The sequence below is a fragment of the Polypterus senegalus genome, chromosome 12, assembly GCF_016835505.1.
Source record: "Polypterus senegalus isolate Bchr_013 chromosome 12, ASM1683550v1, whole genome shotgun sequence".
NCBI classification, from domain to species: domain Eukaryota; kingdom Metazoa; phylum Chordata; class Cladistia; order Polypteriformes; family Polypteridae; genus Polypterus; species Polypterus senegalus.
Genome location: NC_053165.1, coordinates 32,205,776 through 32,277,864, shown reverse-complemented (window position 1 = coordinate 32,277,864; position 72,089 = coordinate 32,205,776). Strand labels below are relative to the sequence as shown.

Genomic DNA, 72,089 nt, shown 5'->3' with positions numbered 1-72,089 from the left:
ACAAATAATGACTAGAATTGGAGATGCTTTTATATGCTTCTGTCTCCTCACCCCTTGATTACTCTAACTCTCTGTATACTGGTCTGAATAAATCCTCCCTTTCTCGGCTACAGTTAGTTCAAAATGCAGCTGCTATGCTGTTAGCTTGATCTAGTCAGATGGCACATATCACTCCCATCTTCTCTGAATTGCACCGGCTTCCAGTTTATTATAGAACTTGTTTTAAAATTTTCATGCTTACCTATAGAGCTCTCTGCCGACAAGCCCCTGAGTATATTACTGGCCTCCTGCACCGCCATACAGCCTGCCAGGCACTTAGGTCTGAACAACAGGGCCCCCTAGCCATCCCTTGTACCCACCTTAAGCTGCGTGGGGATTGTGCTTTTCAGTCTGTTGCGCCAAGACTTTGGAATGGTCTTCCGTTAGCGCTGCGCACGAATGAGTCAGTTGAATCTTTTAGTAAGCAACTTAAGACATTTTTGTTTTTGTTTGAGCAGTCTCTGCTTGGACTTTTACTTTATTTGTGTTTTGTTCCTGTTATGTTATTTTATTTCTTCTTTTTCATTTTTCTTGTTTTGTTATTTTTAATGGCACTTGTATGTGTTATATTGTTGTACAACGCTTTGTGATGTCATGTCTATGAAAGGCGCTTTCTAAATAAATTTTACTTACTTGCTTAAATACCAGGAAAGAGGTTTGTGGTTGTGCAGTCTGCCAGCCATTTCCTTTTTTCTGTTTTTTGTTTAGAAGATCTAGTATGCAAAGAGTACATCTGACTCCACTTTTAGCTCCACTCCTTCCACCACCAAAACTTAGGCTGTCAATAGCTGAACAGACTATGAAAGTCACTTTGCCTGTCTAACAACTGTCTTCCTTTTTCTGCAACTGTTCCATCGTCATCAAGTTTTGGTCTAATAAGCAGGGAGATCTAGTGATACCCCAACTCTTAATGTTCCTTTGTGTTTACTTTTACAACATACAGTGATGAGCCAAATCATTTTGCCTACCTGCCTAATATGATGCGCCATCACAACAGCTCTGACCTGCTGAGGCATGGACTCTGCAAAACCTCTGAAGGTTTCCTGTTGTACCAGGATATTAGCAGCAAATTCTCTACCTCTTGTAAATTGTTAGGTGGAACTGCCACACGTTGGTCTTGTTATTCCAACACATCCAACAGGTATTTAATTGGATTAAGATCTGGGGAATTTGGAGCCCAACGATTCATGTAGTGTTGCAGGATGCATTGCACTCTTGCCATGAAAGGTTGTACCTGGTCTGTGATGATGTTCTGGTAGGTAATACACATCAAATTAACGCCTATTTGAATGCCCAGACCCAGGGTTTCTAAGAAGAACGCCCCTAAAGTATCATCCTCTTTCACTGCTTTATCTTCATCCCATAGTACATCCTGATGCCATCTGAGGAAGAGATGTAGTGGATTCATTGGACCAAAAAGCCTTCTCCCATTGATCCAAGGTCCAGTTCCGACACTCATATACAATTTGTCGGTGCATTCAATTGTGATAAAGGGTTAGCTTGGGCACTGACTGACCTGCGACTGTGCAGTCTCTTATACAGGAGGATTTGATACACTGTGTGTCATTACATTACCTCTGTAATTTGTGCTACAGTAATCCTTCTCTTGGTTTGTACCAGAGAGCATAGCTTTCATTGAACTCTCACATTGACGAGTCTTGCCTGTCCAATGCATTGTTGTTGGTTGGTGGTTTTTCCCTCTTTGGGTCACGCTGATCATGAGGATCCCACAAGAAATATGTTCTCAAAAATGCTCAATGCTCTGACCCAGTCATCTGGTCAAAACAATTTGACACTCATCAAACTCACTCAGGTCTTTATACCTTCATTCATCATGTCGACTATGAGAACCTAATGTCAGCTTACTGTTTAATATATCCCTGAAGTTGACATGTACTATCGTTATAAGATAGCTAATGCTGTCCACTTCATATGGGAGCATTAATGATATGGCTCATCAGTGCACATATGAAGCGGGACTACAAAATTCCCAGAACTGGTGGATAGCATGGGATTAGGGTGAAATATCGTATATGTTTAATATGGTTAATCCGACATCATGCTAAATTGATTGAGTGAGTATTTCTGGTGTTTATTCTACAATTGTGCAATGGTACTTGAGTGATTTTTTTTCTCCAAGCCACTGTTACAGATTTTCAAAAGACAATGATGACTGTGTTTTTCGACATTGACATATCTGGTCGCTGGTCAGACTGTTTATCAGCAACATTACATTGAACTGCTGAAGTGTCTACAGAAAAGCATCAGGAGAAAAATGTCCAGAGCAGTGGTGCTTGCAAAACTGTGTTTTACACCATGACAGAGCACCTGCACACACCATGTTGTGTGAACAAAAACAAAGTGACTGCTGCTTCACACACTCCATATTCTCCAGATGTTGCTTTCTGTGAATTCTCAGTGAAAAGCTACTGTGGAAGAAATCTAAGAAAAAAATGTTGGAAGTTCTAGACATGATAGTAAAAGGTGAGTACTGGACATGTTAACGGAAATGAGACAAGTGTATTGCATCTCAAGGAAAATATTTTGAAGGTGACTACAGGGAAATTTTATAATCACATTTTATGTTTTTACAATTTTTGTAAACTACACTGTATACAGGATGTCCAAAATCCCAGCTGAGCCACATTCCAACAAGAACCATTCTGTAGTCAAATGCTAACAATGTCACTTGGATGGAAGATACCTGGTAGATGAGTCCCTCATATATGACAACAGATCCACTCTTGGGAAGACCAAGTGCCACCACAGACAGAGCAAGAGAAAGAAAATGGATGAGACTTAATAATGGCAACAATTACTATGAATAAAAAGAAATGTAAGAGAGCATTTTAAAATAACTTCAGCAGCCTCTTTATGCTAAATTAAAGAGCCTTCAATTATTATTTAAATACTGAGATCGACAGGGCTTCTCTAATTTTACAATGGAGGTCATTCCAGAGTCTAAGTGCTCTATAGAGTAATGCTGCATCTCGTATGCTAGTTTTATTTACTCTCAGAATTTTAAGAAGGTCTGATTGTGAGATTGCAATGCATCCCCTGGATAGTCCAGAAGGCACTAATGTGTTTTGAGGAGCTAAAATATTTACAGCTTTGTACTGTATGTCAGAAGAATTATAAAATTTTTTATACTAAAAATTAGTAGTTTATCTCGTTCACCTGCTTTAACATGCTGTAGCTACTGACGAATTTTCTAGAACAGACGGCAAAGGAAACAAGATCCAACACCAATGAAAGACCCCTAGCCCACCCCCTATTTCCTTTTCATCATTGGGCTCCTTTGATGCACATGCAGCACAATAGGCTGAGGTTACCTATTAATGTTAGTGATCTATCAATATGTGAGTTCTGATTTTATCAGACTTTAATTCTCTTCAAGTCTTAAAGGTGCTAAAGATGGGATTGACACTGCATGACCCTTTTCAGTGAAGGCGTCCTCATATGACCGTCACCTTAGGTAAACCTTACCAGTGACAGCCTGGCAACCTCGTTGTTTGTGTGGATGGTGTCACGCTCTCTGAAAACCTGGCATGCTGGGCACAAGTGCATGGCGAGGTCATTCGTCTGAGAGCAGGAAGCAAAATTTAAAATTTCAAGGTAAGGTTGGTCTCAGCTCATGGGAGCCTGGTGTCCTCCAGAGCAAAAGCTAAGCTGAATGGGGTAGGAGACCTGTCTGCTTATCTTAACAATGGGGCAAAAGTCAAAGGTAACTGTGGTATTCTCTAATGACCTTGGGAAACATTGAGACTATTGAAGATTAAGAAAAGTGATGTTTCAATGCAGCAGGTTAAATATTATGCATGTGCAATTCTGCAGTAATCATGGAAGCCAACAATGCTGAACAAGAACCTCACTAATATGAGATCAATACCTAAATGTTATATTGCACCATTCACAGTTTGCAAAAATGAGCAAACATTCAGCACTACACAGTATTTACCCATGATCTAAAATCAGTTAAAGAACAATGGGCTTTCAGTTAACAAAACTCAAATCACATTACAGGGCAATGTGGCAAAAAAATGGAGTACATGCAATAAACGTGAAGGACACCGAGGGATTAGATAGGACTCACCTCATCAGGTAAACTCTGAGAGGAAGCAATGAGCCTCACAATCAGCACGAACTGAAGTCAGAAACATCTAAACAGCATGACTAGAACATTTGCATCTTGGCATACTGATCTAAATGAACATTTTACCAAATTCCATTTATTTTGGTAAAGCACAAATTCCATTGACAGACTCAGAACATACATTTACAGCATTGACACAGTCATAGTAAAAAACTTAAAACACTACAACAAATATGTACTAGATATATAAACACACACATACACATACAAATATACATTTACATCTGCTCTATGTGTATAAAATCCTAAGCCTAAAAGTGCAACAAGTTTATGTGATGTTTTTATGTCACATTTTTTGTCACGCTTTAAATCAGGCTTATTTTAAAACTTACATATAAATGTTTGGTATCATTCTTTTCAGAATTTATTCAACTTTAATGTGATGTTGTTAGATTTTCAGATTTTTATTCTGTTTTTAAATTATAAACTAAAAAATATCAAGAACTCACGTCCCATGAGACAAGACTTTGTGCCAAGAGATTTAACCACGCCCGAGTCCGGAAATAAAAGACAAAGAGTAGATGACAAAGTAGAAGGTCATAGAGACAAGGCAGTGATAAAAAAGGACAGCTGATGTACAGATTTTTAAATGTTCGAAGTGCCGTGTCAGATGCACATCACGCGGCACAGCAGCAGCAGCAAGCAGCGGCAGAGATGCAAAGTGGCTGGTCCATAGCGCTGGTCGGGGGGTTGGCAAGCGAAGCAAGCACGGGGAGAACCCCCTAGTACATACTGTATATATACAAAGAAGAAGGAACAAAGCCTTATATTGGGAAGGGCTGTGTGTTGTGTGCCTGAACAGCTTGCCATCCTCGAGGGGCAAACTAACTTCTAATTTATAAAGCTATCTTGCAGGATAATATCCGGGTGGCTGTCCACCAACTGAACCTCAGTAGATGTTGGGTGATGCAGCAGGACTATGAACCTAAACAATGTCAATCTACTACTGAATTTCTTCAGAAAAAGAAAATCTGCCTTTTGGAGCAGCCCAGTCAGAGCCCAGACCTTAACCCTGTAGAGATGCCATAGAATAATCTCATTGTGAGAGGGGCGTTCACCAGACAGCTGATGTAATTCTGTAATGTAGAATGGTCCAAAATTCCTCCTGAACGTTGTACAGGTCTGATCCACTGCTACCACATGCGCTTGTTTGAGGTTACTGCTGCCAGAAGATGTTAAACTAATTATTAAATCTAAGGGTTAACCTCCTTTTCCACAGCACATTGAGAATGTTTGATGGGTGTGTTCGATGAAGACATGAAAGATTATAAGTGTTTGTGTGTTATTAGCTTAGTTATATTGTGACTTAAATGAAGATCAGATCACATTTTATGACTAATTAATAGAAAAAACCTGATTATTTTAAAGCGTTCACATAATTGTTCTTGCTACTGTATATACAGTGGTAAATCTTCTGAAGGCAACATCTCAAGATTGTTGGATCTAAATTCTGGTCTAGGCACCATCCGTGGGAAGTGTGTGGATTTGCATGTTTGGGCTAAGTGGCAATGTCAAACTCATCCAGTGTCACTATGATGGACTGTGCCCTAGGCTGCTGAGGTAGGCTCCAGTTCCTGTGACCCTGAACTAGGTTATGGAGATTTGTAAATGGCAGGATAGATGAATTAAAAAATGGAACTAAGGTCCGCTAACAATGAGGAAAGGAAAACAAAAGTCAAGTCTACACAGACTCCATAGAAAATAAATCTCTTTGGTCACTGGAAAAAGGTAAGTGAAAGTCTGTCTGACTTAGCACAGATGTTTGCCTGGTCACTCTAAAACCGAAGTTCAGGTGCTCTGAAATACAAAGTCGCCTGTATCACTACTGGTGTGAACTAGGAGTCCCAAAGCACATAAATCCCAATTGGTTCCAAAAGCACTTCCAAAAATGTGCACAATAGGGGGATATAATTGTTGAACCCCAGCTATGTAATAATGGCAAGCACTATAACTTTATCAAATAAAAGATTTATTCTTTACAATATGCATTCACTCACTGTGAAGCTCCATGGAGCACAAAGGCAATTCAAAGAAACAATAAAATCCCAAGGCAAAGTCAAAAAACAGAGCAGAATGTCAAAAAAAAGCAATAATTCATAAGAAGTTCAAAGCATAATGAAAACAAAGAATGCACACTGCTTAATACATTCGAAATGAACCTCCAGTAAGTATGGGAGACCATCCAGATTTATAAGGGGGAGGGCAGTACATGTTGGTGTCTGGCAGGTGGCCCTGCCTCCTGGGGGACCAGCCCCAAAAGACACAAAACATAAGCAAGGCAAAGTAAACAAAAAATGATTCAAGAATGAAGAAAAAGGAAATAAAACACTGATTTGAACACCGGCCAGGCAAGGGACCCAAGGTGAAACATAACAGTTACCTTCAACTAATGGAATTCTGCTTTTCCTTTATTATAAGGCAAGTAGTTATTACTCAAACAGTCTTTAAAATCATTGGTACAAAGGAGGGCACAACAGGAGGCATGTTACAATGGTGAGTCTGCCTATTTCCATCACGTTGTGCATTTAGAAAACTCCTTATATCCCCCTTTCTTTTTGCATCTTGCTGCCTTTGTTCGTCGGACATTCCAGCCATCTTGTGGACAGAGAACCATTATACCCGGGCACAGACACTATTTGTTATGTCATTTTATATATATAGATACATTAATATTTCCCATCCATTCTGTACCATGTGTTAGTACATGCCATGATAACTGAGATAAGTGAGTTCAATGCATGGTTTGGTGTAATACACTCAACTCAGGATTCATAGCGTCTTACACTAATATCTGCTCTAAAATACAATGCTCAAAAAATTAAGGGAACTATCCTGTCCCCTTAATCATCACAGTGTAACAGTCAGCTAAGGTTCAGGAATATCAGCCTGTCCAGTTAGAAAGTATAAGTCATTGTGAATCAATTTCATCTGCTTTGATGCAAATGAAAGTGACAACATGGACACTGGGGAGGCAACAGCAAGACAACCCCGAAAAAGGGAAAGGTTTTGCAGGTAGTGGCCACAGACAATTGCTGTCCCCTTATCCTTCCTGACTGATTCTTCTCTAGTTTTGCATTTCGCTAGTGTGCTTGTCACTACTGGTAGTATGCAGTGACACCTGCAGCCAGTTCGGGTTGAACATGTAGTCCAGCTCATCCAGGATAACACATTTATACATTCTGTTACAAGGTTTGCAGTGTCTCCCAGTGCAGTCTCAACAGCATGAAGGAGATACCAGCAGACAGATGGACAGGGCTGTAGAAGGAGAGACTGGTATTTGCTACTTTGTGTGAGGAAGAACCCTACAAATTGACCTCCAGCTTGCTACAGGTGTGAATGTGTCTGACCAAACTGTCAGAAGTCCAGAAAGTCCATGAGTGTGGCATGAGAGCCTAATATCATCTAGTGGGACTTGTCCTCACAGACCATCACTATGCAGCTTGATTGGTATTCACAATTGGCAGCTCTGACACTGGTGCCCCATTCTCTTTAGAAATGAGAGCAGGTTCACTCTGAGCAAATGTGACAGACGTGAAAGAGTCTGGAGACGCCATGGTGAACGTTATGCATCCTGCAACATCATGCAGCATGACTGCTAACATGCTAAGTAAGCAATGGTTGGCTGACTGCTGTTAGGTACCAGGATGAAATCCTCAGAGCCATTGTCAGACCTTATGCTGGTGCAGTGGGCCCAGGGTTCCCCCGGTGAAGGACAATGCCTGACCTCATGTGTCCAGAGTGTGTAGGCAGATCCTGGATGACAAAGGCATTGATACCATGGCTGACCCTCACGTTCCCTAGATCTGAATCCAATTAAGAACATTTGGGACATTATGTATCATTGAATCTGAACGCCACTAGGTAGTACCACTAACTGTCCAGGAATTCACCGATGTCCTGATCCATATCTGGGAAGAGATCCCCCAGGACACCATCTGCTGTCTTATCAGGAGCATGCCCAGTGTTCATACAGGCATGTGGGGACCATACACACTACTGATTCACATTATGAGTTGCTGTGATGAGATTCACTTAAGTTGGATTGTATGGAAATTGTTTGACTTTGATTTTCCGTGTGATATTTAAGCAAGCCCTCAATGGGTTGTTGAATTTGGTTTCCATTGACTGTTGTTACATTATTTTGTTCTCAATGAATTACAAAGTATTACTCAGTAAAGATTTTCATTCACCAAGATCTGATGTGTGATTTGAGTGTTCCCTTAATTTTTATAGCAAAGTGACTTCCACTGTGTCACCCACAGAAACTGCAGCCTTGTATGTAGACAAAACGGAAAAAAGAAATGAAGGCCAGCCAGAAAGTGACTCTTGGCCCCTGCTATGCCCAATTCTAGAACTGGGCACCACCAACCCAAAGTATGTTAGCATGCTCTCCCCCACAATTCAAAGCATTCATCATATGGATAAAAGACACAGAACAGGACAGGAAGGAGTCCTAAGCAGCTGACGTAAGAATCAGGATACAAAGAAGTCTTATCCAGCAGAACCAACACTTCTCCTCCTCCTCCTCCTCCTCCCTTCCTCATAATTAAGCTCAGGTTCACAAGGACAATGAAGACTCTGAAGTACAGGTCACCTCTGTCACACTTGAGGCTTTCACGTTACCTCTTTGGGGATTTGGCCCTTTCAGTCTGAACTTGAACCCGTTCCCCAAGCTCTCATCAGGCCTGATGACATCTCTCACAGCTCCAGCACCTACCATGGTATGCTGCAGCCCATTGTTTCTGGATTCCATTACCTGCGAGTCTCTGCATCCTGTTGAATGTTTCAGCTGGCAGAGTTGAACAAAGTGCATCCTGTGACGTCAGTGTGGAGGGTCACTCACACGCACACACATAATCATGTACACCTATTAGTTTTAACTTTGACTCTTTTTTTATTTTAATGTGCCATTTTTGTATCTCAAGTAAACCACCACACATCTTTAAAATATATTTTGTAGGATTATGCAGTGCTGATTCCCATCTCAGTTTTGGGAGGATCTGATCCATTCTTCTTTTGCCTCCATTACTTTTTCTCTGGGTATTCCAGTCCTGTCACATCTCAAAGACCTGTGTGTGAAGTTGTTGAGCAACTCTGAATTGGCTCCATGTGGGCGCCTATGTGTGTGTGCCCTACAACAGTATGGTGTTCCTCCCAAGTTGGTCCCTACATTGCAGATGGCACAGCTGGGACAGTTAATGAATCCCACTACCTGATGGTGAATTAAGTGGGTTTAATTATGGATGGGTGCTTGTTACCATAAGGATGGAACAGTGGGTAGCACTGCTGGACATCAACTTCATTCAAAAACATGGTGCATTCTGTTCTTTCTTGTGAGCCTGCCATATTTCATGTCGATTATCAGAGCTTCTAAATTCAAACAGCCATAGATAATGTCAAAACAAACAGCAAGCACTTATTTAAGTACAATGATGAAAAAGAATTTAAGAAACCTCAGAGACAGAAAAAGAGTAATCCTTGAAAATGAGAAGAAAACAGCAAACAAACTGAATAAATATTTCACCCAGACAGGTTGAGGAGACCCTGGAGAGGTGGAGGTATGCTTTAAAGTGGAGAGGAATGAAGGTCAGTAGGAACAGGACAGAATACGTGTGTAAATGAGAGGGAGGCCAGTGGAATGGTGAGGATGCAAAGAGTAGAGTTGGCGAAGGTGGATGAGTTTAAATACTTGGGATCAACAGTACAGAGTAATAGAGATTGTGGAAGAGAAGTGAAAAAGAGTGCTGGCAGGGTGGAATGGACGGAGACGAGTGTCAGGAGTAATTTGAGACAGACGGATATCAGCAAGAGTGAAAGGGAAGGTCTACAGGACGGTGGTGAAACCAGCTATGTTATATGGGTTGGAGACGGTGGCACTGACCAGAAAGCAGGAGACAGAGCTGGAGGTGGCAGAGTTAAAGATGCTAAGATTTGCATTTGGTATGATAAGGATGGATAGGATTAGAAATGAGGACATTAGAAGGTCAGCTCAAGTTGGACGGTTGAGAGCCAAAGTCAGATAGGCGATATTGTGCTGCTTTGGACATGTGCAGAGGAGAGATGCTGAGTATATTGGGAGAAGGGTGCTAAGGATAGAGCTGCCAGGTAAGAGGAAAAGAGGAAGGCCTAAGAGAAGGTTTATGGATGTGGTGAGAGAGGACACGCAGGTGATGGGTGTAACAGAACAAGATGGAGGGGACAGAAAGATATTGAAGAAGATGACCCGCTGTGGCAACTCCTAATGGGAGCAGCCGAAAGAAGAAGATTAATAAAGGGAGAAACAAATGGAGTTCCCCGTGCAGACCTAAAAAGAAACTCTAAGTTAATAGATTTTAAAATAGAAGTGTCAGACGTGTTTCAAGCCCTCAAAATACTAAAGACTAATAAAATCCTGGACATATACTGTAAATATATGGCTGGAAGCTCAGGAATAAAAACTATTCTATGATACGTGATTCGTCTTCTCCTTTTGTGGATCTCTAGCTACAAATATGCAAACCGTATCGCAGACATTTGCTTCCATTCATACAACTTTCGTGCAAGAAGCCCTCCAATGTATTAGACGATGGGAAACTTCGGTAATCCGAGAAGCACACAGCTATGAATTTTGCTAGATATTGCCTTTGATTCTTGCATGTCTAAGCATTATCCTCTGATGACGGCTCCTGGCAGGCGCTGAAAGCTCTGGAATAAAAACTACTTTATGATACGTGATTCGTCTTCTGTGCGTGCGCGTGTGTGTGTAGATGTGTATGAGGCACTGAATTTGAGAGCAGAAAATATACAATTTAAAAATAAACTATTCAGGCTCATCACATGAAAGTGCCCTGTGGCTATGGGCAATAGACGTCTGCTCCAATCATCAGGTCATACAGTTCAAAACCACAAAATAATGAACATAACCTAACATTACCAAACTGGCTTCATCAGATTTGACAGTATTAGGTGCAAGACAGGGACCATGCTCACTCCCCCTAGTTAAAGTGACACATCTCTTGCAAGCTCCAAAGCTCCAGTTTATAGGTTTATGGGGTCATTGTTCTTAGGGATATCTACTGTGCTACCTGCCTCAAAATGTTTAATTTAAAATCAGTGAATTAAGATATATCCATCCCTTTTTATGGTGTTTTACTCAGATTCAGAATCACAAAATACAGCATGTAAGCCTATCCCTGCAGCCTGAGGTACACCCTATAATGGGGTACAACCAGTCAGACAGGAACAAATTTAAAACCCTGATCTGCCTGACATGTGATGAAAATCAAAGTGCTCCACAAAGTCTCTGGGACACAGGGAGAAAGAGTAAACGTTACATGGACAGCCACCATAGCTTCTAGAGCCAGGAGGAGGCAGAGCTAATCACCATGCCACCATGCTAAAAATAAAAAATCAAAGTGCTGGCCTGAAGGAAGGCACTTAAGAATCAAAAGCTGCTAAACACCATACAAAATGCAGAAAGATGCTAATCGCCCCGTGCTGTTTATGCTAAACAAAGCAATCTATAGAAAGAATCAAAGTAAAAACAATGACATGTGTAAACATATTTTCCTCTAGGATAATAAAGTCTGCCTAACCCTAAACACTAATATACAAGTGGAGTGCAATGATAAGGACAAGGAATCCATACAGTAGTGAATAAACAGTTTGACAAGTTAATGCACAGTTCAAAGTAATACAATTCAAAAGGTGTAAAAGTAGCTAAAATGGAGCCAACTAAACAAGACAGAGATATGCAGCAGATCCTAACATCTGGAACTTCCCGGTGACCATATTCAGCCCTGCCATCCATGGAATTCCATAGCTCATCGGACTCCCGTCATGTTATGGCTGAAACTCTCCTCACACTCATTCACACTCATGTCAAAGCCAAACCTCTTTATTCATCGCCTCCACCTAAAGCTAATGCGACTAAAAAGGAACTCTGCACTCCTTTCCGAGTTGTTCTTTCAATGGTAGCTTATCTTAAGTAGCCCTCTAACATAAAGCAAGGATACTTTTAAAAACTAATCAGTGGTTCAGTGCAGAGGTTTCAAATAAACAAATATCACAGAAGAGAGAGGTGCAGGATTAGATAAGGGCTAAGAAAGAGGCAAAGAAGACATGGTACCAGTCAGGGAGGGAGGAAGACAAAGAAATGTATAGGCCAATAAACAAGGAGACAAAGAGGGCAGTGACAAGTGCCAAGATGCAGGCTTTGGAGGAGATGTATGAAAAAATGGAGACACAAGAAGGAGTGACAATGGGTTTAGTACAAGGCTGCAAAGGATTTTAGTCAAATAAAGCAGATGAAAGATGTGGTCTAGTGTGAGCATGATAGGATCAAGAATAGATGGAAGAGGTAGTTTGAAAAGCTGCTGAATGAAGAAAACGCAAGGGCTGTATCTGGGAATGGAGTCCCAAATGAAGGGCAAGTACCAGGAATAAGGAGGGAAGAAGTAAAGGAGGTAATAAAAAGAATGAAAAGTGGAAAGGCAACACGATTACCTTAAATACCAACAGAAGTGTGGAAGAGTTTAGGAAAAAAGAGAGTAGATGTGTGGTGGAATATCTAATGCAGATGATCTGTGAGCAAGAGAGAATATCAGGTGAGAGGAAGAGCAGTGTGATGGTACCTACTTAAAAGGAAAAGGAAGATATTAAGAACTGTGGAAACTATAGAGAGATAAAGCTGATGTCACATACAATGCAAATCTGGGAAAGAGTTATAGAGAGAAGGTTTAGGGAAGAGACCAACATAGGGGAGGAGCAATTTGGTTTTATGCAAGGCAGAGGAACAACGGACAGCTGGTTGAGAAGCATCGAGAAAGTCAGAAAGGCTTGCACAGGCTTATGATAGAGTGCCACGTCAAGAGGCCTGGAGGTACATGAGGAAGAAATGAGTACCAGAGAAGTATAGAAGGATTGTCCAGGATATGTATGCAGGAGCGAGGACTCACATTTAAAACAGTGTTGGAGTAACAGAGAAGATCCCAGTTAGAGAAGGTCTGCATGAGGGATCTTTTTTAAGTCCTTACCTCTTTGATCTGGTTATGGAGGTTGTTGTGTCAGAGGATAGAAGCCCAATCGCCCTGGTGCAGGCTTTGTGCTGATGACATTGTGTAGCGCAGCACCAGAAAAGAGAAAATGTAGGGCAAGTTGGAAGAATGGAGAAGGGCTTTGGAAAATAGATAGAAGATTGAACATAAACAAGAAGAACACAGAATATATGAGGTTTGACGATAATCAGGATTCATAAGTAAGCCTGTTGAAAAGAGTGGATGCATTTAAATATCTGGGATCAGTGGTAGCCAAAGATAGAAAACTAGATGCAGGGGTAACACATAGAGTGCAATGTGGACAGAACAATTGGAAGAAGGTATCACAAAGTATTGTGTGATCACAGAATTAAGGCGAAGGTTAAAGGTCAGATTTTTAAGACAGTGGTAAGACCAGAAATGTCGTATGGAGCTGAGACATAGACAGTAAAGGGAGAGCAGGAGAGACATTAGATGTGGCAGAAATGAATATGTAGAGATGGGTGTGTGCAGTGTAGATGGAAAAATTGGAAAAATGTATTGAGAGTATTGTATGGTCATAAAATTAAGCTGAAGGTAAGGGTTTTAAAACCATAATAAGACCAGCAATGACAAACAGTACGGAGCTGAGACATGGGAAGTAAATCCAGGAGTGCAGGAGAAGTTAGATGTGGCAGAAATGAAACTGTTGAGATGAATGTGTGCAGTTACAAAGAAGGACAGAATAAAAAAGTAAAAGAAGATATGTAGGAAAAGGATTTCACTGAGGAGGAGGAGAAGGAAGAGGAGGACCAAGCTATTTGGAGAAGGTTGATCAGGTACATCAACCCTGCATAGAGGTGGGAAAGGATGAAGAGGATGAAGTAGAAGACAGAACAAAATTTCATTTTAGGGCTTGTATTATTCCATAAAATTGGAGGAATGGTTAAGGGACTAAATAATTCTGTAAGGCACTATAGACGTATTTGTGTTTGTTTCTGTCAAGATCTGCACAACTTCCTGCTAGTAGAAAAAAAAATAAATAAATAAATATATATATATATATATATATATATATATATATATATATATATATATATATATATATATATATATATATATATAAAGTGCGTATAAAAGTATTCATTCCCTTGGAAATTTTCACATTTTATACAACATTGAATCTCGTTGGATTTAATTTTACATTTTTGACACTGAATCAACAGAAAAAGACTCTTTAATGTTAGTGAAAACAGACCTCTGTGAAGTGGCCTACATGAATTATAAATATAAAACACAACAACTGTTGTCTGGTGCTTCACCTGGGATAAATTTATGGAAAAATGGCAAGCATAAATGCACTGTTAAGAAACATGCACATGACATCTCAGAAGAAGGCACTTAGAAGATTCTCAAGTGAGAAGGTTCTATGGTCTGATGAGACCAAAGATGAACTTAATGTCTATGAGACTAAACATCATGTTTGACACAAGCCCAACGCTACACATTATCAAAGATATGCCGTCCCTTACTGTGAAGCATAGTGGTGGTAACAATATGCTGTGGGGATGTTTCTCTGCTGCAGGCACTGACAGCTTTGTGACGGTAAAATGCATGCAGCAAAATATGGGGAAATCCAGGATGAAAACCTCATGCAGTGTAAAAGGAAACACAATGATGTGAAAGGGTTGGAGCACCACCATGATCACCCTATATAACTGAAAGTTTATAGAAAACAAAACCACACAACAAGTTGCAGAAATGTCTTTTCAGAGTTCAAAATCGAAGTAATCCAAGCTGCTGGTCATATGGCACTTAGGCAGGAAGGGGACTGGCTGACGGAACTGATGTCAGAGGTGGAATGGTTGTTAGTCTTTAATTCTGCAGAGGGAGGAAGAGAGAAGGCATTAGCAAACAGTGCCAACCCCTGGTTTGGTGGGTAACTACCATCACTAGAGCCCTAAAGCTGTCTCCCTAGTGTATGTGCACGACAGCAGCCTTCAAGAAACCTGTGCCTTGGTAGACAACAACCTCAAAAATAAAGCCAGAGCTATAAACGAATGGCTTTAAAACAACAATCTTAATGTTCTGGAGTGGCTGAGTCAGAGTCCAGATCTCAGTCCAATTAAGAATGTGTGGCTGGTCCCCATGCAACGTAACAGAACAGAATGATGGGGGAAAAAATGGCAGAGTCCAGTTGAGCAAAACTAATAGAGACCCGAGCACACAGACTCAAGGCTGGAATTAGAACATTTGCACAATTTAGATGAGAACAGGCGATTCAGCCCAAGAAAGTCTTCCAGTCCTATCCACTTAACTCTACCAAACTATTTGGTAATTTGTTCCAAGTGTCTGTGCTACCTGCTAAATATACCTTGAAGGGGATGAATAATTACACAATTAATTATTTTGTGTTTAATATTTCTAATGAATTTAAATCACTTTGTAGAAATCTGTTTTCTGTAAAGAGTCCTTTTCTGACAATGACTGTCAAAAAAGCCAAATTAAATCCATTGCATTTCAATGTGGTATGACAATAAAATGTGAGAACTTCCGAGGGGAGAGTACTTACTTATGAGCACTTCACTCAGATGCATGGATGGAAGGACAGACGTATAAGGGAATAGTTGGGCTGTTGGAGAGATGGATGGAAATTTTTAATTTGTTTTTAACAAGTTTGTCCTGTCCTTGTTAGTGACTGACGTTCCACTGCTAATCTTGCTGGGCAGGTTTACCGGAGTCAGTTTATGTTTGTTAATACCTGAAATGACTTTCTAGGAGTTCAGATAAAGTTTCTAGCAGCTCTGCTCGATCGACAGGCACTTAACAGACAAATACTGTTGACAGTCTGGAGGACAACTGGTAAATTGCTTAAAGCCATCGAGGCGGCTTCTAGCAGCTTACAGGCAGCAAGCAGCAGGACACATCCGCTATACCCCAGCGATGCAGGGCTGCTGAAGTGTCTGAGGAGGTAGGACTTTAAGATCCCGTCATTGACCTCGCCGTACTTTACTCTGCTGCCTGTTGACTTCAGTGTAGCCCATTACATGCCTTTGCTGCTACCTGCCTTCTGTCTGAACTGACATTTGCACTGAGACTAAGCAACCATTCAGAGTCAAGGCCGGGAAGGATCATCAAGGGTCTGATTTCCCACGTTAGCCTGTAATAGAATAAACCTTAATGTAAGGGGCAATCTTTGAAAGTCAATGTTAATGTTTGCTTAATTTGAAAAGATCAGTATGTTTCACATAGTTACTTAGATAATGGAAGACTCTGTTTTACCTCTCATAGGCTAAAATGTTAATGGAATACTCTTAATGCTCTGCTCTATTTCTGGTGTGACAACAGAATGATCTCAGATCATTAGATAAGCAGTTAGACAGAAATGCACATAAGCATATCGCATTCTGAGTGCATGTCATAATGTATATGATAACTAAAAATGTAACTAAGATACATAAGCCTTCAACAGAAACATCATAGACAATACGTTGTTCTTTTCTATATGTGTTATCAATCTTTGTGTTCATTTTTGTGTGAACTGCTTTGAATTTCATTACATCACCACAACTGTGGAATATTTTGTAAGCGAGTCACACTTCATGGTAGAGCAGTTTTCAGCAGCTGTATTTAGAATTATTTTAGAAAAGCCTTGACAGTCTCAGCAACAGCTAAAAAAAACAGATTCTTGAAATGCAAACTCCTAGGTCATGTACATATAACCAGAATGTCAAATTCATGTTAATACCAGATATTGTAATGTAACCCTGTTAATATTATGACCACTAGGGGGCGTCTCAGGACTCCAAACCCTCCTCACAACTACACGAAGTTACAAATTCAACAACCTTTTATTCATAACAGTACCTGTAAAGGTTTTCACCAAAACACAATTCTCTTTTCTTCCCTCTGTCTTTGTTCCTAGTCAAATGTTGTCCTCCTGCTCCCAACTACCCTTTCATGTCAGACTCGTGGGTACTTCTGGTGCCAGGATATCGAACATAGGAAGCACTTCTGTCTCAGGCAGAGGCACCTAAAAGTAGAGACAGTTGTTCCTTATGGCTTCCCATGCAGCACCCATGGAACCCAGCAGGGCTGCCCAACAACACTACAACTCCCAGTATCCCCTATGGGGGCATGCATGGCAGTACCGGCCCAGAAATGCTGCTGTCCAGCGTATCATGGGAGCATACGGTCTTGAATGGTGGCTACAGCTAATGTAAGTTGTAGAGATCCATGCTAGGCAGGAAACACATGACTTCCATGCAAGCTTATTTATGTCATTTTAAGTCAGATACCCCCCACCCATCCCTAATTTTAGGCATAGTGTAAGGAGGGGCAACACAGAACATCAGGATTATGAATGAGGAGGTCATGTGTTCTATGTCTAGAGTGAACCTACACACCTTCCAGTGGACAAAGGAGGTCACATGTTTTCTTCTAACATGGAACTCCAAACTTTATAGTGAACAGAGGAGGTCACGTGTTTTCTGGCTAGCACAGAACTCCACCCCTTCCAGTGGATAGCGGAGATCACATATTTCCTGTCTAGTGTGGTCATCCACACCTTTCAGTGGACAGAGGAGGTCACGTGTTTCCTGTGTAGTGTGGCCCTCCATACCTTCCAGTAGCTGCAGCCAGGTCCCACAGTAAAAGGCTTTATGCCCTGATCCATCCCTTTTATAGTTCCATCTGGGAACAGGAACACCACCCGTCCTGGTTGGAACATCTTTTCAGTGTCGCCTCCCATGCCATTTTATAATACTTGCAAATACTGCATATATTGTTTAGAACTGTATTTATATATTACATACCAGGTATTGTATATTTTTATTAATTTAGTTTTGGATTGTATTTGTGCTAGCTGTTCTAAAGTAGACATGTGAAGATGAATTTCATTGTACTACTCACACATGACAATAAATTTAACTTGACTTCTGATGTAATTATAATAAAATAACTGTGCATTAAAACATAAAATAACAAGAAAAGAAAGAAAAAGAAAACCTATTCACTTTCTGCTGGACTTAGACTAGTGAAAGTAAAACCAAAAAGAAATTGGAGAAATCAAACCAGTGCCCCTCTTTCTCATTTCCACTTGGGGGATCCCAGTCATTTTCTGCACTGTGTTTCTGGTCTGTCCAGGGGGCTCCTTTTAGTGTATGTAAAAATAAATATGACCCATTGCAGTTTCAACAGACTCCCATGGGAGTGTGGAAAAAAATATTGGAGAGAGGGTCCCTCTTAGAATTTTGAGCATGCTGATATACTTATTCTATATAGGAAACTCTGTGACTCTTAATTTTGGATTGCCTTGAGGCAATCAGATATCCTGGAAAACTATCTGGAGTGCAGATGTGTTTATCTACAGCCTTAGTGGAGGTGGGACATCAAGTTTCTGGGGGTGCTTAGCTCCCCAGCACCCTTCTAGATCTGGTCAGGGCTCAAACTATCAGTTTAAAAATCTCAATGGAAAATAATGACATAAAATGAATAAAATATATCTAAAATAGTTGGCAAACAGGCACATCAATCTGACCTGTATTCTTCCTGTCGCATCAACTGAGTAAGTAAGGTCAAAATGGGCAATGGTGTAAATGCCACTACAAAAGCTAGCACAATTGGTAATGAATCCCTGCTTATGGCCTTATGCTATTTCCAGATGTTTACCAAATGATTATTGCGACAGCTTCAGAGGTGCTAATAAATCCTCATTGAAGAGATAAGATGGAAAATAAGTGTGGCGTTTTGCCATTTACTGACGTTCACGTGACAATTATTGCGACACTGCAGTATGGCACTTTTAAAAAAAAGACAGTTGAAAAACTTACTAACCCACAATGCCAGTTGGACCTAAAATATATTAATGCATTTTCTTAGAAAATAACGGTGGCCAGTCGTGGAGGGCTTGACTACAAAATAAAAGGTGGTTCCGAAGGCGTGCAGCAGTATAAAAAAGACGGTATGTCTCCTTCCAGTACCAAGTACCTGCTTCACCTAGGTGCTCCTTGTGAAAGGCACTGTACGAAGAAAAGTGCGGCAGCCCAAAACCCCTCAGCCCCTTGTTGTCGCATGCTTGCGTGCAAACGGAGTATCGAGTGACTGACCGCGCGAACCAACATCAGTCAAGCGAGTGCTTTCAAGCGGATGGAAGCGCGCAAGCGCGCGCACGCGGAAGACTGAGAGGAGAGGAGGCTGGCTGACTGACTGGCGGACCGACGGACGGGCGGGCGGGCAGCGAGGAGGAGGAGGAGGCGGTGGAGGAGGAGGGGTCTACGAGTCCATATCAGCACAGCCCTCAGTTCCTCCGATACTCAGGTGACTGCGGGGACCCGTGGGGCTTAGAGGCGACACAAGGGAGCGAGTAAAGGGAGAGGAGCGAGAAAGAGGAGGGTGCTGAAACAGCTAAAGTGGAGCAAAGTAAAGACAAGCCCGCTGGGGAGGTAAGTGTCCTGCCAGCGCTACGTCTCCTTATTATCGGGGATGCGGTTTTGAAGCTGCCTTGAGTTAGAAGTTAATTTTGGGGGTAGCGTGGGCGTTGGGCACTGAATTGTCAAAAAGAATCGCGTGGGCACCGGAAACGAAATTGAAAAAAAGAGGGTCGCGTGGGTGCCGGGCACTGGATTGTGAAAAAAGGTCGCGCAGTGAAGGACGAGGCGACTTTCTAACAAAAAAAGTAGGTTCTGACTGAGGAATATGCATTTTCTTTTCCATTTCCTATATCTGTTTCATTTTCTCAAGCCATTTTATAGAACTGGAATAAGTCCATCTTACCAGCCTCTTTGCAAGCCCTTAAGCCCTCAGAAAGCGTAAAGTCTGGATCCAGCATCTAGCCACATCCCGGCCTGGTCACAAAGATTGATGAGGGTGAAGCACATTACCTCAACATCAAAGGAGTCCTGCGTTTTTTGTTTTCTTTTTCTTTTTTTTTTTAGCTGAGTCCGATCCTGTTTGCTTTCAGTTACTGACAAGGTTACTGTCTCTCTCTGAGCCTAATATAAAGTGATTTTAGGCATGCTACATCGTACAGTTCTGTAGAGCCTCATACTACCTGATGTTTTTAGTGCCCAGCAGCTTCACCTTCTTGGAATGTGATCGGCTCTGATACCAGTATCTTGCAACTTTACCTCCTTAGAGGTTAATCCTATCATATTTCTCAATCTTCAATTCCATAGAGAGTCATCCTGTCACATTTCAGTAATCTGTGGTCTCACTTCTTCATTGATTGACTATGCCTGATTTCATGGCAAAGACAGTTCACATCTGTGGAGCTTGAACCTATGCATTATATATTTGTGACCTCAAAGCTGAATCCTGACAAACAGTATTGCCATTCCTTGTTGCCTTCATTCTTCACAACCTGTCTGAATTCACTTCCCTGCTGTTTTACCTCCCTGGACTCTGAACCTACCAGATCTCCACAGCTTTATTTTCTTATATTCTTGTATCCGTATAATCCATCCATCCATTATCCAACCCGCTATAGCCTAACTACAGGGTCACAGGGGTCTGCTGGAGCCAATCTCAGCCAACACAGGGCGGAAGGCAGGAAACAAACCCCGGGCAGGGCGCCAACCCACCGCAGATCCATATAATCCTCTTGATTTAACCTATTTCCATTTAATGCTATCAGCTTTTAGTAGTATGTAGCCTTTTATTACTAGAGTCTGATCTTGCCAGATCTCATTGTTCTGCAGCTCTGCCTCCTCTTCTATTATCATATCATATCATTTCATATCATTTTCTTGCTATAATTCCCTTGCCAGGTGATGCGATCAGCACTCATTGGTGTTCAGTTTTTTATTCCTAGAGTCTGATCCTGTCAGATTTTAGTGTTCTGCAACTTTACTGTTCTGTTGTATCTTATCTTTCTCTTGTTTTAATCCCCTTGAGATGTGTTGCTTTTAGCGCTTAGTAATGTGTAGCGTTTTATGCGAAATCAGACTCTGTCAGATTTCAGTATTCTTCAGCTTTACCTTCATGGATGCTGATCCTGCCAGTTCTCATTGTTTAGCGGCTTTACCCCCTCTCCCCGTGTTATATCATATCATATTTTCCTTTTGCTTTAATCCCCTTGTGATGTGATGCTATTAACTCTTAATATGTATTTTTTTTTCTTCTTACAGTCTGATACTGTCAGATTTCAGTGGTTTGTAGCTTTACCTCCCTGGATGTTTATCCTGCCAGATCTCATTGTTGAGCAGCTTTACTTCCCTATGTTCTGTCATATCATATTATCCTCTTGCTTTAACCTCTTACTGTTTATGTGATGTTAGCACTTTGTAGTGTGTAACTTTTTATTTCTAGAGTCTGATGCAGCCAGATATTATTGTTCTGTTGTCCCGTGTTCTATCATATCATATCGTCCTCTTGCTTTAATCTCCTTGCAATATGATGCTATCAGCTCAGTATTGTGTAGCTTTTTTTATTCCTTGAGTCTGATCCTGCCATATTTCATTGTTCACATCCTTACCTCCCTGTGTTCTATCATATCATATCACCTTTCATTTAATGCTATCAGCTCTTAATAGTGAGTAGCTTTGTATTCTTCGAGTCTAATCGTGTCAGATCTCATTGTTCTACAGCTTTACATCCCTGGACTCTTTTCATGTCAGATGTCATTCATTGATCTACAGCTTTAACTCTTTGTGTTCTATCATATCACATTGTTCTCTTGATTTAGTCCTCTTGTGAAGTGATGTTATCAGCGAAGTATTGTGTTGCTTTGTATTCCTAGAGTCTGATCCTGCCAGTTTTCTGTGCTCCCTTCTTGTGTTCTATCATAACATATTATATCATTGTCCTGCTTCAAACCCCTTGCAGTTCGATGCTATAAGCTGTTAGTGTTATGTAGATTTTTATTGGTAGAGTCTGATCCTGTCAGATTTCAGTATCCTCCAGCGTTATGACGTGTTGTCAGACCATATGAAATGCTAGTATCCTGCATAATTACTGGCTTTGTTACAGAATCTTTCAGATCTGTTGCCGTTTAACTGGCGTGTTGTCTGATCTTTGCATTGGATTGCACACTGTTGGTTTATTGTGTTGCCGTCTTACATTACGCCAATCAGGGTATCCTGTAACTTTAAAGATGTGGTGTCTGACCCTGTTAGACGTTGACATTTTGCAGGACTACTTTTCTATAGCAGAGCCTGGAACTCTCAGATTTAAACCTGCTGTTTAGCTAGCTGTGTCTGACCCTGTGAGGTCTCCACATTCTGAGGCTTTACCAGTCGAACCCTGTCAGATCTTGGTATTCTGCATATCTATTCCTCTGTGGAGTCTGATCCTGTCAGATACTGAGTATGACATTATTTTTTCGCTTCGACATGGTACTATGGGATTTGGAAAGGCCTTGATGGCTGTCAGAAAGAAAGAGTTGTTTTTGTATTTTTTTACACACGATGCCAGTTCACTGCCGCATATGAAGGGTGATGTTTGTGTTTGTTATAAACATGCATTTTGACAGATGGCAGCACTTGTACATTTTAGTCCTGCTTCCCTCCATATAAAGTATGCTAAATTTTTCAGAGGCTTTTTTGGCTTTCTGAATGTGGTTGATTTTCTCTCTCTCTGTTAGAAATACAAGTTCAGCACCCAGTGCAGTCATGTCCAAAACTCGCGAGGCCACACCCTGCAGTTACTTCAAGTCCGGTAGGAGCAAAGCAAAGTCAGGCAATAAAATATAGAGCAGTAGTGATCTAATTTGGTGAGAGTGATGAGACGTGAAAAGAGCTTGAGTCCTCTCTGCTTAGATGGTAATGAATACGATCCAAGTAGACGTGGAAGACATGTAGCCTTGGGGTGAAAGAAAATGTGTTTAAGCCACTGACCTGAATGGCCTGGACGGCGATGTCAGATTTACAGCTGCACATGCATGCTGGGCCACAGTGGAGAATTGCCAGTCCATTCTGGTTTCCCAGCAGGCCATTAAGCTGGTTTCCCTGTGATTTGCCAGATGTGACACCCAGCTATAGCTGGCCTGGCTGGTCCAAGTGTTAGTGGGAAGTGTGGACATCATTACCTGTAATTATTTTGTTCTGAAACCCATCTGACCAAGTGATCAGCTCATCACCCCCTGCAGACAGCACAGCAGGAACAGAATTGGGTTTTTCTGCTTCGCCCAGGCTAAGTGCCACAGGCATGCAGATCAATTTTTGTTACTTAAACACGACACCTTTCCTTACGAAGAGTGCACTCTTCTCATTATTACACAGTTGACAGAGGTGTGTGTGTGTGTGTGTGTGTGTGGTTAGATCTGCCTCTCTGATTGGAGGTCATCACTTTGAACCCCCTCTCTGCCTTCTGCTCCAGTAAAAGTTTAAGTTGAGAGCCACGGTGAGGGTGGCCAGGAGTGCCAGTAAGTTCACACGTGCTCTGAAATGGCAGGGTGAGCTTCTCCCGCCGTCATCCCCTAATGACGGGCTTCAAAGATAACAATTTGTGACGATGCAGCCCTCAGCAAACAGCGTCTAGACTTTAATAACTTGTCGTTCTGACTTGAGAGTGGCTCGGTGTGTGGATTCCCCTTTTCTCCCTCTCTTACTTATTAAAAACAGCCTTGCAGTCTCTGTATGTGCCCATAACGCGAAAGCAGATGGGCTGAACTTTTGTTAGTAAGAACTCTTATATTCCCTGACTCTTAGTGGGCTGAGTAGGATTCCACAGATGGTGATGCATTTAGAAAGCATAAGAGTAAGAGTGACCCAAGACACTTAAGAAACATCTTAAGTGAGCACATTGGTGATAGTGGGAGCTTCAGTTAGAGAGCTCGCGTAGGGGACTTCATTTAGAACAAGATGTTTTTGGCATCCATGGAAGGAGTCTTTAGACTAAAGCCACAGAGACTACAAAAGTACACCTTAGCAGCTCTGGGGGATTTGAAAGAAACTGGAGAGAAATATGGTAGAAGCGCAAAAAGAAAGAGGAAGGCTCATGTGAATGAGCTGCATTTGTATAGCGTGCAAGGCAAGTTCCAATTGTCGGTCTGTTAGGTCATTTCTTCAATTAGTAACAATGAAAATGAACTGGATTTGCATCAGAATGCCACACGTGAAGTAGTCTGGGTGTCTAATGTGAGACAGGATTGTGAGGCCAAGACTCTGGGGTGTTGTTGGGGTGCGAAGCCGTCCACTGTGAAGCAGACCAGGGTGATATCTGTAGAATGCCAGAAGAAGACATTGAGGGGGCTAAGAGAGACCCAGGAACTACTGATGGCCCTGGTTTGTGAAAAAATCCTCTGTTGCCATGTTGTTGCCATGGCATCTAATTCCAGAAGAAAAAACTCGCTCACTCCAGCACATCCAAGCAAATCAGAGTGGCGCACACCAGCCGTTTATTTTTAACATTTCTTTATCTGCTGCAAGTGGTCCTCGGTGGTGGAGCTGGAGTATTGCATATGCCCTGCTCTTCTGTTTTTCTAAGTCCGAATTGTAAAAGCAGCACACATTTTATAGTGCCTTTTGCTATTAGTAAATCAGTTGTTATTTATACAGTGCTCTTTACATGTCAAGGGGCAGTACAAAGCAAGTTGGAAATCGTTTCAAAGACATAAGATCATTCAAACCCCAGTAAATCGTGAAGAAGCAGTCTTAGAAGACTGAAACAGCAGAGCAGAGGAGCTGATAAAAATATGAGGTGACAGACCAGAAAAATCAGATGGAATATAGTCAGGAAGAGCGAACGTAAAAGACATACGGAAAGGTGGAGTTGTAAGCATCGGTACTACCAAGTCTTTCTAAGAAGTTTAGAGAGCATGAGGAGAAAAATTAAGTTTGCGAGTGGCTGGCAGGAGGGTTCAGTACAGAAAATGCAGAGCGAGCATGCGGGCAGGAGCAGAAAAGAATGAGTGCGCTGGAATCTGCTGTTTATGCAGCCTCAGGTTGGGTAGAGGTGATAAGACACCAGCAGGCTGGCTAACATCAGGCCTCCTGCACCTCCCCCCACACAGGAATGTGTCCTTGCAGTGCTTCCTATAGCCTCTGTAGGACGGGAATGTGCTCTTCCCATGTATGGACTGGGTAAGTGATGGCAGCCCCAAGACCAATCAGAGCCCACCTCTCCTTTATGAACCTCAGTGAGATGCTGGGCAGGTCTATGCTCACCTGTAGACGTCTCTGAAATGTGTGTTCTAATTAGTGACGAGAACCTGACAGCCAAGTTTTACCGCAAACAGGACACCCCAGACAGGCTTTAACCAGAGACTAAGTTTATGCACAATAATTCCACTAGGACTGAGTTCCTAAAATTATACTTTCTTTACATTGTGTTAACCAGTAATTTGGTCCAAATTTAGAATCTTGTTTACTGAAGGTCTTTGAAGCTGTTAGTATATGTGTTAGTATATGTGTTCACACATTTTGAGGGTGGGGGGATAAATGTGTCAAAATTTATACCCAAGTATTTAAATGTGTCTGGTTGTGTATATGTATATAGATACGGATGTGGCGATTATACAGTATGTGAATGTACATGTGATTATGTGCACCACACAGTAGTTCTGTATATGCATATACATATGCATTGTTTGGCGCGTATACATAGTATGTGTATGTTCATGTACATGTAGGTGTGTTCAGTTAAATATATTTTGTGTGCAATGTAATAACAAAGTGAAGACGAAGAAGTTTTGGGAGCACCTGTAAGCAAGCCGAAAGCAAAATGAGAAATTAAACTCTGGTTAAAACATTGCTGCGTCTTTTCAGATGGGAGTCTGGATATGACTGCCAATGATCATGGTTCTTTTGGTTATGACTGTTTCAAGCAGGAAGAGGAAGATCCAGGTTGACGAACATCAGCAATGGAAAAGCCATCAATCTCCTGGTCTGCAGAGGAAGAGAAGGAGAAGGCATTATCAAACAATGGCAACCCCTTGAGTAACGGGGAATTACTGTCACCAGAGGCCTTAAACTGTCCCCTATGTGCATGCGTGTGGCAGTTTTTAAATGAACACTCAAATATTAATCTGTGTACATTAAGCATATGCACATAAGTGAAAGTATGTATGATATGTGTATGTGTATTTCTTGGAGCATGCACCAAGTGTGTGTGCGTGTGTGTGTGTGTGAATATACTGTATTGTGCTCGTCTGAGGAAGTGAAAGTCTGAAAACTTACGAAATTTTGGGGTGCCAACACTACCCTTCCCATTTACTTTCAGCATATTAACAAAACAGTGCACAATGGCATAAATAATAAAAGTCATAGCCACGTAAGAAGAGTGGCTGTAACTAATTCAGCTCTGCCATGATACGGAGCTTCATTGCTCAGGTTGTCTCCCTATTAAGTGATGCCTCCTTCCAGGAGGATATTTTTTTAAAGCCCAGAGATTGGAAGGGGCAGGGTAAGTTACCCTCATTGGGTGGTTTCTCTGAACTATGGAGGAAGAAAATGACACGACAGTTAGTAGCAGTGCCGTCTCTCAGCCCTGAGTGGTATCATATTCCTGGGTTGAGTTTGGATGGTGATCCTCAGGCACTCATGTGTGACAAAGTACTGTGTATATACTGTATGTCTCCCAGGTTAGATGGGGAAATATTCATTACCCGGATGGGAGGTCCTCCTTCAACAGCGCCCTCTATTGGTATGTTGGAACCCCATCAGGGCTGCACTTCCACACTCCAATTTCCAAGCATCCTTATGGGTATCCTGATTGAACTCCCATATGAGGATCACTGTCACCTAGCATACGGGGGATGAAACAACTCCCAACTCCCAAAGTTATTTCTCTGGTCTGATGGCCAATATACTTACATCGCCACCTTGGCCTCCCATCTAGGTAATGTATATTTCCTCATCTCATGCAGGATGCCTGTTCTTTTCCTACAATCAATCAATCAATCAATCAATCAATCAATCAATCAATCTATCTATCTATCTATCTATCTATCTATCTATCTATCTATCTATCTATCTATCTATCTATCTATCTATCTATGTTATGGCAGAGTGGTGACTCTGAGGCTAAGGATCTGTGCCGGTATCCGGAAGGTTGCTGGTTCGAATCCTGTTACTGCCAGTAGGGATTCTACTCCATTGGGCATTTGAGCAAGGCCCTTAACCTGCAATTGCTAACTACATTTTATTGTACCTAATACACATAGGTGGCCACTTGTGATCTGCGGATCTGCCTATTTTCGGGTTTGTCATCAATAGTAATGAAAATTACTTTACAAGTTTTGTGACCTATTGCAGAAAACTACAGATGATGCTGTAGTCCCACTACTGAAATGGACTGCAAATCCCAGCAACCCTAGATGTACTGTGTCATTTGACAGCTTTAGCATTTGCCACTTGGGCTGTTGGGGGAAAAAGATGAGGACTGTAGTTTTAAAAATGAACCATAACAAGCTGACAGGATCACAGTTGGTGTTGTCTTTTGTCTGTGCTGGAAAATGTCTTAGTTTGGGGAGTGCTCCCAATTTCTACAGATTTTGACTTACTTCAGCATCACAGTAGGACAAAACTTTACATAACTTACAGGAGGCTATTTACAGGGGATTTCATTTCATAACTACATACCAATCATCTGCAACTGTGAAACTGGACTTTGTTGATTGTTTTGTGCTTAGTATTTTGTTAAATTTCTTTTGTATCTGTAATATTAATCATTTTTATCATTTGCTATCATAAATATACAAACAAATTTATTTTAAGTGCGGTAAGGTAGGGAGGCAAGTGTTTGTGCAGCACACCAAGGAGGTAAAAAAAAAAAAAGAATTTCAAAGTTTCTTCCCACGTTGAATAGTAAAGAAGGTTAAAGGCACAACGTTTCAGCTGAACAGCTTTCATCAGGTATGTAACTGAAAAATAAACGACAGATATCATATATAGGTGGGGAACAAATTCAGGGCAGATAACAGGAGAAAAAGTGACAATTGGTTAGAAAAAGCTGCCATTTGAGAAGATAATGAGAGAGATTAAAAAGATCGTTGGCCATCAAGACCTGGAGAGATGTGTGATCCCAGGCTGAGGATCAGCTTAGGTCTTTTGTTTTTCTTTGAAAAGTGTCCTTAAAACCCTGGGATAGAACACAAATGGAGAGATCAGTGTGGCTAGGATCAAGGGATGTGAAGTGATCTACAGTAGGCTTTGAAAGGTCTTTGATTTTAATGGCTTGAAAGTGCTTCCTGAAACGGTCTTCTAACCAACTCCCTCTTTCATTGATATAGATGGCTAAGCATTCCTACAAGGAATGCAGTATTTCATATTGAATTTAGCAGAGAGTATTGTTGGTGACATTTTACAACTCATACTGCCTGGTGAGAAACATAGCTCCCCTTTTTGAAGTGAGCTGTGAATGAGAAGTTTATGTAGGTTAGGTGATCAATAGAAGGAGATCAAGAGAGCTTTAGGTAAAAAAAGGCAGTCTGTGAAATTGCTTAATTGTGTTTAATCACTTTTGGGAGACATACGGGTGTTAGGATGGAAAGGGAGGACCAGCAGGATGTGGATTTTATTATTGCTGTTCCTTTTAGAGTGGATTGGTTAAGGGCCCTGTCCACAGTATTAGAAGGGTTTCCTATATCAATGAAGAAAGTCTTTACTCTGAGTGCTTCATTACATAAGTCAGCCCCATCATTGCAGATGTGGGTGGGGTGTAAGGAAAATATGAAAGAAGCAGAGTTTTTAGTATGCCTGGGGTGGAAGAAGCTGTAGGGAATGTAACTACTGTATGTGAGTAAGATGGCTTATAATAGGCAAATGTTTTAAGTCCTGGGAAAACTGAAGCACAAACTGGTATCTAAAAGTGGTAGAGTTGTGGTTGAAACGTCGACTGTACATGAAGGTGCATACTCTGTGTCTGTGTAATTGAGAGTTTATGTGTACGCATGCATGTGTAAGGGAAGGTTTGTGTATAGTTATGTTACAATAAACATGCATTTAGCAAGTATGTATGTATTTTCCGGGTGGCATGGTGGCGCAGTGGTAGTGCTGCTGCCTCGCAGTTAGGAGACACGGGTTCATTTCCCGGGTCCTCCCTGCATGTAGTTTGCATATTCTCCCCGTGTCTGCATGGGTTTCCTCCCACAGTCCAAAGAAATGCAGGTTAGGTGCATTGGCGATCCTAAATTGTCTGTAGTATGTACTTGGTGTGTGTGTGCACACGCCCTGCAGTGGGCTGGTGCCCTGCCCGGGGTTTGTTTCCTGCCTTGTACCCTGTGTTGAGTGGGATTGGCTCCAGCAGACACCCGTGACCCTGTAGTTAGGATATAGTGGGTTGGATAATGGATGGATGGATGCATGTATTTTCCATATTAGTCTATAAAAGACCCCATCTTAAAGTTAATGGTAATGTTAAAATTCACATCAGGATTTGCTTAAGTAGACTGGAATTTTAACATCATATAGTTCCTTAGATAATGATAATCCTTTACCATTGTAGTCGAACATATAATAGACTTTCTCGGCTATGTCAGAAATAATGGAATGATAATTTATTTAGAAACAAAGCCTATCTGCCAAAAGCCTGAACTATAAGATTTGCCTGCAAATAAAATAATAGAGTGGCATACAGACATATGACCGACTGCATGTGCTGTATGTATAGAATTGAAACTTTAAGAAACTTAGCAAGATAAGTAAGCCATAAACATCATGAATAATAACTTTTCTTTTTATCATCAATTTTTCTCTTTATTTTTATGTGAACTGCCTTTGTTTTGCATGTTACTGAAACTTTTATAGAAGATAATAGAATTTTTTACATACATGTCATGCTCATTGCCTGAGTATTTCTATGAAACAAACTGACGCTGCAGAACTTGGACATATACAACTACAGTCTTTATTAAGTGAGTGCCTTGTGTATGAGTGACAGACCTGAAGGAGTACAAAGAAGGTTGGTACAGTGTCTGTATAGTTGGCCATACATACAATATATGTGTGTGTCTTGTATAAGTGAATATTTGTACATGTGTTTAGCTGCAAGTTTTGTCCCTGTTAAAAGTGAATATATACTTATGTACATGTACCTATTTATCTGTGTAAATACAGGATAAAGTGGGTATGAAAACAGCATATTCCCATTCCCAAATCCATTTTTTGCAGTTTAGGGTTTAGGGAGGTACAGCCTATCCTGGCAGCACTATGTGCAAGGCAGGAACCAGCTCCGGACACAGTCTCAGGTAGTACCAGCTAACCTAACACACACGCCTTTAGGATATGAAAACCCAATAATGGCTGGGCAGAGCTTTAACAAGAATGTAAGAGAAGTGAAATAATGTACACAGAAAACACAGAGGACAAACCAACTCAGACGCTGGCAGTTAGTGTCCAGTCTGGGACTGGAATCCTGGAGCTGTGAAGCAGCAGCTCTTGAGTTGATTTTGTGCACATTTTATCAGCAATGTGACAGACATATATTGCTTTAAGAACATTATTAAACTTCTGTTACATTCTTACTAAAGCACTGCCCTTCCTTTATCGGGTTTTGGCAGAGCTGCATACATTTTGATCTCATTTTAAATATGCTGTACATTTAGCTCAGCAGAAGCATCTCTGTTTGACTGGCGCTCACCTCAAGACAGTTCGCAGACTTCAGTGACGCAAGCAGTAAGCTTGCCTGAGCAGAGTGACGATTTCATAGGGAGCTGTGTTTTATCATTGTGCTGAACATATGGAACTTGAGGTTGTTTTACTGATTCAGGTGACCTGGGGCAACACAGAGATATTGAAGAGAAGCAGAACTGTGATGGACATAGTTGGGAGAAGTCAGTAAGTAACCACCTCCACTGGCAGAGAAAACCAACTACATGTTTCTAGAGAGATGGGAGCCCAATCCTGTTGGTCCAACATAATTCTGGAGGTAATTGTAGTCGATGGAGTTGGCCAATCAAGTAGATTAAATGCAGCACAGATTTTGTCCCACAGGTCATCAACAAGCAGCTCTCTTCTACAGTTAGAGCGCAGACTTGAAACACAATGCTAAGGAACAGAAGGGAATGAGAATAAGAATTGAAAATGAGTGGGCGCTCAACACACTCAACAAACACAGCTGATGTGTTTAAGAGGTGGGCACACTTCTCATGAGCCAACAGATGCCCAGGAAGACTGAGGAGGCTGAGAAGAAATAGACAGCCTGGCGCAAGCTGAGGGGCAGCATAGTTGAGCTTAGGATATTGTAAGTGAAGAGAGACGTGCCTTTTGTGAATTCTGGAGAACTGTGTAGCTATTGGTTGATTAATTAATATGTAGTAAATGCATTCTTACATTCTGCTGGCCAGTGTAATACATGTTTCTGTTTGTTCTCCTTATTTAGCTTAATGTACTTTTATTGGAAGCATTAATATCAGCTGTCATCTTCTATGTGCTTAGCACTCGGGCAGTGTTCTGTATCCTGCCAGTTAGTCTCATTTGAACCTGAATTTGACGTCAGGGGGGCTGGGGATGGCGCATGAGATGGCGTGTCTGTTACCGGCAGCTCACTGGGTGGAACGTCTGAGTGGAGATGCACATTTCCGGCACTCATTGGCTTGATCTCAGGTCGGCTTTAACCTGCTGCTTATCTGCTGCCCTCCATTTGCCTTCTGCATGTAGGAAGTCTAAGTGCATTTCCTGCTATCACAGGCCCCTGGCAGTGGCTGCTTTTAAGTAGCAGAACTGCAAGGTTAAGATTTGTGATAAATCTGCGCCCACCCCGACCCCCAGCAGAGTGGAGGGCAACCTCTAGTCAATTAAAAGATGGGAGATTTTAAACAAAAGCAGTCCCTTCTGTCATCCTGGGGTTACCCACTGATGAATCTTCTTAAGCAGAGCTTAACCTTCTGTTTTTTGGGGCTCTTCTGGCATCAAAGAAGTCATAAAGTCTTCACCACAAGGGGTTCAAGACCCTCACTACATATGCAGTGTGACCAGTAGGGGGCATCGTGGCACACCAAGTTCCAAAGACAATCACACTACACAAGTCCTGGGTACAAGTAAAACAGGTTTATTAACAAAAGTATGTTGGTTCTTTACCAATATTCTCTTCTCTTCTTTCTCTCTCTCTCTCTTGTTCCTCCAGTCCTCCCAAGTGAGTGTTGTCCAACTTGTCTCCCAACTGTTACTCACCTGGATGAGGTTTAACAGCTTCCATTTTCTTAGCCTCAGGAGTACTTCCAGTGCTAGGACATGGCCCAATGGACTCACTTCCAGGTCGAGCGGAAGTCCCCAAAACTAGGGATCACAGAACCCTCACAGCACCCACTGGTGGCACTTCTGGAACCCAACAAGGCTGCCTCATGGGATTACAGATCCCAGCATGCCTTGTGTGTGTCCATACAGATAGCACCACCCAAGGATCCTACCACCCAATGTATTTGGGGAGCATGCAGCTGTGTCCATTTGTATCCTCTGTTTGTTCTGTCACACTGACCTCCCAGCCAGGTATTGTTCCTTGACTTCTGGCAAGGGTAGGGAACCCACTGTCTTTCCTGCTGAGCTTCCAGTGGGCTGGCCTCCCATCCAGGTAAGAATCCTTGGCCCATCCAGGCCCGCCTAGGTGCCTTGTCCTTTACAGCAGGGATTAGTGTTAGATTGGTGCCTCAATTATGACTCTGGTATCGTTACCAGCTTTCAGAACTCACGACCTGTACCACAACGTTACCAAAGAAAAATAACAAGTAACTCTTCAATTCGCAGCACTGGTCCACACTGACTCCTCATGACAATTCAAGGAGTGAGGAATCTCCAGCACTCTCCAAAAGGGAGCAAGGGTCCACCTTGGTGAATAGAGCTAGATGTGATACATTCATTTCATTGAAGGCTTGTGTTTTCAACATTGGTGATTGCTTCATAAACAACTGAGTGTGAGGTGCTTGAAAACTATCATTTACTTCCAGTAATGAAATTAATGAAAATTTGGTACTGTCGCATTTAAAAAATTGAGGTTTTCTGTACTTTTTTTACGGTATACACTGCAGCCCTAGTAGGGATTCTGGCCTGGACCATTTGGGCCCAATCACAAGGGCAGGTGAAGACCCTGACTGAATTGCACAGCCATTTAATTGAAATATAATTCACCAGAGGCTGCTTTCTAACACTTCCCTGCCCCCGCACCACGCAGCAGGCTGCTTGCACACGCACATCATCCTTCTCTTGGCAGTGACAGCCACAGGTCGCCAAGGTAACGGGATGGGGTGACAAAGAGACTCAACACTTTGGCAATTACTGTGTCTGCTGGAGATTCGGGAGACTTTATGCATTGAATGGGCTTTTTTGATATAGTGCCTTTCATGAGCTAAGCTCATTTTCTGAATGAATTCCACGAGATCTATCATAAGGGTGTTGCTGGAGGTAGAAGATCAGGGGTGAGCATCTACTGATAAATCATGCTTCTGTCTAGGACTTCTGAGGGATACTTAACAGTCACAAGGGATGCAAATGCATGTGGTGAAGAGTGGCTGTTATTTTGTAGTCCCTTATGGAATGTCTGTCAGGTAGAGGACAGCACCCCATCCAGAGGCTGCATGTTTAAATATTCCATGCATGGTAGGCCACAAACTACCAATCTTTATTTTATGTATCATCTTTCTACAATGAACTCCATCTGGGGGCCAGGGAGTTAGTACAATTATTTACATACATTCCTTCTAACAGTTGTGGCCCCAGCAGATTCAGTAATTCAGTAATTTTCTAATATGCCAATGTGATAACTGTGACAGAAAATCTGGTCCATTTGTCATTGGGTCACACATTGGGTTGCAATATCACCCAGTCAAGTGGAGAAGGGAGTTGGCTTTAGGCAGTCTGCGTCTGGACCTGCTGTGACTTAACAGAGACCAGAAGAAGCAAACCTCAGGCAAACATAACATTGAAGACTCCTTTCACTCCAACTGCGCAGAAGCGCCTGACTCCTACAAGAACTGGCAAAGCTTAAAAACAAATTGGCAAGGCAGTGGCCACTAGAGACAGCAAGATGTCAACTCTACGACTGACCTTGAAGTGACCAGCAAAGAAGAAGTATGTGAGAAACTCGCACAGGCTGTAGGAAGACAAGCAGACTACGCACAAATAACAACTGGTTGCCAGAGTTGAACCCAGGATACTGAATTCATGAGGTGGAAGCACAAACAGAATTGATGTTTTTGGATGCCTTATGTCACATTCCATTTGTGGGCATTATGGGTGACCCCTTTATTGTTTTATCAAGTTGTATTGCTTGGTGGAGGAGCAAACCAGAACACTACTGTGCAGGACTTCCCGTAAGTCTCATGTCTCCATGCATGCTGGTCTTGTTCTGCATAACACCTATAGTAAAAGGAAAGTGAAAGCCACAGGTCTGCCTCTTAATCTTACTTTTCTGTTTTAGCTCTAAAGTCAGATCAGTTACAGGCAGGCATCCTCTGAGAGAACATTTTTCACCATTAACAGCCATTAGGCTCTGGCAGGCATCCCGTCATGTGCGTGTACCTCCGGCTCTGTGGATAATTGGAGCTACATCAAAGGCATCATGACCTTGGAAAACTGGCAGATCGAACAGTCACTTTGAGACGTAGGCCCCTTGAATCCCCCAAAGGAAATTAACTAAGCCCTATTTTAGATATGTGAGATACAGGATTGTGGGACATGGCACTACTGAGTCTTTACGGACATATAAGGGAAAGAAGATTATCTGCTGAGAAATAAGCAAGACTGACAAGGAGCATGGGACTTCCAAGTTAGACAGTTGTGAAAAAGTATGTGTTTTCTTTTTTAACACATGTGGATATACCAAGATTTGAATTTCATTTACACAGTATCTTAGGATTAAGGTAAATAAAAAAAAAATGACATTGCGATAATGTACTTAACGAAAAATGAACAGATATGCCATTACCATCTGTGAAAAAGTAAACCCCCGGCTGTAATAGGTGGTGCTGCCCCATCAAGTTGGCATTTAATAACTCTGTCTACCAGACTCAGGCGTCGACTGGGAGAACATTTTTCTTACTTCTTCATGCAGAACACTTTCAGATATGCGATGCTTAAGAGTTGTCTTGCACAGTCCATTTGAAATCCACACAGCATCTCGATGGGATTCAGACCTAGGCTTTAACTTGGCCATTTCAGAAACCTCCATTTCTTTCTGTTCAGACATTGCTTGTTGGATTTACTGGTATATTTAGGGTCACTGTCATGTTGCGAGGTCCACAGGTTGAGCTTTAGTCTTCAGACAGATGGTCTCTGGTACAGTGAAGAATTCCTAAAGGATTATGTTATGGCGAACTGCATAGGCCCTGATGCAACAAACCAGCCCCAAACAATTCCACCAACATGCTTTAGAGGTGGTATGAGGTCAGAAGCTGCTTTTGGTTTTCTCCAAACATGTCTTCTGGAGCTGAGGACAAATAACTCTATCTTTGCATTGTCTATCTGGAGCACTTCGTTCAAGAAGTCCTAGTCTTTGCCTCAGTATTCAACTTTAGGCTTGCCTTGGTGTCCTTTCTGGACAGCAAAGGTTTCCTCCTAGCACACATGTTGATCTAATGTGTGCAGCATCTTTCTAATGATAGACTTTTGCACTTTGTAGGTCCAATGATGGATTTCTGGGTGTCTTTAAGACCATTCTCAGCATCTTGACTTCTGCTCTTGGGCTGAATTTTCTGGGGCTGCCTGGAGTGGACAAGTTGGCAGTTGTTTTGAAATCTTCTGTACTTGTAGTTGATCTTCCAGACAGTGAAATATTTGATTTACAATTGTTTGGAGATCTTTTTAAATTCCTTCCCATACTCATAGACATCTAGAAATCTTCTTCTGAAAGCCTCAGAGAGCTCTTTCAGTCTAAGCATGTTAAGGACACATACTTTAGCAGCAAAAAGGAAACCAAAGCATATGTCTGAGATATAAATAAGACAGTGAACATGAGAATGGACAGTGGAACACAGGACCCCAAAGCTCCTTAAAGTATTAAACAAGACACTGAAAAGACAAGAAAGGAATGGATCTGACTTTCTATTTTTGTTGAATTCTGAAATCTTTCAAAAGCTTTGGAAGGTTAAAAGGCTAAAGTTCAGTCCATACTGCACTTCTAATCGGTGAAGGAATAAAGGGCTCCAAAAGATGTAATGATTAAAATAGGCCAGCCAGAGCCGTTCTCCATTATTTAAATAATGGTGTGGTGTGTTTTCAAAGATGGATCACTGATGATCACACAGTATTGAGCTTCCTGTGGAACTAACCAAAGTATATGAAAATGAGTGCATCTGACTGTAACAACACCCCCTTTGTCTGTGACCTGCAAAGGCTTTCATTGGTCAACCAGTCTGTGGAGATCAAGATAGAAGTTGGTTCATGTGTGTCTCTCACTCAATGAGGGAATACAATGCACGTTTTCTCCTTTTAGCAGTTGGTAGATATTTTTGGTATAATCTGGTTGACTCTAATTGATAGATAAATAGACAGAATTTTATTTGTCCCTAGGGCGAACTTTGTTTTTTTAAATAAGCTCTTTAAATAAATAAATCCATAATTAGATGTGTATATATATATATATATATATATATATATATATATATATATATATATATATATATATATATATATATATATATATATATATATATATATATATATATATATATATATATATATATATATATATATACAAGGTCCAAAAGTTCCCGAAATGCATTTATTTAAAAGCATACACACCAAATAACAATTAATGGTGAACAGTTCCTTCGAAATAGTCACCCGCTGAGTTGGTACCTTTCGAAGTACCTCTGTAAGTCATTTTTTGTCAGTGTGTTCAAGAAGTCGGTTGTTACCGCTTGGATCTACTCCACCATCTCAAATCTGCGTCTCTTGAGCCTCATCTTCATCTTGGGAAATAAAAAAAAATCAGACAGGTCTAAATCAGGGGAGTACAGAGGGTGGGAAGTGGCAGTAAACTTTGTAGAAGCCAAAAATCCATGCATAATCAGAGATGTGTGAGCTGGTGCATTGTCGTGATGCAAAAGAAATGACTTGTCAGCCCACATCTGAGGACGTGTTCAGCGAATTCGATTTCGCAGACGCCATACAACATCCCTGTAGAATGTCCTTGTGGCACAAATTCCTTGTGGATGACACCCTTCACATCAAAGAAGCAAATGAGCATTGACTTGGTGTTGCTGTGAACTTGTTGAGCTTTTTTGGGTATGTCAAATCACTCATTTTCACTAACAACCCTTCACAGACACAATCGAAGTTTAAACGAGAAGTGCGACTTGAAAAACAACTGCACTGATGTTATAATGCATGATAACAGCTCTCACGGACAACTTGAATTGCTATCTACCAGCGATTGATATAACCAAACTCTTCTGGCTGCAGAATAAATGCATTCCAGGAACTTTTTGGATTGCACCTCGTATATATACAGTATATATCTATATCTATATCTATATATATCTATATATATATATATATATATATATATATATATATATATATATACACACACACATGCACTATAGTCTGAACACACTTCCGAATGACTGAAAAGAAAGAAAACTAAAAAGAAAAGAAAACTTCTGACTTGGTAGTTACAGTCGCAAACAGGCATTATGCAGGCGTGTTGCTTTTGTTTTAAAGGTACCCCTGTAGCGTTTCTTGACACACTTCTGCTGGATAATTCGGAATTGACTGAAAGAGCTGATATTATACCAAGCTTTGGGATCCTTTGTTTTGAATTTGACTGTTGGGTTGGTTGTTTTTGTGTGCTGCTTTCTGGAGGTCAAACTATAAATTCAGCTGTTACTCCTAAATATATAAGAGCATATCTTATGCCTGATTTATACTTCTGCATCGAGTCTACCTCGTAAGTACACCATAGTCTGCATGTGGTACATCCACCTCCTCAATAATGTGATTATGCATTGATGCAAACCCTACACAAACCCCTACAACTCTAAATTGTCCAGTTTGGTAGCTAGTTATTTCCTGAAACGCATTTCGATTTGTCTTCTGGTTTTCAAACTGGAAAAATGTGATAGTGGTAGAAAATGTGTGGCAAAATGAGCGGTGATCCTGGAGTGCAAAAAATGGCTGCATTTTCATGGATCATTTGCTTTTCTTGCATGCTATAAACACTGCCAACTAGCATTCAGGCCTGTGGTGTGGCACAACACAGAAGTATAAGCTACTTTTCAATGGCTTAGCCTATGCGGATTGCTATGTTCTAGGCTTGACACAGACGTTTATATTAGCTTTTAGTTTTCTACTTGTGCTATCATAGCTGAATGTTTTGTGAACCACCAGGCTGGCACCACCACGTGAACCTGACACAAGTGTAAGGCACAAACGTTTTATTTTTTTCTTTTACCTTGTGGGAAACGCCTTCCCCATTTCCCACAAGCCCAGCACAGTCTCACAAGCACAATGCACAAACACAAATCTCTTCCTTCTCTCTTTTCTCTTCCTCCTCCTCCACTCCTCGGGTCAAGCTTCATCTTCCTCCTCTCGACTCTGGCTGTTCGAGAAGTAGCTGCTGGCTCCTTTTATACTACACCTGGAAATGCTCCAAGTGCTTGATGACCTAGCTTCTGGCATCACTTCCGGGTGGGGCAGAATAACTGACCAAAAAGGCTCAACAAATCCTGCTGTAGCACCCCGTGGCGCCGCCCATGGATCCCAACAGGGCTGCACCAAACTTCAACTCCCAGGGAGCCCTGCAGGAGTCCAAGGCACCGCTGCAACCCAGGGGGGCTGCCATCTAGCGTCTAGCGGGGAGGTAACACTCTGGCCATACCTGCTCCCCTGATTCTCCTAGCGTGGAGGTGTCCTGATCGGGCAAAGGCCCCAGCTGCACGCTACATTTTCTACAATCTCACCTGGCAGGGTCCCACCCAGATTGCTTCTATTATTTCATTAGCTTGTACTGAACATAAGAGCGTATGAAATTTGACAAAACAAGAGGGAGATCATTCAGTCCATCAGGCTTATTTGTTTAGCTAATAGGTAAGCTTTCTCAATACCTCATCTGGATTCTTCTTAAAGCTTGACAACTTTCTGCTTCAGTTACATAACTTGGTGGTTTGTTTCATATTTCCACAGCTCTTTCAGTAATGTTATAAATGCGCGTCCCATTATTTTTTCCACTGGTTTCCTCGATTAAGTTGAAAGAATTCTGCTAATCTTCTGTATCAAGAATCATAATGACCTCGATTAGGTTCACACACAGTCTCCTTTGCTTGAGACTAAACAGATTTAATTCTCTATGTCTAACTTTAAGTCCTGGGATGCACTTGGTTGCTCTCCTTGTCACAGCTTCAATTGCTGCTATGTCCCTCTTGTAGTTTGGTGACCAGAGCTGCACATGACACTCCAGGTGTGATCTCACTAGTGCATTATATAGTCTAAACATAATATCCCTCAATACTGTATATATATTCAACAGTTTTTATGTTATAAACTATCATTTTGTTTGCCTTTTTAATTGCTTCCATGCTCTGCATAGATGATGAAAATGTGTCAACCCCTAAACCCTTTTCAGAGGTTGCTTCCCATAGGACATTGTCTCCCATCTTGTATTTATAACTGATGTTCCTTTTTGCCCTCATGTAACACTTTTCACAGTTTTCTGCATTATACTGCATTTTCAAAGTGTTCACTCAGGTCTGAAGCTTGTCCATGTCTTCTTGAATGTTTTTGCTGTCTCCTCAGTGTTTGCCACCATCTTGGTCCATCTATGCACCATCTCTGTTCAAATGGAGTCTTTTTTGATGGCCCATGGTGCTTGTCATTTGGTGGGGTTTTCTCAAGGTATTTGAGTATTTCAACCCAGTAAATAATAGACTCTAAATTGAGCCTATGGGAGTGTAAACCTTAATTTACAGTTGGCTTAATCCAACCAGTATGGGTTGTTTGCCCACAGAAACCCCAAACTGGATTAGGTGAGGTCCAGAAATAAACTAAAGGACTGATGATTTATGAACAAATTGATAGGGCGGCACGGTGGCGCAGTGGTAGCGCTGCTGCCCCGCAGTTAGGAGACCTGGGTTCGCTTCCCGGGTCCTCCCTGCGTGGAGTTTGCATGTTCTCCCTGTGTCTGCGTGGGTTTCCTCCGGGCGCTCGGTTTCCTCCCACAATCCAAAGACATGCAGGTTAGGTGGATTGGCGATTCTAAATTGGCCCTAGTGTGTGCTTGGTGTGTGGGTGTGTTTGTGTGTGTCCTGCGGTGGGTTGGCACCCTGCCCAGGATTGGTTCCTGCCTTGTGCCCTGTGTTGGCTGGGATTGGCTCCAGCAGACCCCCGTGACCCAGTGGTTGGATTCAGCGGGTTAGAGAATGGATGGATGGATTTATTATTGATTGACATTGACATGTAAGGACTTTGTGTGCATAAGACATTCGATCCATCAGTATTTCATTTATATAGTACCCTTCACTGAGCACATCACAAAGTACTTTATATTGCAAACAGTGGAACATTTACTTCATACTCTTAGGCAACATTTCAGCATCTGTAAAAACAAATTTATACAAAAAAACAAATCCTTGCAGCTGTCAAAGACTGATGTCAAAAATGACGTCACACTTCCAGGGCATCATATGTCAAGTACAGTGATACGACAACTGTGTGTAAAAGGTTTTGCTCTGCTTTTAACAAAAAAGATGGCTTAGGAAGTTAAAAGAAAGAAGAACCAGAGCCTTGCCTGATATTTAAGTAGCACTTTAAGTAGCACCATTTCAAAACCACTAGAAAAGGAAATTTAATAGTGTTTAGCACTGTGTGTTCTGCACAACAAAGCTTGCCAATCCTACCTATCTAAATACTCCAAAATAACATCAAGTCAAGTTTTGAGGTCCCTAAAGTCCTACTGTCTACCACACTATTTGGTAATTTCCCCCATATATATTTGGTTCTATGTAGGAAGAAAAACTTCTAACATTTGTATGAAATGTACCCTAAAAAGAGTCTACCTGAGTTCTTTTGGAACTCATTTTAAAGTAACAGCCCACTGTGCTAATTTAATTTCATAATTTGAAACACTTCAATCGTGTCACCTCTTAATTTCTGTTTGCTTACAAAGCAAATTATCAACTTCTTTAATCTTTCTGCATACCCTGTACCCCTAGAATGAGCCTAGTCACTGTTCTCTTGACCTTTTCATGTGCTGCTATGTCCTTTTTGTAACCTGGAAACCAAAACTGCACCCAGTACTCCAGATGAGGTCTCAGCAGTGAGTTGTAAAGCTTGAGCAGAACCTCCTTGGACTTATACTCCACACATTGTGATAAATCACCTAACATCTTATTAGCCTCCTTATCCTCCTTAGGATTAACTTTGAATGTCTCTTGGGCTTGGTGTTCTACAGTGGTGTCAAAAACTATTTGCCCCCTTCCTGATTTCTTATTCTTTTGCATGTTTGTCACACAAAATGTTTCTGATCATCAAACACATTTAACCATTAGTCAATTACTACACAAGTAAACACAAAATGCAGTTTTTAAATGATGGTTTTTATTATTTAGGGAGAAAAAAAATCCAAACCTACATGGCCCTGTGTGAAAAAGTAATTGCCCTCTGAACCTAATAACTGGTTGGGCCACCCATAGCAGCAATAACTGCAATCAAGCGTTTGTGATAACTTGCAATGAGTCTTTTACAGCACTCTGGAGGAATTTTGGCCCACTCATCTTTGCAGAATTGTTGTAATTCAGCTTTATTTGAGGGTTTTCTAGCATGAACCACCTTTTTAAGGTCATGCCATAGCATCTCAATTGGATTCAGGTCAGGACTTTGACTAGGCCACTCCAAAGTCTTCATTTTGTTTTTCATTCAGCCATTCAGAGGTGGACATGCAAAAGAATAAGAAATCAGGAAGGGGGCAAATAGTTTTTCACACCACTGTATGTAAATACGGTTATGCCAGAGTGTGCTTTAGTTAAGCTGTATTGTTCAGCACTCAGGCCAGTATTCTCTTAACATCTAGTGGATAAAATAACATCCTGAACAGTTTTATGCATTTTTACACTAAATAATAACCTGTCAATATTCATGAGTGGAGCAGAGCATTGAAAACACACAATGGCTTGTAAACGGGCAGCTGCAAAGCCAATTTTATAACAAACTAAAACTGAACCATTATTTGAATCAAGCGATATTTTTGATAATATGAATTGGTCAACAAACATTGACAAGGATACTGAAACTGATTCATCGTAAGACAAGTGAATTTGGTTGTGTGAAGCTTCAATGTGGCAAGAAGTTCAAATGCAAGAGCAAGACATTAGTTCCCTGAGCATTATTCACAATAAGGAAACTGATAATGTTTGTGCTGGTGGAAATGTAGAAGTCACTAACCCTTGCGCTCTGGTAGTGTCAATCAATCAATCGTCTTCATCCCTAGTGGGACATAAGGCTTCAATGAGCTCCCTCCATCGCATGTGGTCCTTTGCAGCATGTTGTGCTTCTCCCCATGACAGGTTCACCTTTTGAAGCTCCTGTACCACCGTTCTATGCCAGGTGTTTTTGGGTCTTCCAGTTTTTCTTTTTCCAGATGGTGTACATCTTAAGGCAACTCTTGGGATCCGGTTTTGCTCCATCCTTAACACATGTCCAAGCCATCTTAAGCGTCTTAATGTAATGTCCTTGGTGATGCATTGACTGCTTGTTTTCTTGTATAATTGTTGGTTTGATATTTTGTTGGGCCAAAAGATCTGGCAGATTCTTCTGAGACATCTGTTGTGGAAGACCTCAAGTCTCCTCATGTCTGTACTGACCACACGCCAGCACTCTGAATCATACAGGAGGACAGACTTTACGTTGCTGTTGTACAGGAGAATCTTTGTTTTTAGGCTGTATTTTTTAGACCTCCAGATGGAACGGAGTTGGGAAAAGGCACCCTGAGCCTTTCCCAGCCTTGCTCTAATGTCTTTATGGACAGCGCTGTCCTTGCTGATAAGGCTGCCAAGGTAGGTGAAGTCCTCCACAAACTCGAGTGGTGCTCCATTCACCTGGATGGGTGCTGTGGGGATGGAGTTTATGCACATCACTTGGGTTTTGGAGGTGTTGATGTTAAGTCCGGCCTGTCTGGCATATTTGTGAAGCCTGTCAGTTTTCGATTGCATGTTGGAGTGGTTTGTTGAAAGGAGAGCAAGGTCGTCTGCAAAGTCAAGGTCTTCCAATTGAGAAACAGGGTCCATTGGATGCCTCTGAGTTTATCTGCTATTGTATTGGTTGTGATCCAGTCTATTGCAAGTAGGAAGAGGATGGGAGAGATGATACACCCTTGTCTCACTCCGGACTGTACAGGGAACCATTCAGTGAGAGTGTTGCCCATAAGGACACTACTCTCAAATTTTTCATTTTTTTATGATTGTAATTATCTTATTTGGGAACCCGTAGTACTGGAGTATCTTCCAAAGGTGTTACGATGGACACTATCAAATGCTTTCTTGAAATCAACAAAGTTGATGTACAGAGGTGTGTTCCATTCTAAGCACTGCTCTAGGATGTTTTGCAGTACAAAGATCTGGTCTATACATCCTCTTCTTTTCCTAAAGCCTGCTTGTTCTTGTCTGAGCTTGGAGGCAATGGCTGGCTCCATTCTGTTAAGAAGGACTCTGCAGAACACTTTGCTTGGGATGGACAGATGGCTGATTCCTCTCCAATTGTCACAGTTTTTGGTGTTGCCTTTCTTTGGGATTTTGACAATGAGGCCCTTAGACCAGTCTTCAGGGATGGTATTGCTGTTCCAGATGTTTTGGAAGAGATCGGTAAGGGCTTTAGTTGATGTTGAAATGTCGACCTTCAGCATTTCCGCATTAATTGCATCCAGGCCACATGCCTTGCCACTCTTTAGGGATAGAATGGCAGTTTTAACCTCGGAAAGGTCAGGGGGATTGATGTTGATATCCAGGGTGTAGTCTGTTGTTGTGATGTTGGCAGGTTTTTCTGGCTCAGGGTGATTGAGCACATCATGGAAATGCTGGACCCATCTGGCTGCTTGCTCTCGCTCTGATGAGCAATTGTTGCCGTTCTTATCCCTAATGTGGGTACTTTGGCTTGTGTGATTTCCACAGAAACGTTTGGTGATCCAATATACAGTCCCTAGATTCCCTAAGGCTGCGGCCTTCTCTGCTTCCTTTGCCAGGCTTTCTGCAAAGGTCCTCTTGTCTCTCCTTGCACTCCTCTTCACTTCTTTGTCCTTGTTTTATAGGACAGCTTGGCTTTTTGAATGAGTCATTGGGACTGTTTTCTCTACTCAATTTTCTGCCATGTCTTAGCGAATATCCATTCTATGGCTCCTCTCTGTTTATAGCCTAAGACTTTTTCTGCTGTTTCAAAGTATATGTTTTTAATGATGTTTCATTTGTGGTTTACAGAGGGCTCTTCTGTTGCAAGGGTAACATCTAGTGTGCTAAAACAGTTCCTCAGTTCCAGGACAAATTCCTTATTTTCTTTTGGATAATGGAGCTTTACAATATCTAACACCTTCTGTCGCTGGCCTTGTGGCATCGAATTCTTCAGCTTGAGCTTGATGGTAGCAACAAGCAGGTAGTGATCACTGTAGGCATCTGCACCTCGATATGCTCTCACATCTTGTAATGACCTGCTCCACTTTCCATTGAAATCTAATGTGGTCAGTCTGGTTAGTAGTTCTTCCATCAGGTGACTTCCATGTGAGCTTGTGGATGTTCTTGTGTAGAAAAATAGTTCCACCAATAACAAGGTTGTTGTTCAAACAGAAACCAACAAGGCGTTCGCCATTGTTGTTTCTAATGCCATGCCCATGTTTCCCCATTCCCCTTTTGTAGTTGGAATTGTCGGTTTCCACTTTGGCATTCATGTCACCAGTTATCTGGAGCATGTCATGTTGGGGTACCTTAGAGACTACTATTTGGAGCTGTTCATACCATTACTCTTTGGCCTCCTCCTCAGCCTCATTTGTTAGTGCGTAGCACTACAAGATGCTGAATTTGCAGAACTTGGAGTTGAGGCGCACTCGGATAATCCTTTCACTTACTGGTTCCCACTCCAGCAAGGTTTTAGCTTTCTCTTTGGAGATTACGATGGCTACTCCATGTGTATGGGCGCTCTCGTGGCGTGAGTGAAGGATGATAGATCCATCTTGTAGAAGTTGGCGTTTGGAGCCCTTCCAGTGACTTTCACTAATTCCCAGGATGTCTAGGTGGTATCTCTTCATTTCACTGAGGACTTGTGCTGTCTTGGAGGTCTCGAACATGGTTCGGGCATTCCATGCTCCCAGGCGGATCTTGGTCTTTGGCCCAAGCAGTCCCTCCATTGAACCCCAGACTTCCTTTCAGCTTTCATCAGGGGTGGTCATACTGCCATAGTGGCGGAGAACTGTTATGGGCCTGCTGTCAATGGATTTGCTCATTTTAGTTTCTGTAACGCTAACTATTTTACAGGGTAAAGCCCAACCCCCAACCTGGAGGACCACTGGCTACTAAGACCAATCTGGTAAAGTTGGACCTACTAGGAACCAAGGCTCCTCCCAGCATAGCTCTTAGTGTCTTTGAAGCAAGCAAGCCTCTCCACCACGACAAGGTTACAGCACAAGGAGCAGGCTCTGGTAGTGTACCATAACATAAAGGGTGCATTGATCATGCAGATGAGACACTGACATTATATCCTGTCATGCACAAACAACAGATAAAACATTATAAAAAAAGCATAATGAAACATGTTTCTGTTGTATTGATTGCAATGTTAGGCTGTATGTTGATGTCTGTTTCAAAACATATCACACGAAGTATGTGTACTAAATCTGAATCAGCGCACCAGTGGACACTACACACACCTTTCCAACTGTATTTCTGTTGATGTTCTGGTATTTACATGCTTCTGTTACCCATGATGATATCTTTTATTGGCTAGCCTGAGTTGCCTTGAATGCTTGCATATTGTAATCTTTTTAGTTGGCCAATAAAAGGTGTAATTTTGCTTGACTTCTCACTACATTCATTATGGCTAACACAGTACAACATCCTAGTACTATTACACATGATTAAATTTTTTCTTGTTGAAAAATCTTCAGCATTTTATACTTGTTTTTCTAGAGGTATAAGAATGTTAGTGGTTTCTATGCACTGTCTGGATGTGGAGAGCGATAAGTTTATTATAACTCCTAGGTCCTTATTCTAAGGTGTACCTTTCATTTTCAGACCTCCCAGTGTGTAGTCACACCTAACATTTTTACTTCCTACATGTAATACTTTACATTTACTGATATTAAATTTCATCTTCCTCAGATATGCCCAAGCCTGAATGCTGTCCAAGTCCCCCTATAATGATTCACCTAATCCTAGATTATCTGCTATCCCACCTGGTTTGGTATCATCTGCAGATTTAACTGACTTGTTATGTATATTCCTTTCCAGAGTTTTTATACATTTCAGTGGAAATGAAGGGTTAACCTGTTAAAAGTGATCCTGGTTAGCTAGTAATCATAAATATTCACTTAATTATGCAGTTTTCATTCCATTCTTATCATACATCTTACCTTTTTTTCTCCCTTGTAAGGTTCTTTTTAAAAAGCATGTAACTGCAACTCTGTAAGCCCATTAAACCCTTAACTAAATTTCAGATTCCTGTCTTAAAATGTCATTTGTAGAGGAGCACCGACAAAAACATTTTAGTGAAGTCAATATTGAGCTGATAAGATTAGACCGTGTGATGGAGCCCCAATATCAAATATCACAACACTTATCAGAATTCTGCAGCAGAGTTCCCAAACATTTTACAGAAACACTTAAAAGTTGCAGAATATAAAGTGCAACTCACTCCTGAGTCTTTGCCAGTCTGAACTTTTACTGCTTTGGCTTTGCAGGCAAGCGTTTATCCACAATCCTGACCTCTGATTAAATAAGAGGAGAAGTAACAGGATCCTGATACTTGATTGCAAAGCAGACAATTGCAGGGGATCATGGAGAAGGAGTGTATTTCATGTTATACTGTGCCATGGAGGTTAACAAAGAAGGTAAAAATTAGGTTAGCAAGGAGAAGATGAGGTGGCTTTCTGGCAACAAAACATATTTATGTTATGCTTACAGCACCTAGGTTTTTAAGTATTGCATTTACTTAGTTGGCTGATGCCTTTATCCAAGGTGACTTGCAACATTTACTGTATAATACAATTGGTTACATTTCTATTGGTTTTCAAATTGGAGAACAGGCAGGTCAAGTGACTTGCTCAGGGTCACACAGTGTCAGTAGTGGGATTTGAACACACGACCTCAGCGTATGAAGTCCAAAGCCTTAAACACTACACTATACTGCCTGCCTTTTATAAACAACATATTTTTAAATAAACCCTTTTAGCAATCACTGTCTCCCAAATTGCTCTGGAATTACAAGACATCATTCTAACATTTTATGTGTTCCTAAGAAGGATGCTTTGTAATCACGTCTGCTGATATGTCTGGTGCCTCCTGACTCAAATGTACAAGGAGGCCTCCACATATGATAAACCATTTATCTGTCAGGCTTTTCAGGGTGCCCCCTACTTTTGGCCTAACATTTTACTCATCTTGATGTCTAATTATGCAAGATTTCAAGCTTTTCAGGGTCCAACTTTACTCCCTGCATCCTCACCATTCCACTGACCTCTTTCTCTTTCACACACATGTATTCTGTCCTAGTCCTACTGACCTTCATTCCTCTCCTCTCTAAAGCATATCTTTACCTCTGAGGGTCTCTTCTACCTGCTCCCTAATCACAATGTCATCCGCAAACATCATAGTCCACCTTGATAATCATCCCCTCTCTCATTTTCTTCAATCATCAGTCTCTCAAACCTGCTCAACAAACTCTCCTCACTTGTGAGTATCCATCTTTATCCTTTTATCACCCTAACCTGCTGAACATCTTTCTCAGCTTGGCCCCTCTGTCTAGCCAATTGGTACAGGTCTGTTTCACCCTCCTTAGTGTCCAACCTCTGATGCAACTCATCATACATTAGGAGCTAGCAGAAGATGGTGTTCATTTAGGATCAGAGAAAGGCATAATGTTTTGGAAATGCTGGACAATAATGAACTTGTAAAAAACAATGATTGGACAGAGATCAGATTAGATTAGGTTAGACAAACTTTATTAATCCTGAAAGGACATTTATAGTGTGTCTATTCATTGATTTCATTGATAGAATGATATTCGTAGCAAATCTTACATCACATGATTTGTCCATCAACACTGAGAAGCCATTGGCTTTCAGCCAAAATGAAAGTGTAGGTAGCTTTAACATTTTTGGTAATGGAGAAAATGCATTAGTGATGCTTTGAGTATTTCAAAACCAACCATTTCTTGAATATTACACCAAACTTTGAATGCATTTACAACACGTGAAGTAATATGCTGGCTTATACATTTCCCCACCACTACACGTGAGGTAATGTTAAAGCAAGCAGCATTCATGTAAATTGCTGGTTTTCCTGGAATTGTTGATGGGATTGTCGGCACACATGTAAACTTCATTGCCCCAAGTGTGAATGCGTACACATATGGAATCACTAGTGATATGACAGTATGTGACGATGCGGGTTCTGCTCCGTGCTCCCTTCTCACATTTTGGGTTCTTCTTGAATCAGACACCATTGACAATGTAACCGGATGAGCTGGACAATGAGGACACCAAACAGAGCAATGGAAAGGTGCATTAAACATTAAAACAAACAAAGTGTCCAAATAAATAGTGCAGTTTTTCCAAAGCGTTCATAAATAAATAATCCATAAAATCAGGAAAAATCCTAAACAAGGCTAAAATGAGACTAAACTCCTGCCACAGACATTGGGGTCACACCTGCCAAGCACAGCTCCTTCCCAATCTCTCCAGCTCACCCGAAGCATGCTTAGCGAGATAAAATTCAGCTGCCGCGGTCCTCGCACTACCAACCCCTGCCAGACTGCTCGGATTTGGTTGTCCTCCTGTCTTCCTTGTCACACTCATGGTTGTCCCTCGGATCCCTAGAGTGGACTCCTCCTCGATTGAACCCACTCTTGTATTAAATCAATGGGGGCGATCCTCTCCCTTGAGCGGCCAATCACTTGCTCTATCATGAGACCCATGACCATGCTGATCTCTTTCATCAGATGGCTGGCTCGTCTGCTCTCTTACACTGACCCCAGTGTCACACTTTCGCTCCCCTAGCCTCTTTCTTTCACATCTCCATGATCTCCTTTCTGTTCCCTGTTACTCTGTTACCCTTCTTTTTGTGTCGGTCCATTCTTATATGGCTCCGTGAGGGCAGCAACTCAATCATGCACTGCAGGAAGCCGATTAAGCAATTAAGAAAGATCGCCCTCTCACGTGCAAGTGCGACTCACCCCAATTACTCCATCTACTCCCCACAGCTGCACGATTTCACCCAAGGAGACTGACACGGCCAAATAGATTATTCAAAAAGCCACAATTCTTTCATAGCTGCGGACCCGTTACACCACACAGTATCAACACAATGGATGCAAACTATTTTTCTTGCTGTTGTTGCAAAGTGGCAACAATTATGTGCAGCTCAGAAAAATATCCAACCGTCTTCTTCTTCTACTACTTTATTATTTTTATTATTACTTTTGTGGTGATGCCTTAGCATTATTCTCAGAAAACTACAAAATGTCATTTTGATTTTCAAGGAAAGAAAAAAAATGCCTTCATAAGTGACATTTTGCAGCTTGGGCTACCTTAAAAATCATGGTGTCATTCATTCTCTAACATGAACTTCTCCTCCTTGCTAGGAGTGGGTGTAGGTACCTTCAATATCTCTTCATATGTCCTCCTCTGGGGTAGGACCAAACTCTTTTCATGGCAGACTTTTAGTGCAATTCCTAGGAGTAATTCTGAAATGCTGAATAACACAAGCACAGGACTCTGCTAGGTCTGGACCTCAGGAACAGGACTCACCCCAAGCAGCCTCGCCTCAAATCTAAATGACAGGCTTTCCAGCCTGCACTGGTCCAAAACAGGACATAGTCTTTTAAATTTCAAAATATTAAAAAATACCCTTTAGGGGAGAAGTTAACTGAAAGCCTCTAGAATAAAGGACAAAAACAAAACAAATCTTTTTTTTAAATAAAGAATTTAAGTCATGGCATATTGAGAAGAGCAAAAGTAAGACAAACAAGGATTACCTTAAAAAGGCAACCCAAAGCAAATACAGTCGGTCTGAAGTACAAAGACACAATCTAGAAAACAGAAACAAAAATTCACAATGCCAGAAAATGCAAATATTGCTTACAATATTGATCCTTACATTACAGCACTCAATGACCCTCTGCTGAATCCAGCCCCTCGACCAGAATAAATAATCTGAGAGCGGTCCTACAGCAATGATGTCACAGAGGACCCATCTCTTGCAGTTCCACACTACAAAACACAAGGGAAGCAGCAAAGAAACAAAAATGCAAGCAAAATAATTTAAACACCACAGTAGACCAAATAAAAGACCAACATTTAAGCCGGAAATCAGATCCTGGCTAAAACATAACGTACTGTAAACACAACTTTTTCTGAATGATAGCTGACACATGAATGAAAATAAAACAAAAAAGTGAAAAGGGGAAAAGGAAAAGTTAGACTGTGTAAATCTGGAAATTCAAGCTACAAGCCTTTCAGTACCTCCTTTAATTGACTCAAAAAGTGTAGAGAGATCAGGTCACTGTTGACATCATCTACTTTCACTTCCATGGTCATAACCTCCATCTTTGCTGTCCGGTTAAATAGCTGCGGCTAAAAAAAGAGAGTGAAAGCTTTACTCTTCACGGTTCACTTTATGGGTGGATTTTTGAAACATGAATCTGGCAGGCAGACGATGAGGACACATAGCCTGGTCCTGCAGAGGTTAGTAAACTGATCAGCTAATGGACAGATTCAAGGCAGCAGGCAAGCACATTGACAGACTAGAGATCAAATTCTTGGAAAAAGGAGGAAAACGCACAGATCAAAAGGATGAGTCAAAAATTGTGGTTAAGAAAAAAATTAAACAAAGTGCAAAATTAGTGTACAAACTAAGCAAAGCTGGTGACAAGAGATGAGAGTCAGTGACGGAGCAATGAGTAATGGCAAAGGACCTGTTTAAATAATGAGGCAGATGGGCTGAAACTGTGGTTGGCTGCTGTGTAATTGCAGTTGTCAAGCAATTGTGGGTGGGATGCATGGCCAGAAACAAACCACTTTGGAGGTGTGGTAGGCGGCTGCCTCCATCTAACCGGTTGGTGTGTTCAGACAATTGTTGGAGTAATTATATTTTAGAATGTATTGGCATACCTGTATATGTCATTGATGCTAGACAAACTTGTAGTATGCCTAATGAAAGGGAAATCAGATTTATTATCAAAACTATACTTTGAATTATTTGATTTTTATATTCTTTTTCTAATAGTTAAAGTTTTTGAACAATGGTTTTAACTATTGCCATGCTAAGCAGTTCAGGTATGGAAATCTTATGTTCTTTCTATATGTGACATTATATGCTGATGCTTGCGTCACTTTTTTGCAATGCGTTCTGATATCAACATTACTGCATATTACCTGTGAAGTGCAGCAAACTAATAAATAAAATAATTGTTCATAGTTTTATAAGGAATTATAGATTAATATAACAAGCTTATCCCCATATTGGAGGAAACCATTCTGTATTTATATTATAAATATGTGTACGCATCCACACTTGGGGCATTGATGTTGGGACCAGCGTGCTGTCAATGCCAACCATATATATTTTATGGGCATCTGTTGAAAAAGAATAGGGTCTATCCTGCTGTCCTGAAGTAAAAATTACATTGTTCTGCCCCAGAGGGACCATTAAAATGTTCAGGTTAAGATCCTTGCTCAAAGGCCCAAAAGAGTACAATCCCTTCTGGCAGTAAGGGGATTTGAACCAACAGCCTTCCAGATATCAGTGCACATCCTTAGCCTCAGAGCGACGGCTTTGCCACTCATTTAATTTCCTAACCCATTTAATCCAGTAGTAGCAACTCTGGATAGGACACCAATTGATCGCAGGGCCAACACACACCAACACACCAAACACACACTGGATCCCATTTAGCATGTGTGTATTATGTGTGGTGCATGGCCGGCTTTCTATTCTGGCAAATACCCCCAGGCCGCCAGAGGGAGCCATCCTTACAACATGGAGATGCTTCAGATTCCAGCAGGATATCATGGACTATGGAATTTTCCTGTAAAGCCCTGCTGGATAACATCGGGACCACCAGGGGTCGCTTCAGGGAGAACCAGGGACTGCTATTTGCCCTATGCCCCGGAAGTACGTCCAAGTCACATGGACGGAAGGAATGACGTACTTCTGGGGTGAAGAAAAGGACTTTTTATCTGACCCGGAAGTGATAAGGAATCATGGACTGAAGGATGAGAAACACTTCCGGGTCAGGGACTATATAAGAACTTCGGGAACTCCCAGACGACGAGCTGAGCTGTGAGGAAGTGTGGCTAAGTGTCTGGGAGAGGAGGATTGATTATTGATTTATTATTGTGTTTATTTATGAGTATAGTGGAGTGTAGAGTGCTTGGTGCACATTATTATTATAAAATAAAGTCATATTGGACTTTTATCTGGTGTCTGACGTCTGGTGTGAGGGTTCAAGGGGTCGACAGTGCCCCTATCTTTCACATATGTAATTAGTCTTTGTAGTTTACCTGTAAACTGTTAATATGCTGTTAGCTTGCTGACAATGAAGGGAGCTATATAAACATAAACTAAATTTAAAGCAAACAAAATAGACGGGCATGCTGTCCAGGGACTCATCCAAGTTTGATATTTAGCTTGAGCCCATAAAGACTGGCTACACTTGACCTTGCGTCATGTGTTTAATAAAAGCGCTGCTCTGACTGGTGTCTCTAATTAAATTAGGAAATGAATATTTGGTATTGGTCCCAGCATTTCCAATTACAATAATAAAGTGGAATTTAATTGAACCTAATTACTCTGCCTTTAATAAGGACAGAGTGCTTTGCACATTTACAAATTAAAATAAATAAGGATGCACTTGAACATGCAAAATACTGCAGAGAGCACAATAAAATATGCAAAATAGAGAACATAAGAACATAAGTTTGATAAACGAAAGGTAATCATTTAGTTTATCAATCAAAACAAAAACATACACCTTTACAAACTTTATTGTAACAAATTAGATTCACAATATGGTGAAATATTACTGATTACCCTGAAGGTGTGCTAGGATTTAGCCAACTGCATTTACAGTAGCTAAAACCATCAGACAGCAATAAACAGAACAAAATTCCAGCCTATAAATACACTTTTAAAAGTAACGGCTCGGTATTGATTGTAATAAAATTAATAAATAAATAAAAAAAAAAAAAAGTAACGGCTCTTTAGTGACACTTTACTGGGTTGCGTGGTTACTTGTAGTACCACTGCAAGACCAAGAACCATTTCATTCTGGGAAGGAGTTCTTTGCTCATTAATGTGGTTGTTTGGGCTTTGACACGGTTCCTAATGTGTAGGCAAAAGAGAAAAATGTTTAATGTATACCAAGCTACCTATGTCAGCAGCCATACCACCTGTGCTTCAGAACAGGTCATCCACCTGAAGCTAAGCATATTTGGGCCTGGACATTACTTGGATGAATGACCATCCAGGAAAAGCTTTGGTTACTATTTGAAGAGGTGTTGGTGAGGCCAGCAGGGGGTGCTTACCTTGTGGTCTGTCTGTGGATCCCAATGCCCCAGTGCTGTGACAAGGACACTATGCTGTAAAGCGTGGAACCATCCTACGGATGAGACATAAAACCAACTCTCTTTGGTCATTAAAGATCTCAGGGCATCTGTTGGAAAAGAGTAGGGTCTATCCTGCTGTCCTGGCTACATTGCCCACATCATGCCCCCCTAATCATCCCTTGTCTCTAACTGGCTATCTCTCTCACCACTTCATCACTTAATAGCTAATGTTTAGTGAATGTACTGCTGCAGTATTGGCTGCCATCACATCATCCAGGTGCATGCTACGCATTACTGGTGGTTGAAGTGGTTCCCCTCTGTCTATGTAAAGCAGTTTGGGTAGCGGGAAAAGCACTATATAAATGTAATTACTTATTATTCTGATTATTACCTAGCATGGTATGAACAGATCAAGAAAATCTTCACTCAAATGTGTTATTGTAAGCTTTTAAAATCAGGAGCCCATCTGTGTTGTATAAATTTATTAGCATCTATTCATGGTTATTTACGAAGTCTGTTATAGATGTAAATAAATAGAGGTTCTTTCTGGAACCTTTGTGTGGTTGGTTTTTTTGGGAACCAAAAATAGTTCCCCTATGGCATCGCTCTGAAGAACTGCTTTTGCGCCTTTATCTTAAAGAGCGTATCTTTAGCCAACTGGCATTCCAGCAGAACAACATTCTGCAGGTCGAAAGTGGCAAACAGTTTGGAGCATAGTTTCTGAACATATAAATAATTTATTGTCATAGCAGTGCGGCTCACAAGGTTACATTGTCCATTCTTCCATCCATCCACCCATTGTTAGGGCCTGTTCATTCTTACTCCCTGTTACAGAGAGTTGGGGTTTATCACAGTAGTGCAAGGGAGAAACCAGTGCTACAATGGATGATGTATATCGGAAAAGATAAAATGCATTTGTGTTCGTTTTCACCTTGCGACGGCACTTCCATATGTGCTATTTTTGCAATACTTTTCTATTTTATTGTCTGTTATGTAAAGCCTCATACTACAATTTGGTTGCACGTCTGAATAAATTTAGGGCACAGTCCTGGAAATATCATTCTCAAATATTACGTAAATAATTGTAATTCCAAGGGAAAAAATGAGTTGTAAACTAATACAGAGCAGATGTTTCAGACAATCTGGAATTCATGGGATCTATTTTTGTTTGGATTTCTTGGAATTCTTCACAGATATTATAAAGTATGATTTTTATCATCTTGTATATATTGTTCTTATTGAGTGTCACCTACTGACTTGGTCATTGGCTTCTTCATTTTGATGAGCTGTTGCTATGATCCCATATCATCACTAAGTGCAAGCTACTCGACATTTGACATCAGAGACAGCTTAGCCATTAGCTAAACAAATGGGCTGGATGGATTGAATGGCCTCTTCTCATTTGTTCGATTTCTTGTTTCTTTTTTTTACGGTTGCATCTTATAGAAGTGCCATCTATGCTTCAATGAATCATTAAACCTTGATTTAAAAATAGGGTCCTTATGAGATAAATATTTCCTTAGCAATTCAATTTAAGAATCATATCCATTTTTGATCTTTAGAAGTAATTCCTAATTTGGTTAGGTTCTTCATTGAAAATGCTGTTGTTTGTTAATCCGCATGCTGAGTCTTGTCCCCACCATTTACTACCATGCTCGTCTGTTCCCTAAATGACAAAATCTTAATTTCTCCTAAAAAAAAATTATTTAATTTTAAAGAATGATTTAAATGGTTACCACAAATGTTCCATGCAGAAATCAGCTCAATCTGCACCATGTTACAAATGATTAGGTGGCTTTTGTAGTTTTGTTCTCCAAAATATGTTGGTCATTATGGGGGAAACACAATCATCTACTTTTAATAATTTAATTAAAATCGTGAGTTATTTATAAGTAAGTTAAAAAAAGGTGGTCTGGTAACTAAAATTACATTCCCGAAAACCATTACAGCAATGGAAACCATGGCTACTGGAGCATTGATGCTCTTAGAAAAACATTATTCACAACACACTTTTGTGTGCCGGAAATCACCTAAACTCATTACAATACCTCTCCTCTTTGGTCTTATCCCCATGCTGGCTAGATCAGGACTAGTAGGGGAAGACAGGGTTAGGCGGACAGGCCAGCCCTCTGCTCTCGCACCCTCAAGGCTCAGTAGTGATCCTTCAGCAAGTCCACCTGTGAAAACTTTGTTATGACTTTTACTTCCTCTAAGATATTCCTGCTTGATATACTGTATTTTTATGCACAGTTATTGGGATTATTGTGTGTTGGGGAGGAAAAAAGATCCTTTCTGTTTTCATCTTGATCTCTTTCGTTTTTAAACACTTTTTTAAACGTCCTCCTTGATGCCTCCCTGTTGAGGTGTTCCGGGCACGTCCAACCGGGAGAAGGCCCCGGGGAAGACCCAGGACACGCTGGACGGACTATGTCTCCCAGCTGTCCAGGGAACGCTTTGGGATTCTCCCGAAAGGGCTAGAAGAAATGGCCGAGGAGAGGAAAGTCTGGGCCTCTCTGCTCAAGCTGCTGCCCCCGCGACCCGACCTCGGATAAGTGGAAGAGGATGGATGGATGATGGATGGATGTATATTTTTCTAGCTTTTCTAAAATTGCCCTGTCGCTGTCCTTTTTATACAGTATATGCTGTACAATTTCATTTGACTGTTTGAAGTTGATTATATCGAAGGTCGTTGGGGCATAAGGTGGGGCACCTCGTGGGGTGACATTGGCCTGTCCTTATATTAGTCGGCTTACAGCAGGAAGGTGAGTGGCAATGATCAGCCTGATTTCAGCATTTCAGGTCCAATTTGTTACAACATCACAGATCCAGTGTGCTGGGTTTGAGACCCACCTGGCTACAGTCTGCCTTGTTTTTTTTTTCTTTAAGAATTCTGGTTTTCATTCAATATCCCCAAAGATGGGCATTTTAAGTTAACTGATGATTCTAAATTGGCCCCTGTGTGAGTGTGGGTGTGTGTAAGTGGGCTCTGTGATGGACTGATTACTGCCTTACGCACAGTTCTGGCCCCCTGCAATACTGAATTGGGCTAATTATTGGGCTTGAGAATGATATGTTAATTTCAATTGCATTATATTTGCACTAATACCAATATCATTTATCTAATAAAAGCATTCTACACAAATTCATATATGTAATGTTTTAATTCACAGAAAAGAAACATGCTGTGTTCCTTTGATAATAGTCTTCTTTTACATGCTGAGAGACTGACATACTGAAAAGGCATCATGTGTCGTAAATGCATACAACTGTAATGCTCTGCTGCTTTTAAAATGACTAGGAAGAGAACCTACTTCATCAGACAGACACAAAAAAGTCACTGAGCTAATAAAATGTTTAAATGAAAAACGCAGAAACAGAAATTGGCATAGCCAGCAAGGTGCTTAACTGATTAATCTGGTGCTTATGGGGTCTGTCATTTGCTTTATCCAATTAAAATAGTAGTGAAATGGGGCAGAAGAATGAAGACAAAGCAACAGAGTTACACTAGGGTACCATATACTGGCATGCATGGCCCCTTACTTAATTAAAGCTGCTAGGCAATGTCTTGACTAAAATAGATATTGTATGTATTACAGCAATTGTCAATTATGTTTGAATTAATTGGTAACCTAGGAGCTGCTTTAATTTAGGCAATCTGAGCAACATTATGAGCCTGGGCTATGTATCAATAAATTAAGAATGACTGAATTTAATATACCAGGTCAATAAGAAAACACTCAAATATCAGTACATTTGAGCATAAAACTTAGATTTTTTTTATATTTTAACTTCACAAAAACTTGTTTTTACCTTCATCAATGCCAAGTAATGTTAGTGTCACAGTGATACAATGATCGGAGGTTCTGCTCAAGCTTTATAACACACCGTTGAGGCTTCATCTGGAGTACTGTGTGCGGTTTTGGTCTCCAGGCTATAGCAGCACTAGAAAAGGTCCAGAGAAGAGCAACTAGGCTGATTCCAGGGCTACAGTGGATGAATTATTTAGAAAGAATAAAAGAGCTGAGCCTATACAGTTTAAACAAAAGAAGATTAAGAGGTGACATGAAAAATTTTTTGTTTAAAAATGTTTAAAATTATTAAGGGAATTAGTCCAGTGGATTGAGACTGTGACTTTAAAATAAGTTCATTAAGAATACAGTGACACAGTTGGAAACTTGTTAAGAGTAAATTTTGCACAAACATTAGGAAGTTTTTCTGTTACACGGGGAACAATGGGCACATGGAAGAAGCTACCAAGTAATGTCGTAGACAGTAGGACTTTTGGGACTTCAAAACTTGGTGTTTTTCACAAGAATTAAGTGAATGGCGTGTTTTTGTCTAGATTGTTCTAATGTTCTAATGATACATGTATGGTAGTCTTGCATCTGGCGACAGCTATGAGTGGATTTTGTTTAAAAGTGGGTGGGAACAATTAGAGGGCTCACTGAGTGGCACATTTTTGGCTCATGGCCAATGAATGCAGCACTCAAACTTGGGGCAGTGATTTTGAACTGCAAAAAACAATGGTGCTGCTGTTAACCTTGTCTGACAGACAGCAAACTCCTGATTACAATAAACAGTCTGCAGCTGAAAAGTCCCCAGAAGACCCCAATTAAACATATACATGTGTGTTGCATGTGCAGAGAGGACATTGTATGTGTTACAAGTAAACATAACCTGTTAAAAAAGAAGGAAGATTCTGTAAAATCAGATGATACATTGACATTCATGCAGTTACTGTCTAATAGGAATTGCAAGAATGCCTTGCCAGAACAGAGCCACTGCGTTTTAACATGTAGTATATCCACAGGCCACAAGGCTTATCTAATCTCTATTTGTTGTTAATATGCCATATAATGATGCAATAGTCAAAATGACAGAATGATATCATAGTAGACAGAAGTTTCTCAGACACATGGGGCCAAGGACCTGCATTGGGCTATATGTGTGTGTCTGTCTCTTCTGTTCTTGCACTCATTGGTGGGCAATTTAGCCTTGACTTTGGGGTACACCCTGCTCTTTTTGAAGGATGCTCAGGGATCTTTTATGACCACAGAGTGTCAGGACCTCAGTTTCACATCTCATCCGAAGGACAGCACCATGTTTATATCACAGTGTCCCTGGTCACTGCACTGGGGCATTATGTTCCACATTCAGAGCACTGCTGGCCTCACTAACACTTCTTTGAGAAACAACTCATGCTTTTCCTAGATGGTCTCCCATCCAAGTACTGGCTGTGCACAAACAGGCTTAGCTTCAGGTGGATGAACTCTTCTGAAGTACATGTGGTATGGCTACTAAGGTTTTCCAGCCTGGGTGTTGTGCACTAAAACCTTTAAACATTCACCACAGAACTGTTTTCCTTTCTTATTAACAACAATAGAAAATAGCAAACATATATATAACATTAATTTTCTTATTTAAATGGAATTAAAAAAAATCTCTGTAAGAGCTTTTTGAAGATAGATGATGCTCATTTCAACCTCTCTACACCAAGATGGAGTTTCACACTAATCTAGGTATAATGTCCAATATGAGAATTGTTTGTCCCTCTGTCCACATATTTATGCAGCTGCTGAAGAAAATGAATATTTGAAACACATGAATTATTTTAATTGCACTTCTTATTTTTTCAGCCACTCATTCCTGACCTCAGTGCTTAAAACAGTGTCCCACCATAGAAACTTAGGCCTGTTTTTCCTTGGTGATATTCACAATATTCCCCAACTCCAGTCCATGAAGTAGCTTTTCTTTTTAGACACTGAAAATATCAAAAATGAATGCACATATTATCTTTAAAATCTTGAAGACCTGACTTCACCCTCAATCAAGATAAAAGAACATTTTGAATGACCAGGTTATATTTAGCTTTGCAGTTGATACTTAATACCTTGAAAAACTGAAAAAAATGTTCTATTTTAAGTAATTTCATTACCTTCCCATTTAGAAGTGTCAAGGTTTTTTTCATACTGTTATCTCTGTCTGGTGGAAAAAATCTTGTTCTATTCGGAATTTTGTTTTGTTTTTCAATGACTGATTGCTAACTGGTCATTTCCTACTTAAAAAGCAGCCTGCTCGGAGGACACATTAGGTTTTTCTGATTTAGTCTTCTCCGTAGTAAATCTGTAGGAACACCTACTGTCTAACCAGTATTTGTTTGATATAAATTCTTTCTTATTGCTCACTCAGAATGTCTTCTTTATTAAAATCAAGATAATTACGTTATAGGGTAAAACATAATGACAAGGTTAGAAAAAAAAAAAAATTCTTAAATCCAAAATCAGTGAAGCATTGAAGCTTATGTAGATGTGTTCCAAAGGTGAATGATATTCTTTTTTTTTTTTCTAGAAAAGGAAGAATCCGAAGCATTTTGTTAAAACTCTGTTTTCCACAGCAACATATATTACATAACAAAACAGAATCATACAGTGTTAGGTATACAAAAGTATTTATTATAGAAGTATTTGTAATCAAATCAAATGTAAAACCAAAGCTATTTGCCATTTTATCTAGTTTGTTATAGAAAAACAAGTTACCCTCAGAGTCCAGAGCCACGGTCATAACATTATAACAAGCACCTTCTGAGCAATGAATAGCAAGTTAACATTTCTAAATCTGTTTTCTTTTGTATCTGAATACGTACCAGCAGAAACATTTTCTTTTATCAGTGAACAGCATAAACAGTCTATGTTCAGTAACAACTCTTTGAGGGCTAATATTTTTTCCAAAAAACGCACAAAGCAATGGTTTCACACATAAATCAACATAAAACGTCTGTTGCTGCCTATTGTGCCTACTGTCGGCGCCTATTTGCAGTTTGCGGCAACAGTGGCTGTGCAGGGGGCCAGCTCTATGGCCAGCAGGAATGCACGGTGGGCTGGCTGTTTGGCTGTTTGTGAGACAGGTACACAGGGGCGGCAGTTGCAGTGAGACGCAATATGGTTTGTATCTCCTGTCATCGTAAGTGTCTGAACTCCCAGGCGAACGTTGCCATAGCTGCATCAGCTACACAAATGTGTTCACACCACAATCAGCTGGAGACCAATCAGCTGATGCCGGTACCTCACTTTTGTTTTCGATCTACATCTCCAGATCACTTGCATCAAAATCAGAGTCCAACAAATCAGTCTGATTCAATGATAATACGAACAAAGTCCACGGATCCACAGATTATTTTGCTCTGAGCATTCACTTTGGTATCTCTCCACATGCCATTTTAGAAGCTGTTTGCTCTTCACTACTCATGCATGCGTAGGGAATTGAGGTCAAATCAACAAAGCTAACTTTCCTTCTAGCAAAAGCATATCTAATAGCACTGTAACAAGAAGATCACTGATCGCTATTGATTGCTAGCGAGACTGAGGCTTTGAAAATAATAATAACAAAAACTCCATTAACGCATGATAAAATAATTGTCGGCGTTAATTAATTAATGCATTAACGCAATAATAACACGTTAACTTGCACAGACAGACGGACATCGTTGTTTCTCCCAACACACGTTTATTTACACCAACTATGTACAATATATACAAAGTCCAGTACACAAATCCAGTGCCTCCAGCACCAATCCCCCAAAATCCGGGCCTTTCACAGTCTTTACAAAGCATCTCTTCTGGCCGCCTCCAGTCCTCTCTCCAGCTCCATTCTCTTCCACCCCACTTCCGCTTTCGAATGCAGGGAGGCGGCCCCTTTTATCACACCAAGGATGGGCTCCAGCTGCTTCCCGGCATTCCTCCGCGGACACGCCCCAGTGTGGCGGAAGTGCCGGCTGTGCACCCAGAAGCCCTCTGGGTGTCTCCTGTCTTCTTCCCCCTTCTTCAGGCACTGGGGCGCCACCTGGTGGTGGCCACGGGCCCTACAGGTTTGGGCTTCCAAGCCCCTTACCCGAGGCCACCAACAAAACCAGGGCGGTCGCCCCCTCGTGGTCGGGAGGAGGCACCAGCCCTCCTCCATGTCCCCTTGGACGACAATATATATATATATATATATATATATATATATATATATATATATATATATATATATATATATATATATATATATATATATATATTATATATTATACATATATAAACGTAGGTAGACAGTATAAATATATGAAGGTGCCTCATAAGACAGATATAGTAAGATGAGCACCACTAAGATTTACTTCCACTCATAGTAAAATATCAAACAGGTTAAAAAAATAAATAAAGACATTGGTTACAATGTTCATCCTGCAGACCATTTTCAGTTCTAAAAAACAGTCAAGAAAATGCTAAAGGTCTTCGCTAGAAGAACTGAGAAAGTGCTTTCCCCAGTACTGTCACAAGACCTAACCATATTTATTAAAGCTAGCCTATTATTCTGCAACCTTCTGTGCTTATTTAATGTAATATATTTGCCTTCTGTATCTGACTCTCCAGAATTCTTCCTATGCTTCGATGCCCAGTAAGCCATTGACAGAGCAGAACAGGCTCATGTATTTATTATATAGCACAAATTTGAGTTTTCCCAAATATACCCGAATGGATTAAATTACTTTATCTTGGACAACACGCCTCAATCCATAATAATAATATGAACCTGAATTACTTTGGAGTCCTCTTTTGCCAATATTTTTAACAATTAACATTGAACCACTTGCTATTCATCTCCAAATGTATTCAAAGATAAATGGAGTCATCAAAGAAAGGCTCAAGCAGAAAACACCCCTTTATGCGGACCACATAGCAATTTATAGCTCCGAGCCACAGTTATCTCTACTGTTTTTAAACTTGCTAATAGAATTCCATAAAGTTTGAGGATTAAAATTAATTTGAATAAAAAATGCTTTTTTTCTAGTGAATTATTTATTATGTCAGACCAGGCCGGAAAGCTATCAACCTTAATTAAAGGATCAGTGTCTGTGTGTCTATATGTGTGTCCATCTGGTTGCTATGTCTCTGTCATTCCAAAAGATGGTGCATCACAAATCTATTTAGTAATAAAATGCATTGCATTTGCCATTCCCTTTGATGGCACATTACAAATATTAACACTGCTTTTACGAGTCCCATACAAATGTCATATAACAGAGACAGCGCCAAGGTCTACGTTGATTACTTGGATTTCAACCCACCCTTAGACGGGTAAGCACAGCTAGTCCATTGATGATATCAAAACAATTTTAATATCTATGGCTAGCCATCACAGGCAAATATAATCCTTTTAGACATGATTTTGGAAGCACAAAAAAAAAATCGAAAATGCTATTATAAAACCACAGGCTGTGTGATGTAGTGGTTAAAGCTTCGGACTTCAAACTTGAGGTTGTTGGTTCAAATCCCACTACTGACACTGAGCAACTGTGAGCAAGTCACTTCACCTGCATGTGCACCAATTGAAAAGAAAAAAACAACAGTATATAACTGATAGTATCTCTTAATATGTTGTTAGTTGCCTTAGATAAAGGCATTATCCAAGTAATAATAATATGGAGGGTAGATCATTTATTGTTAGTTGAAGGAATTACTGTAGTCTAAATGAATATCCTTCCAAAGCTAAGCATTTCTTACCCCTCAATAACTACCGTGTGGTAAGTGTACCTGAACAAAGTGCCTGTCGTCCAATTTTCCAGGCGGCTGCTGCATATTGGTGGTGGTTGATTTGACTTCCCCCTCTCTATGTAAAGTGCTTTGAGTGCCTTGAAAACCCCTTATAAATGCAATGCCTTCTTCTTCTTCTTTAAGAAGATACAAAACACATGTCACCGTGGTACCACCTAACTTTCAGGGTTTTTTTTTGCTGGCCTGCAAAATGTCATATAATAAAATTTTAAAAAAATTGGCAGAAATCCACAAATCTTCGCTGGCTTGCTGTGCTGTACTCAACTCTGATTATCGTCAATTTACCAGTAACCTAGTGTTCACATTTCATCAATTACTAAAAATATGGAACCAATCTAGGACATTTTAAGGCACAGAAGCTCTTAACAGGCACTCTTATTCATTACAATCAACCTTTTTAGCCTTCTTTAACCTACTCAGTATTTAAGCTATTAAAAATGCTGAGGAATAAGACACTTTGACATCTCTACACTGATAATGTATTTGCTTCTTTTGAACAAAAGCACTCCAAATTTTGCCTAAATCCACACACTTTTTTACTTACCAATTAGAAACTTCATCAAAAGTAATCCACCCAACTTCCCATACCTTCCACCCGATATCTGTCTGATTTGATCCTAGATAGTCTCAATGAAGTTTCAGTCAGCATCTTTACAATATGAGTATATAAAACTACTGCATCCCTTTAATGATTATAGTAAAGTGTGGTGTCGTGGTTAAGGCTTTGGACTTCAAACCCTGACATTGTGTGTTCAAATATCAGTACTGAAACATTGTAACCTGGAGCAAGTCACTTGACCTGCCTGTGCTCCAATTGGAAAAGCAAAAGATATGTAACCATTGGTATCATAGAGTTATAAGTTGCCTTGGATAAAGGCATCAGCCAAATAAATAAATGTAAATGATTGAAAAAGAGATATTTCAATTAAACTCTGGCATTCATAGAATACAATCTAGTTCAACATGTGCCAAGTACGCCGTAATACAACTAAAAGTTTTCCTAATCATGTGTACCTTTAAAAATTTCAAAATGTATTCAAGGTCAGATCCAATCTGTGACCATTGTCATCTAGTGTGAGCATCGATAGACCATATGTTTTGGGAATAACATCATTTTCGGGGAAATATATTTGCATATTTCTGAATAGGTTTGGATTTATAATCACTCCTAATGCATCAACAGTGATATTTGCTGAACGTCCAGATGGGATTTAAGTGTGTAATGAAAAAGTGGTTGTAATATCGTATGCTACACCATCAATACATTGACATCTTTTTCTCAACTGGAAAACCCTGATCCACCTTCTGTAACTATGTAGGACAATGATGTCCTACATTCAAAACACCCAATTCTCTTCAGGAGGATCTGTTCAAATTGTTTTTGAAAAATGTGTTAAGAATTTATCAGTATAATTTTAAAATTAGCACACTGGGCCTGTGATTAGCTCTTTTAGACTATGGACTGTTCTATTGAATATGAACAGCTATGTTAGAATTGAATTGCGCTCTGCATATTTATGGATGAATTTGCAAACCTAAATTGTCAGTAGGGTGTGCTTGGTGTGTGTGAGAGTGTGTGCCCTGCTGATTTGTTCCTGCCTTGTGCCCTGTGTTGGCTGGGATTGGCTCCAGCAGACCCCCATGACCCTGTGTTAGGAAATAGCGTTTTGGAAAATGACTTACTGACTGACATTTTTGTGTGAAAGGAACGAGTGTTGATTTTTCTGTTTTTCCTTGGACACATTATAAGGCATTTTATATCTGTTGTGTTATTATTATTTTCTTCATTGTGCTGTGTGGAAGCACTCTCCATTCTGTCCTCATCCTTCCTAATACTCTAGGCTTTCTTTCTCACTGCCGTTGCTCCAAACTTCTTTCTTAACCGAGCTTCAACAACACCATAAGAGGTAGCATTTTGTATATTCCATCATATTCACTTCAGAGGTCAGAGTGAGTTTCTAAAGTCTTAAAATTATGAGGTTGTAGTCCCTTGTGGTGGTCTTTAGACTATTATACCTTTGGGCTGCAGTCTACCCTTAAGAAGGCTTGTGGCAATTTGTCGACTGTCGGATCTCAGTATTAAACATTATGGTCCTTCCTGTCCCAGGCAGGAAAACATGGGCACCGTTGTTTACCTCCTGATAACTTGGAGCCTCTCTTCTAAGGTCTTTCTCTGTCTGTGATGCCTTTGAACCCTCTAGTTCCTGAGCACAGTTTGCAGTGACAGGACATACTGCCCCTTTGTAGCTCTCTGTGCAGCGACATTGGCATTAGAACATCAGAACAACCTAGACAAGAACAGGCCATTCAGCCCAACAAAGCTCATTGGTCCTATAAACTTAATTCTTCTAAAATAACATCAGGTTTTGAAAGTTTTACTCTTTATCTTCTTTTGTTCAAAATGAAAAAGCTCAGCTCTTTTATTCTTTCTTCATAATTCATGCCCCGTAGCACCGAAATGGACCTAGTTATTATTCTCTGGACCTTTTCTCGCACTGCTACGTCTTTTTTGTAACCTGGAGACCAAGCCTGCCCCCTAGTACTCCAGATTAGGCCTCTCCAGTGTGTTACAAAGCTCGAGCATAACCTCTATGGCACGGGTGTTGAACTGCAGGCCTGGAAGGCCTCAGTGGCTGCAGGTTTACATTCTAACCATCTTCTTTATTAGTGACCAGGTTTTGATATTAATTAATTTCTTCTGCCTACTTGACTCAAGCCTCTTATTTGTTTCTTTTTTCTTAATTAGCAGACAAACAATAATGAGACACAAAACAAGCCACCACATGTGCCCATCACACAATATCTGAAAATAAAGAAAGGTGACGATCTCAGTAATTTTGATCTCTCAGGTTACCAAAACATGTTGACGGTGTTCCTAGAAAAAACAGAAAAATCAACAGTTTTGGAAATGTCTGCTGTGGTAGAATGACAGCAGCAAAATGCCATGGAATTAAATAACGGTTTTAATTAACAGCAAGAATCAGCTTCTCATTAAGAGATTGGTTGGAGTGAAATTGGTTGGAGTTTGTAGCCCCAATTTGGCTGGTCATCTGTTGGCTCATTTCACATCTCATTTCTATTTGCCTGTCATTTAATGAAGAAAGGAATGCATTCAGAGGACTGAATTCTTAAAAGCAGAGCTATTAAAATGCAGGGAAAAGAAGTTGATTAGCAGTGAAAACTGGTCACTGATTAGGAAAAGGGTTAGATTGAAAACCCGTCGCCACTGAGGCCCTCTAGGACAGGAGTTCGACACCCCTGCTCTATGGATTTGTACTCTAAACATCAGTGCACTACATAACCTAACATCCTGTTAACCTTCTTAATGGTTTCTGAACACTTTCTGGCAGTTGATAGTATAGAGTCCATTGCGACTCCTAAATCCTTCTTATAAAGTGTACTTTTGATTTTCAGACCTCCCATTGTGTATTCAAACCTAACATTTTTACTTCTTACATGTAATAATTTACATTTTCTGACATTAAACTTCCTCTGCCACAAGTCTGCCCAAGCCTGTATGCTGTCCAAGTCTTTCTGTAATGATTCAGTATATTCTAGATAATCTGCCAATATCTTGGTATCATCTGCAAACTTATATCTTATCCTTAAAAATTCCTTCTATTAAATTTCCTGTGATGCACATTAAGCTTACTGGCCTATAGTTGTTTGGATCTCTCCCTGTCACTCTTTTTATATAATGAGGTAGTAGTTGCCATTTTCCAGGCCTTCCAAATTTCCACAGTGCTCAGTAACTTCCTAAAACTATATCTCAAGGGTTTATATGTGTACTCACTAACCTCCTTGAGAATTCGAAGATAAATATTATCTGGTAATTTGTTTGGGTTACTGACAAGATATCAGCATGCATATCTCTGTCTCTCTGTTTTAGTTGATTGTTGGTAACACCTTTCCATTTTCCCAAGGCAGTCTAGTGACATTTATGCCAGAGCAAACCCATATATTAATAAACATAATACATTAGACAGATAACTAGATGCTGATGTAGACTCACTCTCTCTGTGCCTCAGGTATAGTCTTGCCAACACAAAGTGTAACAAAGTGAACTCTGTGCCCGCTCACACTTCCTTGCACAAGAATACGGCTTCATTCAAGAGTCACCCACAGGTGTATGCTCACTCACTCGCTCTCTCCGTCTCTCTTTTAATCACAAACACGCACAGAGTTAATAATTATTTGGAACCGAGTCCTTTCACTCCATCAAGTGAATAAATAAGTAATGCAGTCAATTTCCTAATGTAAATCTGCCATTGAAATGGACAAAAGTAAATTTCCTGAAAACGTGCCTTTAAGCTTCCCTTTCCTTAACACAGATGCTTTCATTTGTTGCGTTTTCTCCTTGTACCACTTTAAGATTTTCTGCAGAACAAGAAGGACAGTTTTTGCATAGAAGGTAGTCAGCATAGATGAGATGTACCCGTTCTAACATTGTGACTGAGATCATGTTTCTTTTTCTTTGATTCCAGGAGGGATGCATAGCAAAATGAAGCCTGCAAGTCTGGCAAAGCCACAATGAAGATAAAGACAATCTCTGGTTCCTTATGACAGCCAAGACAAAGCTCAGGTTGCCTCTGCTGGATACGGCAGCTGTCTGTAGGCAGTGGCCATTAAGGGACTATGTATTTCTTTGTGCATTGCAAAAACCTTCTAAAACTGCACCACAGAAAATTCCTGTCGCTCCTGCTGTTATGACTGTCTTTCAGATCAGTACTGCCCAAGTGGGACTGGTGCCCCGAGCTGAGAGAATATGAGAGTGAGTATACCATGTCCACCCCTGAAATGAGCTGTGAAGTAGACTCCAAGATTGACCACCTTTTCCAGCCCACATTGTATATCATTGTCATCATCTTTGGTTTGCCAGCAAACTGTCTGGCTCTGTGGGCTGCCTACTTACAGGTGAAGCAGAAGAATGAGCTGGGAATCTATCTGATAAACCTGTCTGTCGCCGACCTTCTCTACATTGCCACTTTGCCCCTTTGGATAGGCTATTTCTTGCACCACGACAAATGGAGTTATGGCAAGGAATCGTGCAAATTCTTTGGGTTCATCTTCTACACCAACATCTACATCAGCATTGCTTTCTTGTGCTGCATTTCCATGGACCGCTATTTGGCAGTTGCACACCCTTTGAAGTTTGCCAAGGTTCGGCGTGTGAAGACCGCCATAATAGTGAGCCTAGTGGTGTGGACAATTGAGATTGGGGCGAATTCAGCCCCCCTGTTCCATGATGAGTTGTTTAATGACCGCTATAACCACACTTTCTGCTTTGAGAAATACCCCATGGAAAAGTGGGTGGCCTGGATGAACCTCTACCGCATCTTTGTTGGCTTTATCTTCCCATGGGTCCTTATGCTGTTTTGCTATCAGGGCATTTTGCGTGCAGTCAAAGACAACGTCTCCATTGAAAAGCAGGAGAAAGCCAAAATCAAGAGGCTGGCTCTGAGCCTCATAGTCATAGTGCTCTTCTGCTTTGCTCCGTACCATGTCATCCTTCTTTCTCGCAGTGCCGTCTACATGAGCAAGCCATTTGACTGCAGCTTTGAGGAAAATATCTTCACCTCATATCATGTCTCACTGGCCCTCACCAGCCTGAACTGTGTGGCTGACCCAATCCTGTACTGTTTTGTCAATGAGGGGGCACGAGGTGATGTGACAAAAGCGCTATCCACTGTGATCCGCTTCTTCACCAAGACCCGAACCCAGGAGACTCTTGCCAGTGGCTCTCTCACCTTGGAGACGCCACTTTCTGCCAGGAAACTGAACTTCACCAAGTTCAGCACGTACAACACTGAGCTGACAATTTTAAGGGATGACAGCATGCAGCTACACATGCTCAGTATTAAAAAGTAAGGAGCACGTGCGTACAGGAGCTAGCACAAAAGCAGACAGAGCTGGCCAGCAGCAGAGGACCTCCCCATCTCGAGAAAGGTTGCTGCCATGAGCTGGCCAGAGCATGGGTACTACTGCACAACCACAAGAGGCCAATTTGATTGGAAGCTGCAGAGGTATTCGAAGGGAAGTCACTCACCCTGTGGGCTCTCAGCTGTGCTGTACTTTGAGGTGGCACCAGTACCTGGGATCTATAAACAGACTGGATATGAAGAAGGCCGGAATTTCTCTTCCCTGTTTGTCTCTTTTAATTATGTGAAGCATTTGTACAGTAAGTTTTAATATACTGTATTTATGAAAGCACATTAGAGGAAAACTAATAAATTCTAAACTACCTAACCAGCAGAGTCATGCTTCCTTCTCAAATGTAATAGTCTTTCTAATCTCATGTCGCAGGCAAACTCTCAGTGGTCCTCTGCCTTGTTCTTCCACTTCTTACTCCTGCCCTCTACCTGCAAACTCACCCTTAGGCGCCATGCTTCCCAAATGATAGGGTCAATCAGCTGGCCTTCTCCCCTTTGTTTCATATTTCAGAGAGATCAGATTCAGCTTGTAGATAGTGGAAAGTCATATTTGGCTCTGATATGCTTCACCTCCTTGACCACAACTTTGTTTAGGTCTTCGAAGCATGTTTATGAAAGAAAAAAATTCTAAAAACAGCTAAAGCATTAGTGGCCATGGACCGTTTACACAACTGCAGGATCCTCTTATCAGTGAATGCTTTTAGCCTAGAAAAGTAATGAATCATTTTGATAGAAGTATACAGTATAAGCAAACTCCAGTAATATCTCAGGTTCCATGTATTAAAGGAGCGTTAGCTTGTGTGTACTTAGCTTGAAAGATTAAACTCCTTTAGAGTTTCCTCATAACTCCTACCCATTCGCCATAGAGGATGTGTGTGGACTTAATTCTTCTGCTGTAATAGCCCTCCCATGATATGGAGACCAAAACCCCACCTGAAATTCCAAATTTCCTGTCATAAAAGTATTTTATCGATTCAGCATAACATCTCTAAACCTTCACTCAACACACCTGATTATAAAAAAGTGACATCCAATTGTTTCTTGACAGCATCTGTACGTACAGTAGACAAGGATGTTGTCATCAAGTTGTCTGCTGCTGCCTCGCAGTTAGGAGACCTGGGTTCACTTCCCGGGTCCTCCCTGTGTGGAGTTTGCATGTTGTCCCCGTGTCTGCGTGGGTTTCCTCCGGGCACTCCGGTTTCCTCCCACAGTCCAAAGACATGCAAGTTAGGTGAATTGGCGATTCTAAATTGGCCCAAGTGTGTGCTTGGTGTGTGGGTGTGTTTGTGGGTGTCCTGCGGTGGGTTGGCACCCTGCCCAGGATTAGTTGCTGCCTTGTGCCCTGTGTTGGCTGGGATTGGCTCCAGTGGACCCCCGTGACCCTGTGTTCAGATTCAGCGGGTTGGAAAATGGATGGATGGAAGTTACTATTCATCCATTCTGAGATACAAGTCAGACATTGTGTTAGTGAATCCAGAGAATCGGGGTCATCAGGTGCTATTGATAAATACAGCTGTGTGTCATCAACATAGCTGTGGTAGCTCACGTTGTGCCCAGAGATAATCTGACCTAATGGAAGCATATAGATTGAGAAGAGCAGTGGACCCAGGATAGAGCCTTGTGGAGCACCATATTGGATATCATGTGTCTTCGAGTTGTAATTACCACAACTAACAAAGAATTTTCTCACTGCCAGGTAGGATTCAAACCAATTTAAGACACTGCCAGAGAGGCCCACTCATTGACTAAGGCGATTTCTAAGAATATTATGATCAATGGTGTCAAATGCGGCACTCAGATCTAAGAGGATGAGAACAGATAACTGGCCTCTGTCTGCATTGACCTGCAAGTCATTTACTACTTTAACGAGTGACGTTTCTGTGCTGTGATTTGTTCAAAAACCCAACTGAAATTTATCAAGAATAGCATGTTTATTTAGGTGGTCATTTAGCTGCATAATGACTGCCTTCTCCAGAACTTTACTTAAGAAAGGCAGGTTAGAGAGGGGTCTAAAATTTTCAAGAGCCGTGGGGTCGAGATTATGTTTCTTAAGTAGGGGTTTAACTAGAGCAGTCTTAAGACAGTCTGGGAAGACCCCCATATCTAATGACGAATTAGCATATGCCACTCCTTTATTTTTCTTGCCTTGCCAGACCTGCTGGGCTTAACAGCAACTGTGCTTGTGGCCTTCCATTTCCTGATTACATTCCTTACAGTTGAAACTGACAGTTTAAACCTCTGAGGTAGCTTTTTGTAGCCTTCCTCTAAACCATGATACTGAACAATCTTTGTTTTCAGATCTTTTGAGAGTTGCTTTGAGGATCCCATGCTGTCACTCTTCAGAGGAGAGTCAAAGGGAAGCACGACTTGCAATTGACCACCTTAAATACCTTTTCTCATGATTGGATACACCTGTCTGTGAAGTTCAAGGCTTAACGAGCTAATTCAACCAATTTGGTGCTGCAAGTAATAAGTATTGAGCAGTGACATGCATTCAAATCAACAAAATTACAAGGGGACCCAAATTTTTGCACAGTCAGTTTATCACATTTGACTTAATTTTATACAACTAAATACTGCTTCAATAAAAAACTTTGTTCAGAAAACACCTCAGTACTCGGATGTTCCTAGGAAATGAAAGGCATACCACTGTTATCTTTTTTGTTGAAAGTAGAGTACATTATTATGAAAGCTGAGAGGGGTTCCCAAACTTTTTCATATAGATGTGTGATATATGATTTTTTTATTCGTGGTCCTAGCTTTCTAAGAACCACCCCAGAAG

At 40.9% G+C, this 72,089-nt stretch overlaps 1 protein-coding gene across 1 annotated transcript; it reads left to right on the top strand.

Annotated features, from left to right (window-relative positions):
* The first annotated feature begins 19,452 nt into the window (after positions 1 to 19,452).
* On the top strand, positions 19,453 to 69,623 carry gpr4 (G protein-coupled receptor 4). Its single transcript, XM_039771448.1, has 2 exons — positions 19,453 to 19,628; positions 67,862 to 69,623. Exon 2 carries the CDS (start codon positions 68,160 to 68,162, stop codon positions 69,243 to 69,245), a length of 1,086 nt encoding a protein of 361 aa, XP_039627382.1. The 5' UTR covers positions 19,453 to 19,628; positions 67,862 to 68,159; the 3' UTR covers positions 69,246 to 69,623.
* Positions 69,624 to 72,089: the final 2,466 nt, after the last annotated feature.

What these genes read in the sequence shown, in the direction of transcription:
- gpr4 (XM_039771448.1), top strand. Translation starts at nt 68,160, where the DNA reads ATGTCCACCCCTGAAATGAGCTGTGAAGTAGACTCCAAGATTGACCAC.